The sequence below is a fragment of the Oryza brachyantha genome, chromosome 6 (genome assembly GCF_000231095.2).
Source record: "Oryza brachyantha chromosome 6, ObraRS2, whole genome shotgun sequence".
NCBI classification, from domain to species: Eukaryota; Viridiplantae; Streptophyta; class Magnoliopsida; order Poales; family Poaceae; genus Oryza; species Oryza brachyantha.
In genome coordinates this window covers 13,426,345-13,487,292 of record NC_023168.2, presented here as the reverse complement: position 1 = coordinate 13,487,292, position 60,948 = coordinate 13,426,345, and the positions used below count along the sequence as shown (strand labels likewise).

The 60,948-nt window shown below is 38.6% G+C and overlaps 4 protein-coding genes and 1 long non-coding RNA gene across 11 annotated transcripts; 2 read left to right on the top strand and 3 right to left on the bottom strand.

The window, feature by feature from the left end:
- Window positions 1-8,437: 8,437 nt before the first annotated feature.
- LOC102699971 (putative E3 ubiquitin-protein ligase UBR7) lies at window positions 8,438-16,536 on the bottom strand. Of its 2 annotated transcripts, XM_015838865.2 has the most exons (7): window positions 16,334-16,536; window positions 16,048-16,206; window positions 12,733-12,993; window positions 11,561-12,199; window positions 9,597-10,399; window positions 9,255-9,518; window positions 8,438-8,957 (listed from the first exon to the last, which is right to left on the bottom strand). In XM_015838865.2, exons 1-5 carry the CDS (start codon window positions 16,427-16,429, stop codon window positions 10,307-10,309), a joined length of 1,248 nt encoding a protein of 415 aa, XP_015694351.1. In that variant the 5' UTR covers window positions 16,430-16,536; the 3' UTR covers window positions 8,438-8,957; window positions 9,255-9,518; window positions 9,597-10,306. The 2 variants fall into 2 exon arrangements, with proteins under 2 accessions (XP_015694351.1, XP_006657016.1); XM_006656953.3 differs by lacking the exon at window positions 8,438-8,957 and having other exon boundaries at window positions 9,054-9,518.
- A 3,824-nt stretch (window positions 16,537-20,360) lies between these two features.
- LOC102711895 (spermine synthase-like) lies at window positions 20,361-29,857 on the bottom strand. 2 transcript variants are annotated; one of them, XM_015838238.2, is made up of 12 exons: window positions 29,652-29,857; window positions 24,306-24,523; window positions 24,148-24,192; window positions 23,544-23,620; window positions 23,328-23,450; window positions 22,960-23,064; window positions 22,800-22,872; window positions 22,577-22,648; window positions 22,039-22,234; window positions 21,217-21,346; window positions 20,998-21,072; window positions 20,361-20,878 (listed from the first exon to the last, which is right to left on the bottom strand). In XM_015838238.2, exons 2-12 carry the CDS (start codon window positions 24,490-24,492, stop codon window positions 20,798-20,800), a joined length of 1,164 nt encoding a protein of 387 aa, XP_015693724.1. In that variant the 5' UTR covers window positions 24,493-24,523; window positions 29,652-29,857; the 3' UTR covers window positions 20,361-20,797. The 2 variants fall into 2 exon arrangements, with proteins under 2 accessions (XP_015693724.1, XP_006656137.1); XM_006656074.2 differs by lacking the exon at window positions 29,652-29,857 and adding an exon at window positions 25,359-25,432.
- Window positions 29,858-33,015: 3,158 nt separating this feature from the next.
- LOC107304426 lies at window positions 33,016-37,337 on the top strand. The gene is made up of 4 exons (XR_001550519.1): window positions 33,016-33,099; window positions 35,558-35,686; window positions 36,477-36,545; window positions 36,837-37,337. It is a non-coding gene; the product is annotated as an uncharacterized LOC107304426 (long non-coding RNA).
- A 9,056-nt stretch (window positions 37,338-46,393) lies between these two features.
- Window positions 46,394-55,596, bottom strand: LOC102711267 (cyclic nucleotide-gated ion channel 1-like). Of its 5 annotated transcripts, none has more exons than XM_006656071.3 (8): window positions 55,496-55,596; window positions 53,946-54,061; window positions 52,930-53,446; window positions 52,273-52,485; window positions 50,508-50,782; window positions 50,302-50,413; window positions 49,472-49,708; window positions 46,394-47,461 (listed from the first exon to the last, which is right to left on the bottom strand). In XM_006656071.3, the coding sequence occupies exons 2-8, from the start codon at window positions 53,975-53,977 to the stop codon at window positions 46,763-46,765; spliced, it is 2,085 nt and encodes a 694-aa protein (XP_006656134.1). In that variant the 5' UTR covers window positions 53,978-54,061; window positions 55,496-55,596; the 3' UTR covers window positions 46,394-46,762. The 5 variants fall into 5 exon arrangements, with proteins under 5 accessions (XP_006656134.1, XP_015694209.1, XP_006656135.1 ...); XM_015838723.2 differs by having other exon boundaries at window positions 52,339-52,485; XM_006656072.3 differs by having other exon boundaries at window positions 55,501-55,592.
- A 1,327-nt stretch (window positions 55,597-56,923) lies between these two features.
- Window positions 56,924-60,265, top strand: LOC102710989 (probable protein phosphatase 2C 56). Its single transcript, XM_040525132.1, has 8 exons — window positions 56,924-57,306; window positions 57,805-57,932; window positions 58,012-58,110; window positions 58,205-58,366; window positions 58,657-58,743; window positions 58,852-58,943; window positions 59,480-59,554; window positions 59,833-60,265. Exons 1-8 carry the CDS (start codon window positions 56,954-56,956, stop codon window positions 59,980-59,982), a joined length of 1,146 nt encoding a protein of 381 aa, XP_040381066.1. The 5' UTR covers window positions 56,924-56,953; the 3' UTR covers window positions 59,983-60,265.
- Window positions 60,266-60,948: the final 683 nt, after the last annotated feature.

The window sequence follows — 60,948 nt, the reverse complement described above, 5'->3', positions numbered from 1 at the left end:
CATATGGTGAAGAAACACCGTGTGGGATGGAATCGGAATGTGCTTCACATGTTGTGTGTAAAAGCGTCGGAATAAATCGGATTAAAATTGGACGAGAAAAAAGCAAAGAGAGTTTTCCTACAGTATGCGTTGCTACCGTACCCGTGTACCCGTGGGTTACTGTAGCGTGGGGATTACTGTTGTAATCGGATTACTGTAGCGAGGTTGAGGCAGATACGTGCGGGTGTCGGACTGGTGGCCGTACGTGCGTATGGACTTGGTTCGGTCCGTGCGGCTATGTGCATGGAGGATTCCGATACAGAGTTTGAGTTAGATTCAGATAGATTGTTTTGTTATAAATAGGTACCGAGGGATATGTTTTTGGTGTGTTTTTTGTAAAATTTAGATTTAGAATTAGAAAATTTGAGTTGAATAGTTGTTGATTCTAGATCAATAATTTTGAGAGGAGTATTGTTGGTGCGCTTTGCAAATTCTGGTTGATGCAATAAAGTCAAGTTTATTCGATCTACGTCTTCAAATTTCATCTACTAGTGATTTTCTGGATTCTGACGATCTGATCAGCGCTGGTGACTTCCTGGATTTCGACGATCTAGTCGACGGCATAGGAGCGGCGCGATCCGACGATCTGATCGGCGGTACAGGAGCGGCGCGGTAAGGTAGCGGTGGCATAGGAGCGAGGTGATCAAGATATTCTTTGACAGAGGTAATCTTTTATTCCGCGAAAGATTTTTGGGTTTTGATTTTCTCAACCATTCACCTCCTCTCTGATAGGTCTGTTTAACTCTGTTTCGATCCTTCGCAATCATTTCGGAAAGAATATCAATCGTAAGAACAAAAAGGTAAGGTGAGAGAGGACAACCTTGGCGGATACCACGGTGAGCAGTGAAGTGACCAGCAGCTGAACCATCGACAACCACCGAGAACGAAGTAGTAGAGATGCATTCAGAAACTAAGCTAATAAAACGGTGATCAAAACCTTTCTTTTTCATAGCATAAGCAATAAAATTCCACTCAAGTCTATCAAAGGCTTTAGAGAGATCGAGTTTGAGAAGAAAAGCCGAAGTCTTGAAGGACGCGAGGCTAAAAGAGTGTAAGACTTCTTGAGCAATCATGATATTAGTGACTGGACTGCGACCCTTGATGAAAGCTTGCTGATTAGGACGAATGAGATGAGGAAGTTTATCTTTTATTTGGTTTGCAAGAGATTTAGCAATAATTTTGTAAGAAACATTACAGAGACTAATTGGTCTAAAATCAGGGGGATGAAGGGGATTTTTGTTTTTTGGGATCAGAACTATGTTAGTCTCATTCATACCTGGGGGAAGAGTAGCTGAGGCGTAAAAGTTTTGAATTACCCTGAATAGATCATTTTTGAGCCAGTTCCAACCAACCCTGAAAAAAGCTACATTGAAACCATCAGGACCAGGAGCGGCATCTTTTTTCATTGAATTTATAATGTTCCAAATATCCTGTTGAGAGGGAGAAACTGGAGAAATGACTGCCACCGTAGAGGTACTAGCATCAATATAATTCAAGTATATATGCTAGCTGCCTTTTGCATGCATGGATCCATATAAGATGTGTACTGGATTAATCAATATACAATCAATGGACATATCTATCCATGTCGATCAACAACCAAAATGGGCCCTCAACTTGGAGTTAATTGGCTAACTAGTGCACACGTACGTACGGGCATATATATATAGAGAGAGAGCTAACAATTAAAATTAACAATTAAATTAGTGCATGCCCTTTGTGTTTGTTTGCTTATTTGGAATGAAAGAGGAATTAAACAGATAAGATATATGTAAGATCATAGCCATGATCTATATTTTATGATGAACAATTGGCTTGTAAATTGATAGATTTAGTTTGGAAACAGTTATTGTGTTGGTGTGAGTGTGTGTGACTAATGTGGGTCAGGTTGCGATATCTGTGCCCGGAAGCGGTTGGTTTGTCTCTGTGTGTGCAGGTGACTTGAGGTCAACTGTGGTCAATGACTGGTGAGGACCATGGCTAGATTCAGGGAGGAACTAAGGTCTGTATGGTCGGGATGCGGACCATGACTAAGTTCAGGGAGGAACCGAGGTCTGGATGGTCGGGATGCCATGTGACATGGTTGGATAGAGTCGTGATTCTCGGAGGTCAATACCGGTCACCGGCGGTGGGATCGTGACTAAGCTCAGGGAGGAGCTGAGGTCCGGACGATCAAGGATGCCGGGTGACAGTGTTGAATACGAGATGGCACATGGTGGAGGAACACCGTGTGGGATGGAGTCATAACAGGCTTCACATGTGCATGTGTAAGTATCGGAAAATTGCGTAGTAAATCGGATAAGAAAAAGAGGAAGGCGGTACATGAATCGGATTGCTACAGTGACGCGGGTACGGTAGCAAACCGGTTCGGACACTGTAGCAACCCGGGCTACTGTAGCTTGCGGGTACTGTAGCACGGGACTTGATTTTGGAAAGTTGGATTCTAATTGGAGATATTTTTTGGAGATGAGTCCTACTAGGATAAGGAGTCTGATTCCTAGTCAGAGATAGATTTTGTTGATATAAATAGGTACCGAGGGTTATGCCCCTGGTATGTTTTTTTGTGAGATTTAGAATTAGAAAATTTGAGTTGAATAATTGTTGGTTCTAGATCAACAATTTTGAGAGGAGCGTTGTTGGTGCGCTTTGTAAATTCTAGTTGATGCAATAAAGTCAAGTTCATTTTATCTATGTCTTCGACTTTCATCTACTAGTGATTTTCTGGATTTCGACGATCTGATCGACGGCACAGGGGTGGCGAGATAAAGGTAGCGGTGGCATAAGGAGCAAGGCGATTAAGATATTATTCGACAGAGGTAATCTTTTATTCCGCGAAAGATTTTTTGGGTTTTGGTTTGCTCTACCATTCACCCCTCTCTGGTAGGTCTGTTTAACTCTGTTTCGATCCTACGATATATAGCTCAATGCATGGGATATGAGCCCCTAGCTAGATCCTACAATGTGTATATTATATATTTATATAAGTGAAATCTTGAAGGTTCAAATTTGGAATTCAAAAACATCGATTATATATAATCCAAAGTTGAGACAAGCATGTCTGTCCAAAATTTAAAATAAACTTTTTAAATTTTTTAGTATTTAATTCATCCGTAGCGCTCTCAAGGCTATATTTGAAATGTTGGAGAAATTGTTCCTCTTACTGAATTGAACTGTTACAAGTAAAATCCTAATGAGATTCTATGAAAACTTCTGAATCAAATGTCGAGGGTAAGAGGTAGCCTGTATGGACTTGGAAAATTACTCATGTAATTAAATTAAAGCTCTTTTGAATTACGTGCATAGAACATGACTAATTAAAATTGACACCGATTTTCGTAAGGCTTGTTCAGTTAATCCTATTCACGGAAGGATTTAAAAGGATTAGAAAAGAATTTATTTCATACTTATTGTAGTATGTAATTATTCCCTCTCAATCTTTTTTAATCCCTCCCTAATGTCGAATAACCGAACAAAGCCTAGATAAGAAAAAGAAAATCTAACGAACGGATGTGGACCTCTGGTTGGTGGTTTAATACATTAGCTAGGTTTTCAAAGCTGTGGTCAATTGATTGATCACCACGACGAAAAGCGATCAAAACATACAATACTTTTCCTCGCTCAAATATTAAATGAACTTGGAGCTGTCGCATCGATCTTTGCTAGAGCCTGTGTCAACCATAGGTCAACCAAATTGGCACGGGAAATGAAGAAGAAATTAGGTTTGCAGACGAATCAAAATCAGCAGGACGTACATACATACGTATATAAAATATATATATATATATATCTCAAAAACTAATATGTGCACCCCCATAAAATAAACTATTCTATGCCCCCTCCCCTCATAAGGCCCACCCCTTCCAAAGGCCCAAAACTCCTCTTCTAGCCTGGTCCAACCTCTCTCCGCTGGTCAAACCCGTCCTTTGGCATTCCTCCACACTTCACGTTTGTCAACTCCAGTCTATCTAAAAATTGTAGTAACACGAAGACAAAAATACAGTAACATACATTATAAAATGCAGTAACAACGTAAAAAATAGTCATGACGGATCTAGTTTTTTAAATCACATTTTTTAACCAATATAGTGAAAACAGTTTTGAAAAATAATATAAAACACATGAGATATTACTCTCTAAAGATTAGAAACACATGAGATACTATAGCAACAATATACAGTCATGATGTTACTGTACTTCTATCATGATGTTACTGTATTTGTACCACGACACACATGTTACTGTATGTATATCGCGATGTTACTGCACTTCTATTACGACGTTACTGCAATTGTGCAATAGCAATATACATATTTTATAACAACATAGTGTTATTACTATATAGAAGGTGCATCGTTACTATACTTATAGATATTTCTTAAGATTTTAAACTTTAAATAACTTTATCTCTCACCTCATATATTATTTTTTAAGAACTTTTGTACCATATTGTTTGAAAAAATTATTTTAAAAAGTAGATCTCTCATGGATATGTTTCGACGTTGTTACTACAAATTAGTTGTCGTGTTACTGTATTTTTGTTGTCGTGTTACTGCATAATTCATGTGAGACGAGAGATGATCTTAGAAAGACATAAGGGGAAGCCCATAAGTAGGTTGACCCATGGGGTTAACTCTTTGACTAGCCTTTAAATGAGATGGTGGTGGTTTTTGGACCTTGGAAGGAGGGTGAGAGGTGGGATGAGCCTTGAGAGGCTTTGGAAGGGAGGTGTGTATATAATAGTTTATACTAAAGGGTGTGCATATTAGTCTTGCTCTATATATATATATATATATATATATATATATATATATATATATATATATATATATATATATATATATCATAGTAACTTTATCTATAGTTACTTCCAACTATCCTGTCAGTCTAAATCTGATGCTTAATTAGATCGATTTGGGCCGACGAGACTATAACGAATAATGCGTACGTGTATGCTCTTCTTTTCAAGCTTTATGTCCCTGGACTGTTAACTTTTCGTCATTTTTATAACTGCGTGATAATAGTTATTTCCCTCTCGCATACTGTTGTGAGAATGAATAAACATATTCGTAAAGAGTGGTAAAAAGTTAAATTTCGTGGATATCCATATCACAACATGCAATGTATAACGGCTTAAACCGCGAACATGGAGTAAAAAAGGAATTTTATAAACAGTTGGTCCCATATTTAGGGAGGCTACTTTAATGGTTTTTAAACCAAAAGTCATTAACTAATTTTTAATGGAACCATGTGAGCCTATATAATCCAGGGAAGGAAATTATGGGCGTTTTTGTTTGCTCACACGTAGGCTGGCTCCCACCGGTCGAGCAGGGAGATGCATGTTCCATCGGCTACATGTAGGAATGCAAACGGTCAAAAAATTGTCTCCTCTATTTCTATTTCCATATTTTTCTATTGGAAAAGAAAATATAATGGTCTTGTCAAAAAAAATAACAATATCGTTACATAGTATGGGAATTTTGGAAACGGAACCTTCGACCGGAATTGTATAGATATTGGTCGGAAGTCGAAATTCATTTCGAAAACAAACGAACTACAATTGTGTATATTCGGTCATGCTTACGCATGAGTGCACAACCATACCACTTCGTACAATTATATCTGCATCAACACATCATGTTATTCATAATAAAATCGTGTCATTCATAGTCAATTAAGGACTTAATAATATACACAAATAATAAGTTTGGCAATCAACAAAAAAATCAACGATATGACAAATTGACAATAAGATCAGTAATTAATATACCACATAATAAGTGAACGAGAGAGACCCGGGTAGGTTGAGCAGACACTACAACCGATGGGGATGAGAGATGGGTTCGGCCATTGGCGTCAGCTAGAGCGGACCACAGTGGATACGATTAGGCGGCTAAAGGTTATGCGTGGGTGGGTTAGGCGGTTAGGGTTAGCCACAACAAGACTCATGGACATGGTCATTTGTGGTCTTCGAATATTTTCCATAGAAACATGCTACGAGACTACTTTATTAGAGGTATTTTGGGCATTCAGAAATATTTAGGAATAACCGGCCCAATACGGGATACCAACAAAATGGTCAAAAAATATTTTTCCGTTTTTGTTACCATTTTTATTTCCATTACCAGATAAAATGACATATAAACGAAAATAACATGGGAAACGGTCAGAATTTTTCTTACCGTTTTCATACCTAGCTACATGTTTGCAAGAGCATGCATGTGCAAGTGTAAAAGTAACATTGGAGCTAGGAACATCCAATTTGAGTTTTGCCTCATCTTGTGCATGCATCGAATTCATTTGGCAGCACGAGCCAAGCCTCCAACTTAGTGAAGAGGGTTTCCAACAACCATCCATCGACGGCTGCAACCCCTTCCTTCTTGTCAGTCATCAGCCTCCCCGACCTCTCTTACCTTTGATGGTCTTTGGCCTCCCATATCCTTTATAGCCATCAAACCATGTTGTACCATGTGCCAGGGGCGACGCCAAGCCGAGCTTGAGAGACACTACCATACATTCTCTTGACAACCATCGTCTTCATTGTCCTCGCTACGTGACAATCTAGGTGTGGTGCCCACAAGCTCCTTGCATGCTGCTACCAAAACTCTTCCACCTTGCCACCACCTCGACCATGTTCCTCACCATATTTTTCTTGAGTGGGGCTTTTAACTTTTTGCCACTCTTGGAGGGTTTAATCCCACTCTTGTATGAGAGGATATTTGTCACTCAAGCCGTAAGGATGACAGAGTTAAATTTTCTAAGCTTGTGGCCACTGGATCTAATGGGCCGGACAGCGGTGAGCGACGAACATGCCATCAACAATGACAAGGAGACACACTCACTTAGTTCTTTTTTTTCCTACCTATTTTCTAGCAAAAGAATCTTATTTCATATATAGAATCCTTTCTGCTACATAGATTTTCCACATTAATACTACCTCTCGTTTTATATAGAATCGTAGAATCATTTGCATGCGAATATGATAAGAATACATCAATTCAATTAAATTGCATGCCCATTAATATGATTTTTTTATGTATGTAACATTGTATGATAGTATGGGTAACATCGCTGTACTAAATAAAAAGACAGTAATACTCAAAGTCCATACAACTAACCAAACAATGATTTATAAGTACGAGCGTCAACCGGCAATAACGGTACACTGTTACATATACAAGGATGGCCTATATTTATAGGCATTGTATAGGACTAGGGGCATAGTACTAGTTTTGGACTAGAACTAGTATATTTGAGACATAATCTAACAAAACTCCCCTTGAATCAAAATCCCTATAAATATGAGCTAGAATACAATGTCTCTAAAACCCAAAGGGTAGCTAAGCACCATGAACACCTAACTTAGTATGATTTATTGCACAAAACACACAAGCGAGGGTGCCAAAATATATAACGTTTTTTGTATAGTGTTTTCTGTGTATTAGCCAAAATATGCGAATGGACAAGCTCATTGCCTGGAACTGGAAGTTATATGTGTTGTCCAATGTCGTACTAGGGAATTGACACGTTAGCTGCTAATCAGAGGCATCAACCTTACGCAAATCCTTGAATCCACCAATATTTGGTGGACAGATTACTATTCGTACATTTGATACCTTAGAATTTTCTAATAATTTTTGGCACAATATCACTTGTGTTATCTGATTTAGTTTGTTTTGTGTCATGCTTGCAGGGCATGTTTTGTGATCCGGCACTTCTATGTTTCTAGGATGCAAACAATTTCTGCTATATTGCATTAGTTCTTATTCGACAAAAAAAAACTTTGTAGGCTAGGGTCTAGGTGTAAGGAAACGGGTGAACGAGTGCAATGCATCGGCGTCATTGATTTAGTGCACAAAACACACAAGTGAGGGTGCCACACTAATATCCATGATGCACCCATGCCATCCAAATAACACTTCAATTGTTGCTTAGCTAAATATATTGAGGTCGAGTTCATGGATGCCAGATATTCAGTCTTAGAACCAAGTGTTAAAATTAAACTAAGACAATAGTTAAGCAGTATAATGTCATAGCTTATTACTCCCTCTGTCCCAAAATACACCTACCTCATACAAAGGACAATAACTAGTATAATAAATCTGGATAGAACCTCTGTTTAGATTCGTGGTACTTAGTTTGTGTAGCTACATTTTGTAGCTGATGGAGTACGGACCTTGGATGAACTCTTTGGAAGATGGTTCAAGTGCACAAGTGTTTTAAGGTGAGATGACATGAGCATGCCATCTGGATGATGCAACCGTAGAACCTGTAGCAGCATTAGTTCAGCAGTCAGTGCAGGTCACACATCCTCTGCACTTTGTATTTGCATGCATCCAACTGCTCCTAGAATATACCAAGATTCTCAGGAAGGGAAGTCATCAAGCCAAGAACCAAACATATTCTTGAATCATGGACATGTTGCCACTTAAGGGAATTATATAGTACAGTAGCCACTAGCCACCCAGAGTGGTGTGCAGGGTTCATGCTGCCATTGAATGAGACAAAACGAGAAGATATCAGTATCAGCGCCATTGCAGCAGCAGGACAAGGCAAGAGGAGGTTTCGTTTTCAGGGAAGCACACATTTCTTCTCACATAGTCACATTCTCAATCATGCAACTGACATAAAAACCCAACAGCAATCTTCATGGATGTTCAGGAGCACTGTACTAGTGATAAGTGTGTTCACTGTGAAGCCTTGTCTCAGAATTTTAGTTTCAAGATATGTCACCTTGCATTGTCGATTCGGATAATCAATATTCGTTTGAATCCTTCCTTTGATACAGAGGCCGGAACTTCAGATTTTCTCCTAGTAGCTCAAAAGTACGATTCTTCTCAGAACATTTTCGCTTGATTTTTGGCCATTGTAGTAGCAGGAGTCATCCATGGTTGATGGAGTTTGGAGCAACTAAAAACTCACTATTCCACAGGATAGAAGGGAATATATTTCATCAGAGTTAAGACAAAGAAGCGATGGAGACAACAGACAAGCCACGGAGGCAGAGATGGATGGCCAATGTAAAGGCACAAAATAATGCGTCCAAAGTCAAATCAATCATGGAGAAAGAACACCATGCATATATAATAACCTGATGCTACGGTACAAGAATGTCTAAGAGCAACGACAATGCCAATGGTGATCATCTGTGAGTGATCATTATAATAGAGGATAAAATTTTAAGAGATGTAATGGTGATGATTTGTGAGTGATCTCACCAGTGTCAAGGCAAGGGGACCATCTTGGTTCTATCTGTCCCATTGGTCTCGTCCGATTTGCAACCCTAGCAGCTTGCTTGGCAGCTGCTGCCATGGACAAGAATGGCAGCTGGGGCATCGCCATCGCTGGCAAGAGTTGTTATGAACAGATTCGAGGTGCACCCAAATCGGATCCTATGGCATCATCACCAGGCCCGTATTTGGGCGTTCTCCCCGTTTTTCGCTGCTCAAATGTGACCATGTGTGAATTGTGATAGGATAGCCCTGCAAAGGGATGAGCATTCTAATAAAAAACACAGGTTAAAACAGGGACAAAGTCATGAATCAGTTTGGCCAAGCTACCTCCAAATCCATGCTAAAAATGCTTCTACACAACAGCAGTCGTTCAAAAAGATGCAGCCATTTCAAGTTTCTTCCCTTGCTGTAGATACAAGCATCAAGGGCACAGAATGCCCCAACTGGAATTTCATCTGGAGGAACAGTGCCCCGCTAAAGGTGCAATTCTTCGCTTGGCTCCTGGGCGAAAGAGAAATCCCAACAAAGCAAGAGGGTATAAACATTATTACTATCTGGGAGAATGAGTTTTCTTCCGCTCTAAACTATGCCCCCATTAGTGCTGTTTTCCTTTTTGTTTGCACTGCCTTCACAGGCAAAAACTTTGCTTCGATGAAACTTCAGATGGGGAGACTCTCCCCTCCGGTGACCTTTCAAAAAGAAAAATAGCACGGAATGCAGCATATGATTCAAAGTGCGGCACGAAGGATTACAAGGTTTTTGGGTAACCTGAGTTACCACATGGCTAAGTTTTGATACAGAGGAGCAAATATTTTTGTTCTGCTAAACTGGAGCATCTACCACAAGATGAGTTCAGAGCATTCCGCATTACTACCTCCGATAACTTACATTAGAGGTCCAGTAGAACCTAGGTAACAAGGCATCATAGCCATGACATAGTTAACCATAAACTAACGCCAGCACAGTGGCCAGAAAACTGCTCAATCGTCTGGCAGAGGGATATATTAGTCTCAAGCAGAGCCTGAAGCGGCTGAATTTCATGACAACCTCTGCTTTTTCTTCTTAGCAAGATTCTCAAAAACAGCTCGTATATCTTCAGATGTCACCGGTTTTGATGAATCAAAAGATTCCTGATTGAAGTGCCAAAGAGAGGGAAAGGACCAGTAAGGTGACATCAGATACATAATGCACACAAGCCGATGAAAAGTGGATAATACATGTATATAAAAATATGCAACTTATTGCTAATATCAAATATCTGGTTATCATGGGTAAGGATTAGTGTGGAAATGGATAGCATGCTCATTTCCTTTTAAAATTGATACTTAATCGCCAGTGAAGAGAACTTTTCTTAATAAAACTGGTAATATGCACACATCATAATTTTTAACTGGATAAACGCATGTTTGGGGTTCGGTACGGGGAATGCCTAATCCTCAAGTGAAGTTACTTATGTATGGAACTAGTGCATTATGATAAGCTACGAGGTGAACACATACACCTATGCATGTGTTCTACCAATTGTCTTTTATTGAAAAGTACTTCACTGGACTGGAAGTTCAGGATATATATGCTAACACGCGTTAGTGTGTCACATACAGAATAGATAGCAAAGGTTCTTTTATCCCACATTAGGTGGCGCAGCAACCATATAGGCTTAACTATTGAGATGTCTTAAGATGTAATCGGGGGAGTCCTCATGGTACTTTCTTTTCTTTCATTCATGTGATTGTGTTTTCAGCCAATTGCGGGATGGAGCAAAAATCAGATGCTTTCATTTGCTTGATTAATGAAATTTTCATCATCTGCAACATGTTTATCGGTTTACTACTTTAATGTTGCTTTAGTGATGTTGATCAGATTGTTATTTGAATAAAAAGCCAATTTTTTAAATGTATAATGCTTTCTATTTCTTATTTCCCATAATAACTTAGTGTCAGTTGTACATACAGTGCCTCGGCAGAGGCATAATTATTAACCATGTGCTAGGAATTTTAGGTGTATTGAACAAGAGCTTTTTTCTCATCCTTGAGGAGGTAACATGAGGTACCACTGTTTTCTATGTAAAATTTGATACCTTCTAGTATCTAAGGTACCAAGAGGTACCAAATTTTACATAGAAAACAGGGGTATCTCTTGGTACCACCTCAAGGATGGTAAAATTGCTCATTGAACAAACATTAAATTTTCCCCATGCACTCTGGTGATTGTGGGGTTAGTTTTAGGGACCAAACATATGCGAACTTCTATAGTACCAACTAAAAGTAGAGAATCAAATAAGAGAACTTTACCAGAAAAGACTGAAACTCATTCTTCATGTCATTGATGCCACTCAAAATCTCTATCTTCTGTACATGGTCAAGTGAATTAAGAAAGTTTTCTTCAGCTCCTTCCTGCTGCTCCAACTTCTTTTCCCTTTTCTGCTTAGCAACCTTCTCATATTCCTCAATAGAGTCTTCCTTATCTGTAAGATATGCAACACCTTGTTGTGCATATAGGTTGGTGCAATTTTCACATCTACACATAACCTCTCTCCAGCCTTTCGACATAAAAAAGGGCACATTTTTCTCTGAATCAGCTGATGGTGTATTTGTACTTATGTTCATTCCTAGTTTACATATTCCATCAGAACTACCATCCAAACAGGCCTTTTCTGGAGCTGCACTATCTGTTGGACAATTATCATTGTCAGATGTCTTTTCACCATTCAGATGATTTATAAGAACACCATTTTCACTCTTCTCAGTGTCACCATGGATTGAACCTCCTTTCATTGCAGCCGAATCGGTAGTCCCAGCTTTTGGTGCAGAGTTGTGCTTATTAGAGGCCCAAATAGTATCTGGATATAGTTTCAAGAAATAGCACTGAGGTGAGCATTTGGGGCATATGAAATCCTCATAGAGTGGCTCCCCTTCCTCATCTCGTGGTATCTACAAGGCAAGAAAAGCCATTACAAATTTACTATGTGCAAGAAAGTACATAAGAAATATGTTGAAGATGCCACACCTATATCATGTATATCTGAAGTTTTATGGCTTCACTAACCAAAAATAATGAGGTAAAAAGTAGGTATGTAGTTCACAGCAAAATGTGCTACATAAATATATATGTATGCTTAGGTGGTCAGAAAACGATGCTCAGTTTGAAGCACTATAATCGTCGCATGGGCTATTTTCTTCAAGAGAACAAAACTTATATGAACAAGGAAGCCAACACTAGAAGGCATTAATCATGCAATGCATTTGTTTCTAATTTCATCGAGCATGAAAGCTCAGAAGTCAGAACAGACCAGAAAATATACTATGCTTTCATAAATATAAACAATATGTTTGGTACTAGGATTCAAAATTACACTATGCAGATACAGATTGCACACCCATGCAAAACTGACTTGAGAATCAGAAAAAAGTAGCAGATAACAAATATGATCCAATTAAGGAGGGTTGTGGCAAGTAAAAGTAACCTCTTCGATGGAGTTAAGACCAATATGATCCTCATGAAACCAGTCCTCACAAATACAACATTGTATCATTTCATCTTGCTTTTCGGCTTCTGGATCAGGATAGGGCCTACCACATGTGCAATAGGAACCTTTGAAGTTATGGTTATAAGAATTCGCTGGATTCTCAGGATCTTTCTCAGGGCAAAGTTTGCAAACATGACTTCCAAACTTTGAGTTGCCACAGTCACAACGAAACTTTCGCTTTGTCCATAGTTCAACAACCTTTAGCAAAAGAAACAATCCAAGCATTAGTGTGCGCTAGCACAAACAAAAAAATAGCAGAAAATAGTAACTAGGTAAGTAACAAAGTACAGTGCTGCATTTCCTAATTTCCTGTGAGAATTCATATAGATCAGGATTCAATATTAAAACAAAAGGAAATAACTCCCTCCATTCCAAAATAAGCATTCTAGTATTCAAATTTTCTACCACAATATAAGTATGTCTGCACTGATTCCCATGAATTCAATCATTCCAATGATTCCAGAGTCAATCAAATGCTTAGAAAGGAAATCTAATTAATTCAAAATTCAAAATTTGATCACTGAAGTGACTAAGAAGGAATTTTTTGGCATCTTCTTAGAAAGGGAATCTAATTAATTCAAAATTCAAAATTTGATCACTGAAGTGACTAAGAAGGAATTTTTTGGCATCTTCTTAATCTATGCTAAAGAACCTATAAATGCTTATATTTTGGAATGGAGGTAGTATGTAATATCATTAACTACATCCACCATGCAATTTTGTAACATCTAATGCTGTGCCAATCATACTTATAATAATTAAGCTCCCAGATGCCAACAGATATATATTGCATCGTGTGGCTGCAGTCTACCAACAAATCACCAAGAACATCACGACTTTGTGGTCACACCACACAAATCTGATGTACTCAACTATTGAATAAAACATCATCAGTTAATAAATACATGTGCATAGTTTCACCACCAAAGCTAATGTTCCAATTTGGCAGGCATTAATAAAACAGAGTTGAGAAGTAGCAGTGAACATACAAGACACTATAGCCCAAGAGATATAATCAAGGTATCAAAACGGTTCGTTAAAAAAGGTTCAAAACAATATTAGACCATCAACAAAACTCAAGTTTCATCTTTCACTGTAAACAAACAATCTCTATACAAGTCTTAGGTAATCTAAAAAGATCATCAGTAAAAAATATTATCTAACAGTAAATTTGAAATATATTTATACACTCAGATCAAATCCTGCTAACAAATTTCAAGTGTCATATTAAAATGCAAATACCTGTACCGCAAAGCAAACATGCTTGTTTTAATTTCACAATACAACAGAAATATGGAATAGTTGGATAGTGAAATTTTATCCATTTGGTGACATTATGATTTGAGATTCAAATTACAACTGACATGAATGAGGAAATGTCTGGTGATTAAGTCTGGTAGTTATGTGTATTCATCTTTTCCTTTTTTATGCGTCACTTACATAATCTGAGGAGCATACAATTGTTTTTATAGGAAAAGGCAGATCAATTAATCAAGTGTCAGGATGATACAAAAAGACTTACCTCCTTACATATTAGGAATATCTAAAACAGTTCAGTAAATAAAAGAAACTATAGTAAATCAATCTAGAAAATTTTCTTGTCCTTACAGGCATGCTGAGATCCATAATGTAAACCATGTCTTCATCCTGCCATGCAGGATTTTTGTTGAGCAAGAGTAGCTGTTTATCATGAAAATTCATGCATAGGAACAACTTAGGAAACACCACATGTTCTAGGTTTTTACTGTTATCTCCAAATGATGTGGAGGCTTAGAGACAGACTAAGACAGAGTATGCTTGTACATGCCCTAATATGCAATTCAATTGATAACTTATCGCCATGCTGACTATCATTAGCTATTGTTGCTGCATTGCACCATGTTGCATGCCCCCCTCACAACCATGGCTCTTAAGCATCACCTAGGTGTCTGAGCATCGTAAGCAAAGGGTCACCACCCCCTAGCATTCTTGTTGACTTGTCAACTTGTTGCCTTATTTTCGTATTCCAATTGAAAGAGAAAGCATATGATTTAAGCCTTTAAACATAGAAAAGAAATCCATTTTTAGGGAATCAAAAGCACTGAATAACAGCTCAAAAGTTTCAACTGCACTGAAACAAATCAGTTTGACTACAAAAAGTATAAGAGCACAAAAATATATTATTCTAAAGCATCCCACACAGTACCAACACTGCACTTCAAATTGAATGGATAAACTCAATCGATCTAGTTTGACATATGGAACCAATAAATACTTAGCAAAAAAAAAAAAGGGATTGCATGCCAATCAAAAGTTCAAAACACTATTTCAATCGAATAAGGAACTTCATAGTATCTACCCTGTAAAAGATAGTAGGATACCCTTCATGGCTAGCTGCAATCTATTCTCGTTATTGATCAACCATCATAAAAAGAACAAACATATATCTGTATTAAAGTCATATCCTCAAAGCCCCGTTGGGGCACTGAATATTCAAATAGTTCTACCAGTCAGTATATTGAACCTTTTGTGTACTGTAAGTGTGTTAAGAACCTAATACTCATAGATACTGTAATTAGCATGATTCAACCTCATTGCAAAAAGAGTTACCATCACCTAGTCACAGCTACTTAATAAAGACGATGGCCACAGATAATTTGGCAGATGCTAAATGAAAGGCCTAACATTAGATGAATCACTTAGTAGCAATGTATGCACATCAATTTCAAAATGTGTTTCAACCTAGAACAAACGAATATGATCTACAAGCCGGCATTCTACATACAGCAGAAAAAAGTAAATCGCTCCCTGGAAATAGGTGTCACCCTGCAGTGGAAGATCACCCAGAGAAACAGCTTGCCATTAGACAATAACACTCATAATGAGCCACCGAAGACAGTGGGACACAAGTATTTTATGGATTGAAGAAATGAAGAATATGTGGTTGCTAACCAAGCATAATAAACTTAAACCATGAACAATCTAGAAAATTGCAGCCACAGCTTACTTCGTACTACAACATGGCGAACTACTTGTTCTACAGTCAGCGAAAGCCAATCCACAGTTACAGCACCATCTTAATCGCTCCATTAAGAAACTTGGATCAAACCCGCACCAAAAATAACCCATCATTTTCGTTGCGCTCATTTCTTACCCTCCCATACAAAATGAACATTTAATTCCAGTTGTAACTTGAACAAACAGACTAAAACCAAACGTGTAGGATGTCAACAAGGAAAATGGAACCGACCAGAGGGGGATCGATCACCTCACCTCATGGCCGTCGTGGCAGGCGAGGCTGCAGGCGGTGCAGACACCCCCGACGCCGGCGGGCACGCAGGTGAGGCAGGAGAAGACGGCCTGGCGCTTGAGGTACCCGCCGCCGTAGGTGCACTCCTTGCCGTCGTCCCCGCCCAGCACCAAGTCCGCCTCCTAGGGTTCGGGCCGGGCCCCAAGCAACCAGCCAGCCAGCAGCGTGAGCAAACCGCGGGAGTCACGAATCGAATCGAATGAAGAAAAAAATCAGCTAGGGTTTAGAGTGGGGGGAACGGGGTTTTACCAGCTCCTCGGCCTCGATCCCCTCGATGTACTCCCCGATGGTGATCGTCGGCTCCGCGTCGTCCTCGAAGGCGCCGGCGCTGCCTTCGGCGGCCATCGGCGGCGCGTCTAGGGTTAGGGTTTGGTGGCGCCGGGCCCGCGATCGGGAGGTGAGCTAGGTGACGCGAGCTGAGACGAGAGTGGAACGGACGGAGAGAGGAGGAGGAGGAGGAGGAGGAGGGGATTGATTAATGCGTCGCCGAGGCAAGCGTCTCCGCGAGGAAGGGGTTCAAGGTGGATGACATGTGGGCCATAGGAGGTGGGGCCGAGACGTCAGTAAGGGCCGCGCGGGTGCGCGTAGGTGAAATCTGTTCGGTTTTGGTTTCCCGCCACGCAGATTCCCATCGGACGGTATATCATCTCCTTCTCGTCTGGGCAGTGCTAACGCGCGCGCGCGATCGGCTTCCTTATAGTAACATCTATGTAACATGAATTTTTTTCTTGGGTAATCCTTTCACATAAATTGGTATCACAGAGATTAGATAGTGACCGACGGTGGCCCGCATCCTTAGATAGCCGTAGAGCTAGAGCAAAACAAGGGGTGCATGACTTACTTTTTCTATAGTTGTATATACAGTTCTATAATCAAAATGCACTAAATAAATAGGTATCCGTCGGCTATAAATATTACTTCTTCAAATGATGACAATATAAAAAGTGCATAATTTTCAACATGCATGAAGACGGAAGAAATTCGTAGGATGCAACAATTATGTTTGTTTAATTAATATTAGGAGAAAGAAATTATATGTTTAGATGTTCTCTCTCTATCCTTCAGAAAAATACGAAGGATGTAATATATGGATGATCTGCTGTAGTACAAAGACATATGAATGATGAAACCATTTTAGATGATTATCGAAATAAAGATATAAATACCCAAATTTAGAGGAGCTATTGAGAATGCTCTTAAGCTGCCACGGCCGGTTAATATGGTTCTCCCTCCACTGTACTAAATAAAAGTTTTGTAACCCATCCGTTGAGGCGTTGATCATAGAGCTAGGCCCCATTCGCTCCCCCTATTACTAACCCATATTTTCTCTTTTCCACGCGCATGCTTTTCGAATTACTAAACGGTGTTTTTTGCGAAAAATTTCTATAGAAAAGTTGTTTTAAAAAATCATATTAATCTATTTTTTTAATTTTATAACTAATAATTAATTAATTATATACTAATCTATTATTATGTTTTCCGTGTTGGATAAGTTAACTAACATTGAACGCGGCCCTAGAGGTGCTCTGTTTGAATCCTAGCAAACTCATGTTCAATTCATTTTTTCTTTTAGCTGGCAATACAGTTTTGATTTTCTATTTTGTGTTTCCATATGCTGTACAAATCTACAATCATGTATTTTTCTTTTACCTTCTAGTGCAGTTTTGGTTGATTTATTTTTTATCTTTTATATCCAATATAAATCTATCTACAATCAGTAAAGTGATACACGATTTATCTTTATTTTTTAAAAAAAAATCAAGTAGAAATATAATTAACAAAAAAATTGGAATCACATTAGCATTAGGATTTTGTTTCTACTTTTTTTTAAAAAAATAAAGCAAGCAAATGTTTCAACTGAATAGGACAGGAAATTCACATCTGATTTAGATTTCGATCTGAACCCAACACGACCACCACTCGTCAACGTTTACTGTAATAGATAAATTAAAAATTGAAATTGAAAGGTTCTTATTAGTCATCACTGTGCACTACTTAAAATCAAATATTTCTATCCAATTAAAAAATCAACAGATAACCCATCTTATTTAATTTGTTTGTGGTGTTGACCATAAATTACTATTTTCAATTATAAACAAACTTCCCGATGCATCCCAGATGCCTCCCAAATCAATTGTATAATGACCATAATTTACTGTTCGTGACTCAATGCGTAATTTATACTAATTGTTAACATTTATTCTAATTTACATAATTAAAAATTAACTTAAACTGGTGTAAATTTTTCCTAATATATGCATACATACATGCACACCACAAAGCCAATTAATTTATCAGGTAAATACGTTTATATGGGTGTAAAAACTATTTTTACCGGAAAAGATTGCTACGTAAACCAAATATTTTTATGTTATTCCAATTAGGGCTGCCACTTGGAGCAATAACAAGGAATACAAGAAAGAATACGTGTAAGAAGGAATCAAGTTCAGAGCAAATCTGTGAGTTAGACCACATATAGTGTATTGCAGCTACAGTGGGTATTGATCAGACCATGCGATGCGATATGTATCTCTGCTGCTCAAAAGTTGAGCGGTTCTTTCTTTTCCCTCTCTAAGTAAATCAAGTACTGTTTTCTTCTCTCTATTGGCCAGTACAGTCTATTATTAATTATACGTACCAAAAAGAACAGAACTGTTTACGGCATCTCTCACCGGACCTTGGGCTTTATTAGCATCGTAGGCCCAAGATTGCTTGTATCTTCTATTAGCACTGTTTACGTCGTCTCTAGTGTTAGGGCAAGGTCTATTTGACACACAGCTACATAGACAGCTTGTACAATGACTTATCTATTTATTTTCTACCAAACATTTAATTTATTTTTTAACACATAAATCAAGGTAATCAATAGTACCAGCGAATAGACGAGACGCAGCGTACAACAGTGCTAGCGGTGTCGGTTTGGTATAGGAGCACGCACCACTGCCGTCTCTTCGCGAAGAGACGCTGTGATCGTCTGTTAGATAAGAGGGTTCTTTTTTGTAAATTTTATAACATATAGATAATTTAAAGATAGGCATGGTACATAGACCTACATGTTCGAGTTACAGAACCTCGCCCGCGAATTTTATATATTGCTCTTTGTTTTCGTTGTTGCTTGTTCTCTTGTTGCTCGTAGGAATTGATCCTTGTCATCACAGGTCAACCTCGTTATTGGCATGGTTAATAACATCTCGGAAGCGTGGTTTAGCGATTGCAGTGTTCCAGTCATGTGAGGTTGGTAGCTGAACCGTCAAAGTCTTGCCACCACAAATTGAATTATAAGTTTCATTGAAATATCAGGCCAAATAGACGCATAAAAATGATAAATTTATGAGAAATTAGTGCTCTTCGATTTTTTTAGATTTTTTTACAGCTAAAATATAATGAATATAAAGTTGATACTTTACATATAAATTTACATGTACATTTTTTTTAAAAAAAATTTTGTTGATATTTGTTAGTTCATATGCATGGAGTATGCACCTGAAGCTTATGCGCATGGCAATTTCATATGTATTACTACATTCAATCATACATATTTGATATTTTAAACAACTGATTAAACTTCTAAAACTTGAACATCCGTATAATTTTTCAAACACTTAATTTGAAAAAATATGGTATAAATATATTTGCCTTGCAAATATTGTCATAATCTCATGAACTTATTGTATTTTACAAGATTATTTTATTTACAGTAATGATAATAATTTAAATGATTTTGCCGATTTTTCCCCAAATATCATGGTATACCTTAGAGAATGCAATACTGTGGATGAACTATACTTTTTTATGGGCTTTGTAATAGTGTACACTGTGTATTTCATGCTGCAAAAGCAAGGATCTTTTATGTCCAGTATCAGAAAAAATGAGCAGAAAAAAATACTAGGCACGTTAAATGGAATGCAAAGTAATCCAAACAGTTTTTTCATGCAAAGCAGATGTTACATGCTGGTTAATAAAGTCTTTGTTAGAGTGATTAATTAGGCTCCAAATTTCTGTCACCACCTCTGTGGCCACTGAATATTGAAATTCAATGGCCAGGGAGTTGTCTTTTAACCTCCGGTCGGCTAAAAAACTTTTTGGTTTATGGTGCCAAATCTCTGCTAGACTGGTTAATCTTAGCCCTAACAAGGTTCTAGATACCAATGGTAATCAATAATATTAGCTCTTCTCAAGAAAAAAAAAAAGGCATTGTTTTTTCAAGGAATACGTAGGTAAGTTTATTGTGAGATGTATAACATCAAAGATTTCGAAAGAAACATTTTGGTGCCACTTGTTCTAAACTCGATTCCCCAACATAAATTCCGAGTTCAATCAAATGGAAGCAGAGACATGCCAAAAGCATAATATCTAGTAAAAATACAGATAAGTGAGAGCTCCAGATGTAAAATCCATGTGATTCACTCCTTAATTCCACATCCATAAAACCAAAGCCTATAATTCAAACCACCCATCAGTACTGTGATCACAGCAATACATTTGCACAACAGACAACACGGCAGCAGTGCTCACAGACCAGGGAAAAAACATTGTTGTTGTGGACATCTCATCTGTTCCCTCTTTTATTCAATCAGGCATAGCATACCATACTTAAGCCAGAGTTACATTACATAATGCATCAACATATTATATATGCCAAAGTCCAATACTTCATGCCATTACTGTCGCAAAGGGCTTCAAACATGGATGCTGCATATGGTTTGGTTGAATCTAGGAAGCAGCCGGAATGGCGCTATTCGGCACTATTTTCATCTTCATTGGTTTCGCAACTTGCTTGGTTTCTGATTTATCCTGTTAAGGCATGAAAATAGTGTTTCAGTGAGCATTTATGTTACAACAATCTGAAAATAGTATTGCAGACAGAAAAGAAATAGCAAGAGTTAGGAATGCAGCAGTTGAAAACAACCTACCTTTTCAGTGCAAGTAATATGTGATTCCAGTTCTCTCCTTGCAAATGTTGGCAGAACAAAAGCAGCCCGATGAACCTATTAAATAAGCAGATTCATCTGTGACTAACTATTAAATTGGAAATCTTGCACTAGGGTGGAAATAGGAAATATTTTTGAAGGCAATAAACAGGAATAATAGCTTATGAAAGCAAATAACAGAATTAGATAAAGTCAATAAACCTCTGAATTGTAAAATCTCATTTCCCTTCCAGCTTCCATAGCTCCTTCCAGCTTCTCGATTGGATTGACAGGAGAAAGGAAGTTCACTGCTGGACCTTCCTTCGCACATAGCAAAAACCCAATGACACCACTGCAAATCCAAAATTAGTTTTATGATTAGCTTACAGCACATGGATAAAATACAATTCCATGAACAGCTACAGAACATTAATAAAATATTTTTCACACTGAAACTTCGCTTCACCAAAAGTTCTAATTGACCATTGTATATATGCACCCCTCTGACAACAGATTACTTTGGCATGCTGTAGGCAGATCGAAATCATTGGCACAAATTGGATTGATCAAAAAGAGTATACCAGAAGAGTCTTGCAATATAAATGGACATTCTATGACCAATTTATAGATTAAGTGGCAGTGGCATATATAAGTCGTTTTCAACAATGTGGACACCAAATTTTACAGGTTCAGCTCTTCTATGTATGTATATGCATTCAAAATCCAAGTAATTGCTCAAATTCTAGGATATTTTTTCTACATTATTATGGTACTGTCTTTGAAGCAGGATATAGATAAATGTGAGAAAAAATAAACTCTACTACATGAATATAAGAATCTTCTAAAATCATTATGAGAAATAAAATATTGCGTACAACAAGTCTAACCCTGTTGGCAAAACTCGCTACTTCCCAAGACTTTCATGTTTTGAGTTTTTAGCAGAATGTGCACAAATTATTGATGGCTAAAACATGCATACCTTATACGCTGAATATAACAAAAGATACATGGAAACTATTAATCAAGAAGGATATAGTAGAGAACCTAGGATAGGTAGGAACGCTTGCCCAGGCATAATGCACAGCACCCTTGAGTGTCTCGTGGCAGATAGAAAGCATATCTTGGATTAGATGTGTGTGCAGCCACATACTCTCAGCTTGATTGCATAGAACACCACCAGGCTTTAGAGCTCTAGCAATTGTCTGAAAGAAGGGCTTCTCCACAAGCTCCTGAGCTGGCCCTGAAATGTGAGGAATCTCATGAAGTACAAAAACAAAAGGAGCATGCATTGAGACCCAACGCATTAAAATTAATTTCATAAATCCATATAAGAGGGCAACAAATGCAAGTTACTTCCCTTCGTATAAAAAATGTAAGGTGGTGCCCACTATGCCTTACATTTTTATATGGAGGGAGTAATAATGAAAGTAGAACTGTGCACTGAACTATCAAATAAAATGAAAAGAACTCAACAGGAAATTAATATGTAACCCTGTGGATATAAAATTTGAAAAGGGATAAAGATACTCTTAACGCAGATGAATGATTTCAAAAAAATGATTCAGTAATAGCAAGAGCTCACCAATTGGATCCGATGAATCAACAATAATAGCATCATATTTCCCTTCAGGGGCATTTCTCAGGAAATCCACAGCTGCAAAACAAAAGCAGGTCTCTTATGGAAATTTTAAACTCAAAGCTATCATAAAGAATACACAAACCATTTATTTCAAACTAAACAAAAGATTACACAAGGTATCATGATAATATAAAACACAGCCCAAGGCACAAACTTCTAGACATACCATCACCAACATGAAGTTGAACACGGGGATCTTTGAATCCAATAGATAATTGTGGGAAGAAATCTTTACAGACCTACATAGGTTGAGCTCATAAATCATTAGGAAAAAAGTCTATATGGACCATTCTAACTTAATGCATAGGTAAAATGATGCCTCTTACATCAATAACTAACTGATCTATTTCACATATATCGATGGTCTCCACTGAAGCATGTCTGGCTATTTCTCGTAGCACACCACCATCACCACCTCCAACAACCAAAACCTGCATCAAGGTAGCCAAGAATACATAAGAATGTATGGACAACCCAATATATCACTGAAAAGAAAGTCCCCACTGTGGAACAAGCACAACACCTTCCAGTTAAATTCAATCACTTGTCAATCCAATAAAAAATTTCTTAGGTAATAGGGAATCAACACGGTACAGGAACAAACAAACAAACATTCTATACCCACAAATTAGAAAAATCATTTCATAATTTTAAGATTAGCAAACATATGCAATGGCCAAGATCAGAAGCATACACTTTTTGGGGATGGAATTGAGCATAGTGGAAGGTGAGTAACCATTTCCTGGTATGCACATTCATCCTTTTCAGTTAGCTGCACAATACCATCAAGCACCAGAACATTCCCATAGGTTGAAGACTGCATATATAAACAGGTACGATATATGAAACATGGTTCAACAAACTTAGTAACATGGTTCGTACAAAGCTAGCCTAGCAGGTGAAGAATGACCTCAAAAACTAAGACTTCTTGGTATGGTGATTTCCCCTGGAACAAAATATTCTCAACTTTCAGAGAATGAGCCTCTCCTGTTAATTTATAGAAACAAACTTCAGTAAAGATCTTGACAAGCGCAAAGAGATAGAATAGTCCACCATATGTTCTTGTAAAGATGAGAGGACCTTAATAAACAATACCTGTATTACAAACAGAACTTTCCTTTCCTAATAAAAAAATTGATGAACAAAGTGATGTATATCACCCAAAATATCAAAGTCACAGTCAATTCAAATTTAGGATATTATATACACTGGTCAAAACCTAATGTTAATGATCTTAAGTGTGGCAAATTGTAATTTTTTTTGTAACTGACAGGTAATAGGCTACAACTCAGGCTTAAATTTATAAAACAGAGACTACAGTCACAACACACTACAGAAGCATTTCAGAGTTCTATTTAACCAGGCTAAACTTGCCATTAATAAATAGGTTATCAGGCCTCAGATTCAAACAATTGGTCATACATCAGTACAAATATTGTTCCGTAAAAACCATGGTGAATTTGGGTTAGGACCGGTCATCATGGAAAGGGATTGGGAAAGAATAAGAAAAATACCAGGCCACATTGGGTTGTTGAAGTACTGCACTTTGCTTGTTTTACCTGCAAATACAGCGTCTTCATCAACTTGGTTTCAGATACCAGAATCTATACAACAAAATACAAACACTCCCATGTTTACAGATCTAACAGAAATGCAGTCAATTGTGATGTACCGAAGCGCGAGCGGGGTTCTGTGAACCACCCTGACACCACCGTGGCATGGCACTTGGCCTCAGACTCCGCCGCAGCGGTCTTCGCCTTGACACAGCAAGGAGGCAGCGGCTTGTTGGAAGCATCATCCCCACTCCCCCTTGTTTGCGCTGCCGCCGCGGAACCATCTTTTGCGCCTCCACCCTCCATTAGTCCTGTTCCCCTTTGGAGTTCCCAGCCTCTGGACAAAAGGAAAAAGGGGGAAACAAAATATTCAGGTAACAGACATGAACAACTCCAATGAGCAAGCAGCCCAAAGCACCAACTTAACTACTGCTAATTAAATGTTAACAATGGCATTCAAGATTTCAAATAGACAGTAGTGTCATGCTCAGCCAAACATCTATGATGGTACAACGGAATAAAAAGATAAATTAAATATGCTGAATGAATGATTTCACTATCTCAACATAGGATTTAGCTGAACAGAAAATGCCAGCACTGCTAACTCCTGCTTGTGGGCAGTCAATCTTCAAGTCCTACCCAAAGTATTGCAAGAACAACTTTAACTAGACTCACCAGTATTTTTTTTTTCAATGTACTGTAATTTTAACTGCTATCTAGTACTACAGTAATCAAATAAAAGAAAGTTATTATCAGTCCATCAAGAGACATGAAAAATTCAATAACGTCGATTAAAAAAAGAATTAAATTCATCAAACCCACATCTACCCCCAGAAGGTTAAACCAGTTCTAAAGAAATAAACTACTGCTACGAAGAATCCCAACTCCCCCAATAACCCCCCCCCCCCCCCCCCCCAACGAAAAAAACCCAAAATTTCACCAAACCCGACCGATAAAATGTTGCAACCGCTAGTTACAAAACAAGAGAAGGTCGCGATTATCACACTAATCTGCCCCCCAAAAGGAACAAAGTTCAACAAGGAAAAAATAAAAGAAAATTCCCCCAAAAAATAAATAAATAAACAAACACCGTGTGCGAGCAGGTAGGATATCCAAGAAACGAAGCATATCATCATTCATGCGTCGGTCGAGATTTCAGGGTCGCCTCTAACCTCGTCGGAATCGCACGCAGCACGCGAACAGCAGCAGCAGCAGCGAGAACAACCGCTCGAAGCTCCGTGCCACGCTAGCTACCAGCAGAAGACGACGGAGGAGGAGGCCAATAAATAGTGGAATAGCAGTACAGCCAGTACTGCTCCACGCAGATCTTACATAAAAACCCTTCTAACAACCAATAATTAGGGCCTTTTCGTTTTAAAGTAATTTTACAGGTTCTCTGAAATTCCTATAAAATTCCAATGAAACGAAGAGGTCCTTTTGGTGTGTTGCGGCTGCAGCTTCCTTTAAGGATCTGTTTAGTTCCCAAAAATTTTTCCCCAAAAACATCACGTCAAATCTTTGGACATCTAAATAGAGTATGAATATAGATGAAAGAAAAAACTAATTGGACTGTGAGAAATCGTGAGATGAATCTTCTGAGCCTAGTTAATCTAGCCATAAGTGCTACCGTAACCAACATGCTCTAATGACGGATTAATTAGTCTCAAAAGATTCGTCTCGTGGTTTCTAGACGAGCCATGAAATTCGTTTTTTATTTATGTCCAAAAACCCCTTTCCACATCCGGTCAAACATCTAATGTGACACCAAAAGTTTTTATTTCTTCAACTAAACACCCTCTAAGATGACGCCGACAGTAACGCGAGGCAATTTTGGAAAATCACGGGGGGTTGGTAGTAAAGAAACGAGTAGATTTCACACTACCACCTATTATTATTATTATTATTATCCAAGTTGTATAAAAGTACAGAATTTTTTTAGCACGTGTTATAACCCAAAGTGTGTGATCATAAAGTTTTGTTGAAGAACACGTTTTGACTATTTATTTAGATCCACCGTTACTATGAATTCTAATATTACATAAAAAGCTCTCAAGTTTTTTGATCCATCGTATAAGTTAGAGGCATCTAAGTATAAGTATTTTACTTTGCCATGGTGTGGCTCTATAAAACTTTTGTACAATAATATCCGCATATGTGCCACGTGGTAAAACTTATACGGTTTTGTTCAACCTACGTCATAATATCCGTGGTTCTGTGAAATTCCCTATAAAGAAAGTATACTACCCGAACTTAGGATATCACCTCGAATTATTAAAAAATTGCATCGTCTCGGTAAAGTCCTCGTGAGTTTGCAAAATAGTTCTCTAGCGGTAACCCGGTTATCTAGCGGTAACCCGGTTATCGTGAAAATCACGGTTCATACTTCAAAAATTCAAATTGTGCAACGTAAAATTCGAACTCTGTACACTGAACATGTGGTAAGTTGCCGTATGTTGAAGTTGAAAATAAATAATTATGAAAAAAATATAAAACATTGTAAAAACCATATAAAATTATGCAAAATTCAAGAAAGTAGTTGATAACTTTAGAGAAATAATGTATTATTACACGAATTTGTTTACATATAGTGCCTTTTTTAAGTAGAAATAATGTCCAACCCAAGTTTTTTTAAAAGATTCTTTTCTAATTTTGGTGGAGTCTTAGAATATGAAGTAAACTTTGTTATTTTCACAAACATTGCTCACGGACTGTAATAGGAACCAACTACTACCGGTAGGATTTTCATTTTTACGATTTAAATTTGGATAAAATTTATCAAACAAAATCATGTGGATACCATTACCGTCTCTAGCGGTAGTGCAGTTACCATGCGGATTTGCAAACCCTGGTCCTTGCTTGAAAGTACACTATAGTACTCCATGCTCCCTTCATCCAACAAAATGAATTTCTAAAATCCCAATGCAAGCTTAGTTGAAAGGGAAAAAACCCCCCAAAATATCCTATATTAATGTAAAAATAGCATTCATTGGTGTGTAGCTAGGGATAGTAATGAGATAAAATTTCTCAATTTGTAAATCAGTGTTAGATAAGTAGAAGTTAGTTTATTTTGAAACAAAATTTTAAATTTTAGAAGTTGATTTATTTCTGAAGAGAGTATATGATTAATGGGGTTTCATGCATAACTTGTGCCGAGATTGTTTCATAAAAATGAATTTGATAACTATATACTCTTAAACTATTATTATAAATGTATTTCATATATAATAAATTTTGTAAATAGAAACTATGTGTTCCTAATACAACTTATTCAATTTTAGATTTCTGTTGAAGTAGTGTGTAATTTTTATGCCTAATACTAACTCCGTTTCATAATGTAAGATGTTTGGCTTTTTTAATTGCAACGTTTGACCATTTGTCTTATTAAAAAATTTAGTACAAATATAAAAAATGATAAGCCGTGCTTAAAGTTTATTTGATAATAAAGTAAGTCACGAGTAAAAGAAATGATATTTTCATAATTTTTTGAATAAGACAAATGGTTAAATATTACAAGAAAAAAAGTCAAACATCTTATGACACGGAAGGAGTATTTTTTAGATAAACCAAATATAAATTTTTAGAAAGTAAAATATTAGCATTTTTTGGAGATGCTCTAAGGACGGTTTTGTTTGCCAACCACGCTTTACCACTCTAGGCTAACATAAATTATCACATTTGTTTAAACTGAGGTTACCAAGTCCTAAGTCACACCATGATAACTCTAAGAAATTCTTGCTATATTTTCCGAGTCATTGACGTGTGGGATTTAATTTAATGGAAAAAGGAATCTTGCCACAATTATGGCCACAACAAAACAGTTGCCAATTTAATCAATGTTCAATAGTATAGCCAACTACTAACTCCAATTCATTTATAATCAATCTAATGGTCAATGCATACAATAGTTAGCTACAAAACATCAATACATGGCCCCATATGTCATGCACACATTTTGTTTTGGAGCCCATGTGCAGCTGACTACAAATTAATAGCTCACCTCTCTTCTCTCTTGTCTCTTTAAAATATGCTTATAGTTAGCTTATAGCCTACTATTTTACATGCTCTATGGTTAGTCATAGCAAACTGTGGTAAAATATGACTAGCAAGTAGCAACTAAATACATTCTAAGTTTTAAATCTTCTACGCCATTTCTTCAAACTTCCACACTTTTTTTTTTTGCAAAAACAATCCATCGTACCGTTCGTCCATTTAAAAACTTTGATGTCGGGATCGTTCTACTAGAAATATCATATTTGTTACTTGACAAATCCTGTCACAGAAATCACACTGAGAAGCACTTGATTAGATCGTTCTCAACCATTATAGATAGGCCCGAAGATGATCTAAATAAATCGCTCTCTTTTTAATGATTAATAAAATTATTTGTATGCCTTCATCGTTTCGCTTTATCATATAAAAGTGAAACGACTTATTTACAAATAAAAAAATAATTTATAAATAAAACTTTTACATTAGTGTTATTAGCAACATAAAAGCTAATACTAACAAATAAACTACAATGAGAATACCCTAAAAAAATCAACTTTAACTTCAAATTTAAATTTTAAAATTTAAATTTTCATAAGTATATGTGAGAAGATGAGACCTTAGCTTCCAGTATTAATGTAGTTATATTTTTAATATCTTCTGATAATATTTTTCACGGAAACTCTCTTACTAATATAATCAACAGATTATGCATGCAATGGACCCGACATTCCAACATTAATAAGATGTTTGACCCAAATAGGAGCACAATTATCTGTAAAAAAAGGTACGTTAGATCGAATATTATATGAAGCAAACTCTAACCCACCCCTTCTTACGGAAAAAGTCCAGATTCTCACCTGCACGAATTTATATTTGTAGCATCCAGAGAATAAACTATAAATCAGACGCTACAAATCAATTTTTCCTATAATCTCTCCATCTTTGATATATTCTCATCAGCTAGGACCTCAACGTATATTTCTTGCTCCCCAAATAGACTCTTACACCCATTTAAAACACACTAATTTCAACGAAAATCGTTTAGTCAGAAAGGCATTTTAAAAGTAAGAAAGGCAGCCTTAATTGAGAGAAAGCAATAGAAAAAAAACACACGAATAAGATATATTGTGAAGTGGAAAACTAAGAAATTTAAAACTTATGCATGGAAAATCTAGGAACGACGAGATGCGCAGAGCCACAAATGAAGCAAAGGAAAACTCCCTTTGGCTCACACTGGATGTTCTTTTTTTTTTCCATGAGAATGGAAGATTTCCAAACTTCCCAAAGGAATTCAACATCTTCCCTCTTAGGTTTATGGGGGAAATTAAAATTCCAAAGAAATTTAAACACCCAAAATTCCTTCAAAAACATCTTTGTTAATTCCAACCATGCTGCAGATAAAAAGGATAGATGTAGCCAAGCGGATCAAGATTGCAGCTACTAACAAGGAAAGATTTCATGCTTTTCTAGCTCACCTGAGCACGAACGGCGAGGCAGAGGACGACGGCTGGCTGGCCGGCGCCGGTGCTGCTGGCTCGCCGGCGAGCCGAGGAGGAGTTGCTTAAATACAAGTGCTTTTTTTTTTTCTATGTGATGGTTTCTGTTCTGCTGTGGCTACTAATTAATACTCTTTTTTCTCAAAAAGCAAATATTCGTCTCCTGCTTTTTGCTGATTATATTCGTGGTGGATGCATGGCTAGCTTTATAATTCATAATGTACAAGGTAGGTGACCGATCATGCATCTCGCTTATCTGGCAGTCTATCTGCTAGGACAATCCACGGACGAAAACAAATAATGGAACCGGCATACAATCATATAATGGCTTAATTGCACTCGTGTGATATATAGCTGAGGGAATTAATTAATATTATATGTGTTTTACATTAAGATATATATTCTAGTATTTCGTAGATTCATATGTACACAGATAAATCTAGACGCTTTATAATTTAAAAGATATACATATTGATTTATAAATGGGCCTAACAATGTACTATTATTGTTTCTATATATACATTGATAAACAGATGAATATAGACACAATCAAAATGTCTAACCATACAAAACGGAAAGAATAAGAGATTTTATTTGTTCGAATTTATTTCTAGAATTCCTTGTATTTAAGCAAAGGACGGGTAGTATCAAATAGAGGGAGTAACCGACAAATCGCCTCATTATCGCACAATGTATACGATATGTTCTTTAGTGAAATCCAATTTCGTCTCTTTGCTCTCCCTGAAATTAGCAATGGTCACTTAATTAGAAGAGCATGACGGCATGACCAACACTCGCTGTACAAGTTTCATGCAGAGCGAGTAACCCAATTGGAACACCTGAGGAGCATGTCTCGTTTGATATAGTTGGGTTAAAGAATTAAAGTATTATATAATTTTTAATAGCTGTTCAAGGGTATAACCGAATAATTTAACTCGTATAAAGTTAAAATTTTCTCTAGAAAAATCGGATAAGTATATATATAATTTATTTTACAATACACATCGTTTAGTAGCTTGCATTGGGAAGTTTTCTCACAAAAATCCAAAAAACTACATGGGAAACGACAAAACGATATATTTACAAATGAAAAATAATTTATGAATAATTTTTTTTATATACGTGTTCTTATCGACCTAAAAGCTAAGACTAGAAAATAAGCTCATTGAAAACCCCAAAATCAACTTCAATTTAAGGTTAAAAATTTAAATTTTGGCTTATAAGCATAAACAGAAACGAACAGATGAGATGAAGTCATGTGATCATTGATCCAATACAGTGTGAAAAGTATATTATGTTTTAATTTGTTGTGTAATCTTTGTATGTGCAGAACATTACTCAGTTGTAAAATTAGATTAGTGGAACAATTGTGCTACACTCCAACAAACACATCCAATCTTCAAAATATTATACCACATGGTATCTTCCAATGAAAACAAACATTTTGAAGATGGCCTCGACAATGACGCTGATACTGACACCACCGCTAACTCCAACCTCGGCGATGATGGAGCCATCCACTCCGATTCCGACGTCAACTTAACCTCAACAACGGCAAACATCAAGCTCAACCCCAAAGCTACCTTTCACCTCAAAGTTGAAGACGTTGGTGGCATTGACATTGATGGCGATGGCTTTGATGCTATGAATATATCTAGGCCGTGTTGGGCAGGCCGGATAAGTTATCTAATTCTTCTTGGTTTTCGCACGCGCGATTAACGAACTGCTAAATGGTATAATTTTTTAAAAAAATTCTATAGAAAAGTTGTTTTAAAAAATCATATTTGTCTATTTCATATTTTTTTAATAATTAATAGTTATTAATCATGTACCAATCTATTACTACGTCTTCTACGCCGGATAAGTTAACTTATCCACCCACCTACTGAATGTGGCCCTAGTATAGATGATTTCATTGTGGAGTAAATACTTTTGTTTCATGTAAAAAACTAGACTATTTCAAAAGGAAAATGCTACGCGTACGTCCCGGCCGTACAACCCTCGTATGACCGGGATGGCACGACTACTTCCGTCAGCTGTATGCTGCTTCCATCCCGTATGCATGCGTATACAATACTGCTGGCCGTTGCTGTGTCCATCCCGTACGCGGGTTATACGGCCGGGACGTACGTATAGCATTGTTGATTTCAAAATGCCAATGGGATGGTCTTCATATTCTTAGGGCCTATTTGGCAGAGCTCTGAACTCCAGATCCTAGCTCCAAACTTCAACTCTAGTCAGAGTTGCTTCTGTGGAAGTTGGAGAGCAAATCAAAACTGTTTGGCTAGTTTGGTCTACTCCAGAGCTCCTAAAAGAGAGGATACGGAATATATTGACAATAATATCTCTGTGTATTATGGAGTCATGATTAAGTCGTAATTTAATTATGTTTCTTTTTCATATAATTAAATATTAATTATTTTTTAATTTGAACGACACAACTATATGGTTACAAAATCTTATATGACAATTAATATATAATATAAATATTTAGTAATAACATATAGTTCTACATGAGTGGCAGATTCGAGTAGTTATAATAAAATAACAAAGGGTAGTGGGTCTTTTGGCATGGAGTGGAGCCGTGGAGCAGCAAAAACCCAGCTCCACACCTGTAGTTCATTTTTTAGGAGCAGTTCCGCCAGCTCCGCTCAAAAAAAAATAGAATCTATACTGTTTGTCATAACTCTGATTCTACGTAAGTTGAAGTTAGGAGCTAGAGCTATGCTAAACGGACCCTTAGTGTGACATGAATCCTAAATCGTCCGTGTGAATTAAAATAATGTTTTGCGAGAACGTGCCACATTAAGACAAACATAAGAGTTGTTCTTAGTTCATACTAAGAAATATATAAACATGCATCCATCTAACTTCTATATTCATATGAGTATGGTATCGGCCCGCATCTCAAAAATCTTGATAAAACTTGGTTTAATTACACTCTCACGAAAAACCTCTGATTAAGTTGGCTTAGTATTTATATACACCTCAAGATCACTTGAAATGTAGACATACGAATATTGGGAAACCAACACTAAGAGAGATGTGATAATCATTAATTGAAATGCATTAGAAAATAAACAAGTGGTAATATAATATAAAAGGTGATACCATAAGAAATGGCATGCTTAGGTCTGAATTAAATACGTGATTGCAACAGTAATGGATAAGTAAATATTGGTTGTTATTGAAATGATAAGACTACACGGTTCAAATTCTATAACTAACATCTAACAAACAGCTAACAGAAACTTGCTATCTAAATTGGGTTCTGTTATTATCGAAACCGATTCAAATTCTCCTATGAAATCTCTAACTGTTAAAAAGAAATACTGCCAAGATATAAATATCGAACTGAACAGCCGCCCCCAACACCGTCATCAGTCGCATCCCCAACGTCGTCATCCCCAGCTCTCACGCACCAAAGGTAAGTCATTCCTTCTACTTGTAGGAATTTCTGTGTACTGATTTCAGTGTTCTATCTGGGGATTGGATCAGTAGTACTTACATAGAGTATATGAAATAGAGAAATCAAGATGGATTAACTGTTAGAGAGGTACAATAACATGCTATAAGCTAGTTATAAGCATATTTTAAAGAGATAAAAGTAGAGAAAGAAGAGAGGTGGGCTACTAATTTATAGCCAGCTGCACACGGAGTCCAAGACAAAATATGTTAACGACATGTGGGACTATGTATTGATGTTTTGTAAGTTTCTATTGTATGAATTGACTATTAGATTGACTATGAATGAATTGGAGTGTATAGATCAATGAATGGTAGATCCGGCATCTCACCTTGTAGAGCCAACGCGCCATCGCCACCTTCGCTCGCGGCCACCGCGTCGATCGAGGCCAGCGACGAGACAGGCCAGCTAGACCCCGACGGTGGTAAAGCGGAGATTGCTTCCTGCCATGACGAATCATGGAGTACGGGATGGAGCGCGCGGTCCGTGCCCCACCCTACCTCTTCGCGTTTTGCCGCCGGTCGGATCGATCGGGTTCAGGGACCTCGGCTTGAGGACGCCGGTGTATGCTGAGCTAGGGGGTGTTTGGTTCATTGTTTCACTTTAGTCAGTCATGCTACGGTTTTTTTAGGCGTGTGTTTGTTTCAATGTCCCAGTTGTGTCATGCCACGCTTTTCTATCCTTAGGTCCCACATGTCATACTTAGATAATTTGAGCTAACATTGTCACACTTGTGGTTAACTATTTCTTGGTTATACTTTTGCCACGTATCACAACTTGTCTAAGCTTAGTTATGACAAGCTTGGGCATCAACCAAACAGCCCCTAATTGTTGCCCTTGCTGTATCTGTTGACTGGTTGCTACGCTTAGAACAGTAATTGTTGCCTTGCTGCTGCGCTTAGAACTTGGCTTGTAGTGGCCTATATGGGTTAGTGGTAACTGATACTGCTGCTGCTGGCGACCACCGTTGCCTAGCTGATATTGGTTTGTGTTGACTGTGTTTTTGGTCTTTCATGCTTTACTTCATTTTCAAACTAAGGCCACGTCCGGCACACCCAGCTAGTTATGTAATACAACTTTTTTTTCACGCGCACACTTCCCGAACTGCTAAACGGTGTATTTTTTCTTATAGAAAAGTTGTTTAAAAAAATCATATTAATATATTTTATATATTTTAGTAATTAATTATGTATTAATCTATTACTATATTTTTCGCGCCGGATAACTAACACACCATCTAAGTAAAATAACTTTTATGCATTTTCTAACATGAACTTTTACTGTACGTACAGAAATTATTATGGAATCTGTTTGTTCAACGGAATCCCTGTGTGAACTCGTTAATAATTTAACCAAAGGACAAATTGGTGTAGTTAAATATCTTGGTCTTGAGTATATTTTGCAAATAAAAAAGATACAACTATATCCATTGTTATTGAAATATATAATAAGTAGGTACAATAAAGAGAATGAATCCTTTAATATTGGAGGTAACAGTTTGAAAATAAAAGATATTGATGTATATTTAACGTTAGGGATTCCATCTAATGCCAAACACTGAAAAATATTAAACCACTGCCTACCAATATTAATGCATTAGTCAAGAGATATACCAACAAAAAATGGGAAGATTTTTATCAAATATTTACTTAAAGAAATAAATGGTAGCAAGGACACATGTGACCATTTTATTATGATGTTTATGCTATATTTGCTTGGAACATTATTAGCACCGACATCACGAGAAGAAGTCCCAACGTCATATTTGGGTATTTTACAAGATATCTTAGTCATAAAAAACATTAATTAGAACGAGTTCACATTGAGATTTCTAATAGACAATGTCAAAAGCGTGATCAGTGCACATGGGACAAGCAAGTATAGATATAAGAAATGGCCATGTGGAAATTTAGTCCTGCTACGAGTGCAGGTTCACCATATATAATACCCCGCTGATCAAATAGGTTTTTTGGATAATAATTAATAGGAGGTGTGAAAAATTTTAACTTTTATACCGTTTCTCAAATAGACCGTGGATGCGTTTGGTTCTTGAGTAGTGCAAATGAGAGTATAAATTTGTGTTAATCAGAGTCCAGGTGAATTAATAGTCATCGAATTAATTTGGATAGTCGGATTTTCATTAATATCCTCTATTTAAACCATAGGGGCGGATCGATCACTATCCAGCCCTAGCCACCCTCACCTCCTAGCGTTGCGTCGCAGACGCCGCCGGCGCCGGCGCCGTCGCTGCTGCTATTATGCTTCGCCGAGCCGCTCACCATATCGCTGCTGCCACTCTGCCTCCACAGCCATGCAACCATCTTACTATCTATCGCTTCTACAGGATCGTTGTGATGCCGTTGCTCTAAATCTAATTCCCTTGCCGCATGTGTTGCTGTTCCTTCCTGATGTCTTGCAGGTGCTGATGGTCGGGCCAACCAAGAAAGCAAAGAGGAGCATGCATGGAGGAGAAGAAAACGAAGATTTATTGGTGGTTCCCAAAAAATATCATGATTTTCATCCAAATCCTGGGTTCTCCTCTACAAGGGTAAATTCCTTTTTGTCTATAAACGTTTAATTTTCAGATAGAATCCAATTGGTTTATCGGTTGTGCGAGTTTGAAATATATTTTGATATAGGCCTAAACCTGTATTTTTTAAAAAATCTAGGATTCATTGGTCAATAATCAGGTTAGGTGACCTAAATAAAGTTTGTACCCACCATCGTTATCTCTCTAGTGCCACTAGTTTCGTCCGATTCCGATAAACGATTTAGGAGAAACACCAAAAACTGTGTTGCTGCTCGGGTCGGGAACTAGTGCAGCATGTTTTGTTTCGTTTTAATTGAGACTTATAGAGGCATCGTATGATTTTATTCCCAAAATAAAAGGTGTAGATAATTTTCTGTATATATACAAAGTGTATCATTTGTCTCTTTTCATTAGACGTTTTGTTACTTTTATATAAAACAATGAATAGATCATTATGGGTAGTTAAATACGGGTTGACGAAATAAATATAATCTTTGTGTTTCATTGTTGAAATATGTTAAGTATTCTACGTACACTTATATAGGTTTTATACGATGTTTTGCTCCAAAGGTGTGGAGGGTTCAAATTGAGAAATGTTGAGCCAAATTATCGTCAGAGTTGAGCCAAGTGCATGACGAACTTATATGATTAATATGTGATGACTGTAATGTTATGCTATCATTTATTCTCCTGTATATATTTATTTACTTGGTCATGCATAATTAGTGAACTTGATTTTATATTATTATTCATACTAAATTTATTAATGTTTCAAGTTGACAATTGAGTTTCTCACATCGTTTTCAAGTTTCAAGATTATGGTTCTTCTCCGATTAACTCAATCAAGTACCATGGGTGGCCATGGAGTATCCTTGTAGTAAGTGCTGGCCCCGCTTACTCGCCTTACCGTAATGCTAAATGGATATTCATATCTGCTAAATGGATATCCATATCTCCCTAGGAGGGGACTACTATTTTATTATATTTGGTTTTTATTCATGTCTGCTCGGGATGGGAACTATCATTGGATTAAATTTTCTGTTTCTTTTCAAATAAGAGAACTAATTCTTGTTACTCTCTGTTCCCAAATATATAATGAATGTTTTAGTTATGTATTGTTCTCGTTGACTATTTTTATACTCACCTTGCTGTTTTACTTGGTTTTTAGGTACCGAATCTCACCGGCATGCATGGGTGAAAAGTAGCACCCTAGTACTCACACTTATACACACCTCTAGCTATAATCTCGTTTAAGTATATTTTAAAAAATAACCTTGTGATTAGATGATCTCCATGAAGATTGCGAACTAGTGGGGTTTATGTGTGTTTTGTGTAGCGCTTCATGTTGGAGAAAACCTAGGGTGTTACAGCACACTACTACTTTTCTTTTACATATATATATCCGCTTTATTTAAAATAATTTATATGTATCGTAGATTTGGTATTGGGAGCGTATCTTAATGATACAATCTGACACCATATATGACAAGCCAGTTTTCCTGTTGATGGCACGATGGGACAGGGAATTAGCTTTACAAAGAGACAAATATAATATCTCTAATAGTTATGCTGTGGGGAAGGTATTTTTAGTACTTACATTGTTTGTAGAAAAAAATTTATAATTTTTTTGTCTAATCGATTTACTTTTTAATAAATTCCATCTTTGCAAGTTATCATGGATTTGGCGGGTGCGTCTGCTCCTATTATGTGCAGTCAATGGCATTAAGTTTTGTTTGTTCGTATATGACAAATTATACAAGATATTTAAATTTTATTTTACAACATAAATTTAGTTTGCAAATATTGCACTGTAATCTAAGAATGTTATTTAATTATTAGGGCACCTCCAATGCATAATGCTTAGTAAGGTGCTTAACAACATGATTAATAGCTTAAGTACAGTGTTTAGCTTAATTATGTTGTTAAGCACCTCACTAAGCACTATTCATTGTAGGTGACCTTATTTTCTTTTTACCATTGCTTTTTGATATGCCAATTAAATATTTATTGTTTTTCAGAAGCGAAATAACCAAATTTTAAGTTCATTGCGGGCCATCCATTCGAGAATTGACGACACGACTGGAAAAGTGTCGATACTAGAGAAAACAATAGTTACATGGATCATAAAAAAATAAGGAGGTTAGTCCTTGTTTGTACATTAAGTAGTACATATCATTTCTTACTTTATAACACCCATATGTAACAAATTTATTTTAATCCTTGAGATCTTCAAAACATCAATGCTATTGGTTCAGATTGCCATCCAAAATGTGCTGATGGCACAGTTAGTTCAAAAGGTGAACAAAAAAGTGTTGACAACATAGAAATTGTAAAGGATGATTTAAAAATCATTGGTGATCCACTGAAGGTTGATTCGAAAGATGATTACAATATGACTGCTCCACGGTAGGCATCAAAGGCAGTTATAAGAATTGATTCAACTGATAGTTTTAGGAAAAAATGATAATGTTACGTATGTCATATCGTCTTATGAAATGAGTCGTACATCTTAAGGAAATCTAATGCCTTCGACTCGTCATAAAAAGGAAAACCCGAAATTTAGTTCTCCATACGCACTTTATTAGGAAACAAATTGCATGAAAAAAATGTGGGCAAAAAGAAAGGACAACTAGCGCCAAGATGATCTTTGCTTTTTATAATAATAATAAATAATAATAATAATAATTATTATTATTATTATTATTATTGCTACAGTACCACTTATAATGTTATTGCATTGGGCACTTATACTTCAATTCCTGCACGTACAATTCCTTTGCAATAATACTATAAGTGGTACTTGAATAATAATAATTATTATCATTATTATTATTATTATTTAAAAAACAAATATCACCTTTGCACTTTGCGCTCGTTATCCTTTCTCTTTGCCCTAATTTTTGTGTGCTATTTGTTTTCAAATAAAGTGCTTGTGGGAGACCTAAATTTTGGGTTTCCCTTTCTACGACGAGTTGAAGGTATTAGATCTCCTTTAGATGTATCACTCGTGTTGGAAGACGATATGCCATACATTAACATTACCATTTTTCCTAGAAACTATCGGTTGAATCAATTCTTATGACTGCATTTGATGCGTGACGTGGAGCAGTCATATTGTCATTATCTTTGGAATCAACCTTTGGTGATCACCCCATGATTTTTAAATCATCCTTTACGTTGGCTATGCTGTCAACACTTTTTCGTTCACCTTTTGACTGTGCTATCAACACCTTTTGGATGGTCATCTGAACCAATAGCATTAATGCTTTCAAGATCCTAAGGATTAAAATAAATTTGTTAGCCATATGGGTGTTATAAAGTAAGAAATGATATGTATTATTTAATGTACAAACAAGGAAACCTCATTATTTTTTAATTCATGTAACTATTGTTTTCTCTAGTATCGATATTTTTCCAGTCGTGTCATCAATTAAGCGTAGGTATGTTGGTTCGTTGATAATCCTAATTATTCCTCCCTTGTGAGTCACAATTAGCCAGCAAATTAAACCCGCCAATTATTGATCATTTCAAAGGACATTAAATATAACAATATAAAATATTGTTTCTTATCAAATTAATCTTCATTATTGTGGTTTTGTTTGGTTGGCAAACTAACTTTGTCACACTTAATCTTATGCAAGATGATGGATAGTGTTTGTAACTTATCACAGTTCCTAACTTGCCTTACTCTTAGCCACTTAGGCCGCATTCAGCATTGAGAGATATAGAGGTTAGTTTCCCAGCATGAAAAATATAGTAATAGATTGGTACATAATTAATTAATTATTAATTATAAAAAATATAAAATATATTAACATGATTTTTAAAGTAACTTTATAGAATTTTTTTTAAAAAAATACATGGTTTATTGGTTTGGGAAACCTGCGTGCGGAAAACCAGATAATATGGATAATTTACCAGTGTGCCGAACGGGGCCGAGCCAACACGTCATTTACTATTTTATTGTCTGGTTTTGCATAAGCTTAGTTTGTTATTTTTTTGGCCCCAAAAGTATGAGAAGGCCAAAGTTAGCGACTAGCCATGTATGATAATATTAGTTTTCGGCCAGACATTTCATGTATTCGAACAATTCCTGGCCGATAAAAATAAAGAGAAAAACCAAAAGGTTGATAAAAATAGAGTGAACACAATTTATGGACAAGTCACACCAATCAATTCATCGTGTATCACAATCCTTTCCCTCAATGATATCGTACGTCGCGTGTCACAGTTCACGTGGAAAATGCATGCTTTTGTGCACTTACCTGTACTCTCTCTGTCCTACAAAATTTAATTTCAATAATCTCAATGTAATATTGATAGGAGAGAAAAAAAAAAGTTTAAAGTACCTCTTACTAATGCGAAAGTAGCATTGGTTGTTGAGTATGTAAAGAGTGTTGAACGGATAACATTTCTCAATCTGTGGATTATTGGTAGGTAAAAATTTAGTTTTAATTTATTGTGGGATAAAATTTAAAATCTAGAAGCTGATTTATTTTGAAATGGGGGGAACATCTATTAGCTAACGTGAGATTGATCCACAGTGCGGACTTTAATTTCGTACGTAGATTGGTTTTACATTAAAGACGTTTAGTTTCCAGTTTAGCGAGTCAGCGAGTCGTTAAATCTCGATTTAACAGGTCATTAATTCCTGTCGTTGTTCCATTAACAGTTCACGGTTTCGCGTTTCGGACCTGATTTGTCGTGCGAATCTCTGATTCGTGCACGGTTCGGTTCTGTCGTGCGAAGGCACGTTCCATTCATAATTTCCCGAGTCACGCCCAACCCACGCTCGAAGTCTCCCTCGCCTTCTTCGGCCCACTCCTTTTCCCTCTCCTCCTGGCCAGCAGGCCGATGGCCCAGCCAGCCGGCCCACTTCCCTTCGGCCTATCTCCTCTCCTCCCCTTTCCTCTCCGCCGACCCTACACCCCGGGCCCACTCCTTCCTCCTCTCTCTCCCTTCAGCCTCCTCCTCTTCTCCCACGTGGACCGGCCCATCTCAGCCCGCTTGCTCTTCCCCTCTTCTCTCTCTCGCTGGGCCACCCCACTGTCGCCCGCGACCGAGGTCCGGGTCACCACCCCCTTCTCCCGGGTCACCGACAAGTGGGGCCCACCTGTCGGGCCCGTCCCCTTCCTCCAACCAGCGCCCACGCTCGTGCGCGCCCGTGTCGCGCACCTCCAGCCGCTCGTCGCCACACCGAGCTGCGTCGCGCCCTCGCAACGCCGGCCGTGCCTCGCCTGTGCCGGCAGCCGCGCCGCGCATACGCTCCCTGCCGCTGCCGCCTACCTCCTCTCGCGCGCAACCACGCCGCTCGCCTCGCGCGCTCGCCAGCAGCCGCCGCCGCCCATGCAGCGCCAGCCTAATGGCTGCGTCGTCTGTCACGGCCGCCAATCCCGCGAGCCCACCTCCAACCGCCACCCCGGCTTCGCCGCGCCGTGTACCCGACATGCGCACGACGCGCGCGCCGCCGTCCCCAACAGCCGCCCGCACTTCTTGGCGACGGCACCGGCCCAATGCCGCGCCGCCAATCCAGCAACCGCAGCCGTGCCGCATCTTTCGGGCGCCGCCTCCTCCGCGCCGCGCCAATGCCCGTCGCCACACCTGCTGTCTGTATTGGTCGCGTCCGCACCCGTCGTCCCGCCTCCTCCGCGCCGTGCCGGCCACGCTAATCGCCGCCGGCAACCACTGCCGCGCGTCGCGCGCTCATGCCACCTTTAAAAGCCTCGCGCCGTCGTCGCGCGCGTCGTGCCGCTGCTCGTTGCCGCCGCGCCAGTGTCCGCATCTGCCCCGCGCCGCTAACCACCTCCCCGCCCTACGCGGTAGCCGCCACCTATAAATCCCACCCCCTAGCCGTGCCGCCGCCTTTCTTCTTCCGGTCGTCACTGCCGCTCTGCCTCTCCACCGCACTACCGACGCCGCCTCCGTCGTGCCTCTCCCATCTATCAGACGTCGGCCCCTCTCCTGTCGTCATCGTCGACCTCCCGTTGCAGCCTCGGTGTCGCTGGTCCTCGCAGACATCATCGCCTCGTCGGTGAGCCCGCTCTCCTCCCTTCTCTCTCCCTTCCTCTGTTTTCTCACGCCGTCGCGAGCGCATCCCGCTGATCGCCGTCGGCCGTCTTCCTCCTCCCTATCCCCTCTCCTTCTTCCTCCTTGCGGGCCTCCGCCGCACCGTCGTCGTCACTCCTTGGCCGTGGCCGCCTCGGTGCCGCCTCATCCTCGTCGTGTCGCCTTTGCGCCGGCAGCCGTGCGTGCCGTCGCCGCATGTTGGCAGCCGCTTGCCACCGCCTTCGCGCGTGAAAGCCACGCTGGCACGCCGCCATGTCCTCTCCCCTCTCTCGCATCACCGCCGCCCGCTTCACCCCGCCGCCGCTCTTCCCCTCGCGTGGCCGTCCTCGCATCGCCGCTCCCATTCCCCTCCTTGCCTTGCCATCGTCGGTTGTTGCCCTCCGCCGTTGTCGTCTTCCCCTCCCCTTCCCTTTCTCGCCGCACGCGCCGCCCCTTGTCGAATAACCGCGCCGCCACACGTCCCGCCACCTCGCCGACCGACCGCCGCTTTCCCCACCGCCGGTGAGCATCTCTCTCCTCCTCCCTCCCATCGGCCGCTGCCACTGGCCCGTGTGCCGCTGCTGCGCGCATGCGCCATCGGCCGTCGTCGACGCACTGTTTCGGCGCCGTCTCCTCCGTCTCACCGTCGCTGACGCGACGCCGTCAACGCCCATGCTTCCTCGGCCCTCGCGCCCCACTTGCTCGCTAGCCACCGCACCGCACGCCCGCTCGACCGTGCGCTGGCTTGCACCGCTGGCCTTCGGCCGCGCACCGCTCGCCGCCAGTCCCTGTCCCCGCTTGGGTCACCGCCTAGCGTCGCCAGTTGCCTCCATCCACCACCGGTCATCCACCATTGTCACCTTGCACCACCGGCCACCGCCATTGCCACCTCCCCTTCGTGCCGCTCGGCCGGAGCTCACCTCCTCCCCCTTCCTCCTCTGCTCTCTCCCTCTGTCAAGTGGGCCCGGCCCATCAGTCCTCCCCTCCCCTCTCTCCTTTGACGTGTGGACCCCACCCGTCATACCCCCTTTCCTCACTGCCTTGTGGACCCTGCCCGCCAGCTCACTCCCTCTCTACCTTTCTCTCTCCCGCGCGGGCCCCACGTGTCAGCCTCCCCTCTCCTTCTCTCTCACTGCCATGTGGGTCCCGGCTATCAGCTTTCCTCTCTCCTGTCATGCTGACGTCATGCCTTCAATTACTTGCACAATAATTCAATTAAGGTTTTCTGTTTAGTTTAAAAACACAGTTAAACTTTTAAAATTCAAAACTAATTCATCCGGTCTCCGTTTAAGTCCATCAAGTTTCATTAAATCCAAAAAAATACCAAGAATCCATTAAAAATAGTTTCGTTCTCTGTTCTAGTAGTTTTATAGTATGTTTTTGCTTATTTTCCTTGTTTGTCGTAGGTCTTGACCCCATCGTGACGTCGTTTTTTCTCGCAGTCGTCGCCGAAATTCCTCGTGGGTTAAAGCAAGGCAAGTGACACCCCTCTTTGATCATATTGACCCCAATATTTATAAAATTCCCTGCTTTAAATCAAGCATGCACTATTTTATGCAATTTACTTTATTTTATTTATTGGGCATTTACCTTTATTTATATCCGTTGATTCTATTCTTTATTATTGATATCCTAGGGTTAATTTGACTAAAAATAGGCTTAGGTAATACTTAGTCATGCTTAGCTCAACTAGCTCACCAATTATCATTTAATTGCTGTTAGACTTGATAGACCTTTAATGGTTATGATCATGATTAATTACCTGATGCAGGTTAATAATAACTAAAATATTATTTATGGTGGGTTGTGGGTGCATGGTTTTAAGAGTCGCACCCATGGCAATTAAGGATCGGTTCTCGAAAAACCCTGGAAGTCTTACCCGTACTAACCACATGTCGAAATGTGTAAGATGGAATTTGGAGCATGGCTTCGAACATCAAGGCAAGGGTAGGCGTGATGAAGTATGGACGGGACATCGTGGTGTAACGATGGCCTCTACTGCTTCCGGATCTACCAAGGCACAAGAGGGGACTGCCCGACTTGGTGTAAAGGAGGGGGTGAAACCTGAAATGCGGTGCGATTAAATAGGGAGGGTTATGTGACGGGTCCTATCCCAGTTTCCTTTCCGTGGTATCGTAGTGATACACCGGCGCACGTTCAAGTGTAGTGGAGCTGTGTCTTGTGGATAAAATTGTACACCTCTGCAGAGTAAAACTATTTGAATAGTTGTGCCCGCGGTTATATGGCGAACTTACAGATTCATTGGGATTAGTGAACCTTTTAATAACTTGATGAACTTGGAATTGATTTGACCCTGTCAATGTGGTGTAACATTGGCAGTGGTTTGGGTCTGTTGCAACGTGGTGTAACGTTGGGCAGAGGGTTGACCCTGTCGCTACGTGGTGTAACGTTCAACAGCGGTCTGGGCCTGTTGTAACGTGGTGTAACGTTGAACAGTGATGATTATTTTAACTATTTTCTCTACTTGTTTTATTCTATTTTATTTACTGCTTTGCTAAATAAATGCTGCTTTGTGCAATTTAACCTCAGTCTATTCCTTGATACCCTATTGCATTCATTATTCTCCTCTCTTGGGTGTTACTTGCTAAGTACAGTGGTTTGTACTCAGCCTTGCTTAATTTTTTCCTCCACAAGAGAAAGTGTCAGAGTTCTAGTCAGAAGGTTGTTCCCAAGGTTAAAGTGATATTCAGTCCGCCGTTAAGAATACATGTGAAGTAGAGCCATCATAGCCAGTTAAAGCTGAAGATTAGATGGTTCTAGTCTTGTTTTTCTTTTCCGCTGCATTTCGATTGATAATTGCTTTTATTTATTTTTAAGTCGTGGAACTGTGTATTAATTTGTCATAGTGTGTACTCGGGCTGATTCCTGGACCGAGATTTAATACATGCTATTGTTTAGAAATTGGTGTAAATTTCTGGGCGTGAGTTGCAACCGAAGTGTGATTAGATAAGAGACGTACGCAGTCTCCTAAATAAACAGATTACACGTACCTTTCGTGTGATCCGGCTCGGGCATCTAATCCTTATTATCCACTTTGGAATGAAACGAAATATTGGGGCAGGCATCTTCCCTTTTTATTTTTTTTTAATTTCGATAACATGTGGCTGAGCTGAAATTCCTACAAATGGAGAAATCAGTCAGTGGACACAAGGAAAGTATGTATAACTTCCCATGAAAATTGCCCCTCGAGTTTTTGAAGACTTGAATGATCTGACTTATAGTTAGAATGTCATAAATTGATTGAAGTATAAATACATTGTCCCAATTACTCAAATAAAGACTTTTTTTGATAATTTTATGAGTTTTTTATTTTAAAACTAGACTTCAGTAAATTACTTCCTCCAGCCACTAATACATCATGTTTAGATAATCAAATGTATCTTTTGCCTAAAATTATTTGTCCTAACAACAAATATTAAAGATTGGAGGGAATATATTTTTCATACCTAAGACACTTGACCACGCCACCCCGCCTGACATGGCTAAATAAAAGTAACACATGGCCACACTATAAGAAATTGGCATGACACTGTTGTTTCATCATAACTAGTATGGAACACTCGTTAGATTGGTGTGGCAGAATAACCCTGCCACACACCATCTTCATGATTTGACATCCATGCCATAAGAGTTGAAATGATTTAGTTTCAAAATTAAGACATAAAAAGGTTTAAAAGAGACAAAGTTCATTTTACTTTCCTGAAATAATTGGTTGGACCACTTAGCTCATTAAACTATTTTTTGGCTCATTTATCCCCTAAACTATTAAAAATAGTTCACTTTTATACTAACTAACATTTTCCTTTGTTGCTATTGTTAATCCAAGTTATATTCTAAGAGATGCATTTTTTAGAGTCATGGATGACACTGTTAACAAGATTTAAAAATATTTTCATTTTTTCATGACTATTTACTTAAACTTTAAAATATTGATATTTGAAACATTCTAAGAAAATTGGTGAGACTGTAACGCATCTGTCGTCATAACAAAATTCCAGTGCCAACTATGACTAATATAGAGAAATAAAAAAATAGAAGTAATATTAGGCCAGCCTCCGTGAAGACAAAGCGATTTCAATCTCATTAAATGGCATGTTACATAAGCAAAAATGGTGATGTGGAATGGAATTTATGATTAGATAGAGGAGTTGAGTTTTATGGGCATAAAACTTGGTATATATGGTTATCTAGACCATAAAACTAGATTAGATTGAAACCTCAAGTGAGAGTAATTTGTTTCATCTCCACATATTTAATAAACTCTTATTGTCCAGTTGAATGCAACATTTAAGTAATATGTTAGCCTATGAAACCGTGAAATGAAATTTTACATTGAGAACACTTGTTTTATTTATCCACTCAAATATGCTCTGATGACATGACATTGCACTGAGAATGGTCTTAAAGAGTAAAGTGAATCGTTTTTAATACTTCAGATGTAAAATAAGCTAAAAATAGTTTAGGGAGTTAAGTGCTCCAATAAAATAGTTTAAAGGAGTAAAACTGACTTTTTCTTTAAAAGGTAATAAAAACGGGCATAATCCAGTGATAAGATGATTTATTACTTTCATACAAGGAAACCAGCACCGCACACTAGACTAGCATTGCCGGAATGGAAAGGGACACTTGTTTTTTCTAAAAACGAGTGGCTGACAAATCTTTAACAATCCATTAATTAATTCCATACCATGTCAACATATGGGGATAATCTAAGAGTTAAAACAACTGTCTCCATTACAATGTGATCTTGCCCCATCCCTTGATTTCAAGAGCATGATGGTAATGCAGAATCGAATGCTCGCCATACTACTATAAACATAGTCTATATAACTAATAATTACACATATAACCCTATCATATACAAACACATATACAGTGCTACATAGAGATACAAACACCTATTGCGATTTTTTCTTCTCTCCTTTGTGGTGCTAGTGTCAAATGAAAAGCAAGCATCAGCAGGTAAACAATGCACAAGCAATGCACAAAAACTCCTTCCTATTCGTGGATTGCACAGAGTAGACAGAATTACTGTTCTTCTGCAGAAAAGTTGGGTTCTGCCGGCTTCTGCAACAGCCTTGCAGGCACTCTTTCCTGCAGCCGGGCCTTGCGGGTGGCGTTCCTCCTCAGGATCCGCATCATGTTGCCAGCAAAACGTGAAGCATATATCGCTGCCCGGAGGCTGAGGGAGGAAGTGCCCTCGTTCACAATTGTGAACTGCAGCCTCTTCTCCTTCTCGCGTAGAGAATCTTCAATCTTCTTTCTGCAGAACCTATGCCAGGCTGCTTGGATGAAACAGGCTGCCCAGGTTCTCCAATGCTGCGAGTAGAACCTAAACGTGTGCTGGAGCTCTTTGCTGTGGAGCCGTCGGAATTGGGTGGCCACGAACTTCAAGTCTTCAGCCCTCAGAGCAAAAGCTTCAACTTCGGATATTGTCTTCACTGTCCTGGTTGAGCTAGGGAGGCTGGAAACTGATGTGGGGTCGAGAGCCCAGGTCAGGAGTTCTTCACCACAGAAGTCCCCACCTTTGAGAACATCAGAATTGAAGAATCCAGTTCTTCCACCATTAGTCGTCATACTCATGAGGCTACCTCTCATGATGAAGAGCATTTCATTTACTGGATCCTCTTCAAGAATTATGCAGCTGCCTTCCGTATATAGAACAGGCTTTAGGCGGTCACACAAGGCATTCAAGAGCTGATCGTCCATGTTTTCAAACATTGGAACCTGAAACAAGAAAACAGCAACATAAAATCAGCATGGTAAGGAGATGGATGGTCTATATCCATCCATAGCAGGAGGATAAACTATCTAGATTCATCCATAAAACATATTAGCAAAACAGTTACTTGTGCAACAAATTCATGCTTTCCTTGGAATATGTTCCCAAAGAACCTCCCTAGAATATGGCTCCATTTGGCATTGTTGTCCCGTGGAATTTAGTTAGAGTTAATTACTAATTCCAGTAAGATTTTTCCATTATCGTCCAAAGAAATTTTATACACCCAAAAATATAACAAGCATGTGATCTTCGAAAGTCACACAGACAAGCGGACGACTTGCTATGGTGCTACTAAAATCCAAAGTTGTGAGAAAATATGCCTAAAAGCGTAAATGAAGAGCATTTCAGATGCATAGAGAAAGAACAGAACTACAGAAGTTGGATAATAGAACTGATTTCAGATTCACCATGTAAACCCCAAATGGACCTCGTCCTTTCGCCCTTCCATTTCACCATCTGTTTCCCAACTTGGTAATGCTTTCTGAACATAATGTCTGAACCAGCACCTTAGAAGTGAAAAGATGAACCACACCTAGTTCATCAACAATTTGACATGACTTGGCTTTTCAGTTTCTACACGAGTATCTCAGGCACATTTCACGCACTGAACGCTCGATTACTGATGACCTAAATGTCGCATGCAAGGATATTTTGGGGCGAAGGGGAATAGATTAGATATAATAGGAAGTACCAGAGCCAAGCCCTGGACCTTGTCGGCCCAGCAGAGTCATGATCACCACAGCGTTGGTGAGGCAGGGACGAAGACACAAGAGAATAACTCAATCTACTGTCTACCTTACATACATAGAGACCCTCTTCATATAGATAGTGGATTGAGGGTTACCGATCTAAATCCTGTCCTGACAAACACCATCCTATCCTAACAAAATCTGACTCTATCCAACTAATCTAGGTAAACTACGTAATACTAGGGAAAAGAGTATCCCATGCGCCTAGAACTCCTGGAATAATGCCCATGACACTAAAGCAGGGGACTATTGGAAGACCTAAATACCACTTTAGAGTTAACTAGCTTAGGCTCATAGAAGGAAACAATGAGACTTTGCAACACGTAAGCAGCTCTACAACTATTTAAAAGAAGGTAAAAGAACTTAAAGCTTTCCACCTGCGTCTTTTCGCTTATGCTTATGTTTATAAGCCAAAGTTTAAACTTTCAACCTTAAATTTGAAGTTTACTTTGGGGTTTTCTTCACCGTAGTTTTTTTTTTCCAGCCTTGGCTTTTAAATCGCTAAGAATACGTACATAAATTTTTTATTCATAAATTATTTTTCAATTGCAAATATACCAAGCTTTTTTTTCCATGAAAAAGTCAACCAATCACCCCCTTCATCTAGGTGCCTTGTGGAAAATGGCCTTTGTCATTCTTGACAATGTCCTGGTTAGCAGGATGATCAAGGTGTTCAAGCAACCAGGCTACATTGATGTCACCAGCAACTGTGAGGAAAATGCATGTCTAGTTTTAAAATTTATAGTATGATGAGCAATAGTCTAAAGATATCCAGCTGTCAGTTGTATACACCCAAAAACAGAGCACACAATGGCACAATGTAGCTACTAACTTCAGCTACAGTGATGGACCAAGAAATTTTTAGACCCTGACAAAAACCAAAATATATTGAGTGCCTACCATGAAAAAATATAATTAATCCCTATGAGAACACAAAGATTCCATTGCACATTTGCCAATGACTTGACAGGCCCGGTGGGCCTCCGGGGGTAGCCAATCAGTGGATCTACCAACCCTCAGTTATCAACCTTGTGACTAGGCCTATTAAGTTTTGAATTTCCTTTCCATAAATCTATTGTACTTAATGAAATGCTGATTAAAAGGGACCAATTTCAACAGAAAGCAATATAATTCTCTTATAAGTGAAATGTTTATAAGATTACTCCAGCAGGTTATTCTGATAAAGAAAAGCTTGTGAGAACATACCCTCATGAGAAGTGATAAGCAAAGATGACGTTTTATTGCCCTCCTAAGATCCTTGGGGAGATTCATAAGCAAGAGTTCTTCGTCAACCCCACTGGTCTGGTGCCATCTATATTTTTCATGACGCCGTATTCGCTCTTTGAGGTTCTCAGGAAGCAGTCGATATGTCATCCATTGATCTGTATCACGACTTTTCACTCTCATTTCTTCTTCCCTTAGATGGGCTGACTGCAAATAGGTCTGTAAAACTAACAAAAGATATCATTACTCAGCAAAAAAACACCTTATTGTAAATCTAACATTCAATGTCAGGGATCCTTTGAAACATTTTTTGTAGAACATTTAACAAATCAAGCCAGGGCCTTATCTTTTTTGATAACCTGAACCATTTTGTACAAAGATCAGCGCAGTAAACAAGGTCTGATGATCTTATTCCTATCAAGATTATGGTAGTCTTCTCTCAAAATGGCATTGGAATTAAGGTCGAAAGCTGGCACTGCAAGGTTCCATTGCTTTAATTGCATGAGGGCAGTACCCTAGGGGACAGTTGGTCTCCTTTTTTTCAGAGTCAATATGGTCCATTATTTTTTGAATTTTCCATGATTATCTCATTGAAAATATTCTTATTTGTTCTGGGATATATTTCTTTAGCATCAGTATGGCATTCAAGTTCTCTCCAATTGATTGAGTAGGCACTAGAATCATAACACTCAACTGAATTTCAGCACATTTCTAATCTGTGATGCAAGTTATATTATGAAAAGCTTGAATAATAACATAAATAGAGAAATTGGCTTGTATAAGTCATAGCCATAGATGTGAAATATCTTTACCTGTACATTACCAATTAGCAGTGCAAACAGAACTAGGCCTGATATCGAGACAAAAACTGCAAATAAATTCTCCCATGCATAAGTGCTTGTCTTCAGGTTTTGACCAAGAGAGCTGCATTAAATAGATCAACACAAATATAAGTGGCATATAATTTATTTATCGGTTCAAATATAGAATACTTTGATTATTTGTATTCTGGACAAACCTAAGATTTTGCAGACCCCACCAAATACAATAGAATAGTTTTGCAAAAAAACTAGATGACTGTGAGACATTATTGAGAGCTGGCACATAAATTCCAAAGTACGGATCTATCCCGTTTGAGTTGATTGGAAGGCAAACATTCCCTAAGAACGTATTTTCCTTAATCCCACAGTATAAATATGTGGAGTTACAGTTTGCAGTATTATTACTACACTTGTCTCTCCAGCAGGCATCTTTGCGTTCAATGGAAAGCAAGTACCAAAGTGCTCCAAGGACCTGCAGCATTTAAAAGATTTGTCGTAAATATCTAAGGTGCATAGAAATATTTATTAGGGCTTTTTTATCATCCTTGAGAAGTACATCAAGGTACCAAAAATTTTGGTACCTCAAGGTACTAAACATTTACACTAAAAGTGTGGTATCTTGAGGTGTTTTTTCAAAGATGGTAAAAAAGTTCTATTTATTATATCCAAGTTAGTAGCACTGCCGTGTAAAAGTTATCCCACTTATGAATAATACAATTAGATGGGGGCAGGGACCACTAATATTTAATTATTTTCCAAATTAGTTGTCTGAAAAAAATTGTTGAAAAAACTTCAAAGGGGTCATTCCTTGTTTGCCTGGTTCATTTACTATTTACAACTGCCACTCTAAACTTTTGGCCCCTTGTTGCTGGTGTTATCTTAATAGTTGTCTTAAAAAGGATTGGGTGAATAACCAATTTGGTCCCTCAAGTTACACCTGATTGTCCTTGACATATCAATTTGTCTACTCTGTCCTCCAAGTTTTTTGACTATGGATCAAGATTGTCCTTGGAACCACTTGGAGCACCACATGGATATACACAATCAAATGGGTTGGTCAAGTCAAAAGGTCAAGACTGACTAGGCATTGGCAGGTCCCACTCAAGGTGGATCCAATGTTGATTCTGAACAAAAAGGAAAACTTGGACAACACACCCGGATTGCGGCCGGCAGGCGTCTTGAGCAAAACTTGAGGGACCATAGCGTTTTCACCAAAAAGGATATTATAGCCACTTTTTAAAGGAAGAAGCCCATAATATTATTTTGTTACCAGTATAAAGGCTTTATTTTGTAAAGATTGACTGTTATGAGTTTCTAAATGACATTCATTAGGAAATAGATATAGAGCGAATAAGAAGCATGGAAATATAATTATAGAAGTGGACAAGAGTGTTACAAATATCTATTAACAACAATGGTAGGAAATTTGCATATCTGTGGTAGAACATATCTTGAGGCTTGACCCTTGAGAAATTGGATGGATTACAAAGCTAAGTGTTAAATAACTCTTAGAAAATAATTGGTACATGACAGTTGATAGCAAGTAATAGTTTGTAGTATTTTCATTAGGATGTATTTAGATTGGACAAAATAAAAGTTTGTTTCTTTCGCAGAGAAATGGATCAAGAAAATTTTGGACAAAATCCTTTTCTGTGAATTCCTGAACTTACAAGGTTACAACACGCATACAAAATTAGACAACTTTGCTGACGAAAACCAGAAGACAAGGTGTTTATGGGTCTGGTTTGGCACAAAAAGAGATAAGAATAAGATTATGCAAGTGCTATTCCAGCCATACCACACATCAACCAGGTTAACTGAACTTATTTTGATCAGTATCAATTCATATAACCTCTACAGGAAATTTGTCAAATTTTCAGTTTTTTACTACTGCAGTAAATATTGCTCAGGCAAAGGAGAGTTAATTTGCGTTGTTGACTACCCTGAGAACAGAATACTTACATGACTGGCGAGCATGTAAATTAAAAGGTTCAAAAAAGCACCAGCCCAAGGTGTCTCTGTAATTACCCCAGCAGACCTTGTGATTTGGAGATACAGTGGTCTTATTCGGATTAGTCGAGGCACATATTGGCATATAACTATAAACATCAAGATGTTTTTGGCTTTTGCAACCTCTGAGCCTCGAAGATTAGGTAGAACGACCAAAATAACCACCTGGTAACAAAGTTGATCATGATTACAATCTTGACTGAAAAAATCAAAGGCTCATAACTTAATTCACTATTAACACTGCAAATTCATAGAAGACACAACAAAGCTCTTTGAATATGATCCCCTATTTCCAACATAGAATTGCATGTATCAGTGTGACTCTTAAAACAGGCCAAAATATATTGTTTTTCTAGTGTGGGATTTACCGAAAATGCATCCATCAATCATCCCATAATTCCAACATGTGAATTCTATTGTATAATTATAAATCATATAAGAAATCAATATCTATTATTTTTCTCAGGCAGGAACTATCAAAGGTGCAACCAATAATCCTAAGTTATATGTATAATTTGTTCTTATAGAGCCAAATCACCAACATACCATCATAATTCTAAAGAATCATTTGAACGATGCTATGAAATAGTTCTATATTGAGCCAAGTACCTGAGGGAGGGGTAGAACAGCAAAGATATCAATCAGAAAATACGTTGACAAGTATCGCTTTGCTATTGCATATCTATCCTCAACCAAGACACCCCGACCAGAAGTTGTAGGAGAAGACGCAATATAGCCTGTCCTGAACTGAAATATGATATGGAGTATATAGAAGATATCTGTGAAAAAGCGCAGGACACTTGCTGTGATTTCCAACTTTTTATCCAAATACCAGCATGTATTGTTGTCATTGATAACCGGGATATAGAAGAATAATGGGTCCACAGAAACTGCAAATATACATGACAAAACAAATATCTTGTTCCAGCTTTGCAGAAATGGTCCCTGAGGATGAAGAGTGCTAGTCATTGACTTCCTTTCATGGAGCACTGATCTCTTTAAGGTTTGAGAATGCACAAGGTTTCCTAGGCATGCAAAAACTCCAGCAGCTCTTTCTTTGAGTGAACTCATTACATTTTGCCTCCGTGGTGACATAACTGACTGCTCAGATTTCCAGTCCTCAAATCTGCATATATGTAAAAACAAATAAGACAGACCAATTATACATCAAGTTTTCAGTAGTGATTTTCAATATTTACTCAAAACTTTAACGGATCCCAGTGCTTTAGTATTCATTTATCAGGCCCTTATAGGCCTGACTGCCTAAAGTTTTTTTAACTTCAATCAGGTTCTTTACCAGCAGTCTTCATTATAGCATATATATTGTAGGGTTCTTGCTGGTCTTGGGCGCTAGATTGCTGTTGAGGCATAATTGCAGAGAAATTATCTCATTCATGTCTATGTGCTGCAAAAGGAAATGAGCAACAGCAAGTGTTCCTACAAGTCGGTCCATTTTAGGGTCTCGGGGGCCAAAATTATCATCTCTATATGTATTGTGATGTCCTTGTTATAAGTTATATCATAAAAGTTTTGACAATGCTTTCTTGTTCGTAGGCAGTAGCTATTTCAAACTGGTGATGGAATTTTGGTCAAAAAACAAACAACTGGTGATGGAAGAAACTGACCTCACATATTTGTCCTCTCTTCCCATCATCATTTTCCACAAATCCACCAAACCAAAAGTTAGCTGCCAGAATGGCTATAGAGATCTATAGGGTGGTGTTTGCATACATCAAGTTCCCTGATGATTAAGCACAATTAAGGGAAGTGACACATATGCACATGAACATGGACGAAAAAAGAAAAGCAGCAGATCTTAGATAATAAAATGGAAACAGTGAATTCAAGCTTTGTTATGCCACAACAGTCACCATAGATTTTGTGTATCTTATAGAAATGCCCATCTGATTATCGAATGTTTACATAGTTAATTGAATAATAGATAGAATGGTGAAATGGTGATTTGATGGTTCCCTGAAGTATGAAAAGAAGGCTCCATTTGTTATTGCTGTGGATTGTGTTTTGTTTAACGCAATAGCTTTTTGATATCTCAGTGTTTGGTCAACGGCTTTTATTTAAATTCAAAGCTACTTTTGAAATTTAAAATTTTATTATTTAGAATAATTTTAGATAGATATTTTTACTTCTTAGTTATCATGAAAAGAGGATTGTGGGCAACAAAAGTGCAAAAATATCCCCAAAAAATCGAATCCTAAAATTTAAAATAAGCTTCGCACTATATTACAAAAATGCTGAGAAAGATAGTATTATTATGTTCCAGAAATATGAAACAGTTAGGGGAGACATGGCAGTTGGATAATATAATTTATATATTATCTAACTGTAATTTGATCTGTAAAATAAACTACACAATTATAAGTTTCATTTCCACATCAACTTAAAAAAAACAAGCACAGAACAACCAAAAACTTAGCCTCAACATATATCTCTTTATCTCAATATACTTCTTTGTCGCCCTTATCTTTTCTCTTGTGCATATGCTTATAAGCCAAAATTTGTATTTTAATCTTAAATTTGGATTTATTTTTGGGGTTTTTTCATTGTATTTTATTTTTCAGCCTTGGCTTTTAGATCAGTGAGAACACATATACAAAAAAATTATCCACAAATTATTTTTCGTTTGCAGATATGCCGGTCACCCCCTGTAACTATTTTGCAAGGAGCCACGATCAAAATAAATGGTGGTTAACCAAAGAAATTACTCCAAGTTCACCCCGTTCTACGGATAAGCAGGAAACTGACAATTAGTACCACTTTCGTGTCCGATAAAATTATTAGAGCTACCAAGCAGTGACATATTTGATCCCTATGATGATAGATCAAAGCAATTGAGAAAATTTAAAAATTGCAAACCACCCTGCTACACCATTGTTTGGACTGAAACCTCTGCCGCCGGAGGACAAGCCCCCCAACCCAAACCTACAGACGCCGCGCTATCTATCTAAACACAAAATTGAACACGGCCGGCTAAAGGAAGCAAACAAGCAGAGCATCCGTAGGGAAGCAGTAAAAAAAACTGGCGATGTAATCGGCGTTCCGGCCTGAGGCGAGGCGCCCTTCTCCTCCCTCGCGGAAAACCAACCTCTCTTCTCTTCTCTCTCTCCGGCCGGGCAGGAGGGAGGGGCGAGAGAAGCTTGCTTACTTACTTACTTACCTTACCTAGGGGGTCGCGTTCCGGGGAGGGCGGCGGAGCATGCGTCGTGGGCTCGTGGGCGCGGCGGTTGGTGCCGCCGTGGTGGTGGGGTGGAGGTGGGAGACGAGGCGATGGAAAGCGGAGGACGGAAACGCGGGCCTCGTGTGAACGAACGTGGAGGTGGGACCCACGGCAGCACGGCGGCGACGACCGGGCCAACCAACGGTCCACGCCTTCTGTTTCCGTGCCTAGCTTAACGCCGTCCATGGACTCACGTCACGGCACGGCATTCGTGCCCGTGCTGTGCCCGGCCCAACTAATGTAGCTTCGTACTTGGGCTGGCCCACTAGAACACGGCCCATTTAAACATCTGTACTAAATTTAAGGATTGTTTGAATTCGTAAGTATGTGGATTTTTTTAAAGTAAATTGTATTTTGGACCATCTTTTGTTACCTAAAATTTTTAGGTCATCTGTAAACCTTTTTTTTTACTTTCGACTAGGTACTGTTGTCATTGTTGTCATTGTGGTGGGGTGTACCAATCCAAATAACTTTTCTTGCCATCTCAAATCTCTCTTGGCAAATATGCATACTGCACAAAAAATTATATGGCGTGTTCAAATATGAATTTTTTATTAAATGCACATTTTAAATATTCCAAAAGTTGTTTCATAGTATACATCATTTGGCAACGTTATTCCGTCTAGCATAGGAAAACCCTTGCCAAGTCAATCAAGAGTGGTAAAATAGCTTATGTTTTGGAAAAAAGTTTTGAGAGGATTTACTTTTAGAAAGAAAATATTACAAAGTGGATTTAATAAAAAAAACATTCTTCATACACTCTAAAAATTTGTGGGATCCGCTCATTGTTCATAATATTAAACGGATAGAGTAATAATTAGATATAATTAGTATACGAAAGTGTATTGTAAAGGATTATGTACTTTCTTCTAGTAGTAATCTGCCGGTGCAAACGTTCAGAATATATATTTGATAACGTATTATTACATGTTTGAGAAAATATTATTAAATTACAATCATTCAATCAATCCAGATCACATAGTGATACACTTCTTAAGATCTCGTATGCTATAAGAAATCCACGTCGTTAATAATAAAATAAAAGTAAAACAGATAATTATTTGTTTTTGGGATTGAATATTGTATCAGAATATAAACATTTTTTTGCCTCGATCCCTTAATTCAATGTTCTTTCTATTTCACTCTTATCTACCTCTGCGCCTCATTTATTTCTCCATTTATTAAAGTCATATCATGAAATTTCTTTTCAACGTTAACTCCTTGCTAAAAATACTTTAAAGTAATTAAATTTTAGAATGAATATAGTTTTCCATAGTATATTACATATATTCAATTTGGTATGGTTTTCTCTCTATCGAATTCGCGACGCCGTCATTTTCGCTGTCGCGGAGCAGTACGATTTTACTCCACCGGATAGATAACAGCAAAAATTGTTTCATGTCACCGCCCAGGCCTCCGTCGCCGACTCCTCCTCGCTCCACCGGTCACCAAGGCCGAGGCGGAGGCCACGGCGGAGGGGGAGTGGGCGGGGGCGTCGCCGGCGCGCTGCTCAGGAGGATGGCTCGCGCCGCCGGCCTGCGTGCCCTGGTCGGCACTAAGGCGCCGGGGCGCGTGGCCGCCGAGGGCTCCCGCGGGTGGCCCGGGTTCTGCGGGGTGGGCTCCTACTCCTCCTCCTCCCCGTCGTCGTGTGCTCTGCGGCGGACGCAGGCTCGGCGGCGCGCCGCGGGGTCGGCCGCGCGCACGCGGCCGCCGTCGGAGTCCAAGGGATGGATTACCGGCGGCTCCGCCAGGTAATCACTCGCTAATTCGAGAACTAATTAATGGCCATGTCCCGGATTATTCGCTAGCGACGTGTGCTCTCTCACCACTGCGTTGTCCGTTGTCACTGCTGGTGATGCTCAGGTCCTGGAGAAACAATAGCGATGCCTTGATGCTTACGGGCGAATATAACTTGGCTGTGTTTAGTTTATACGATACGATAGGGACCGCTCCCAATGCTGATTTCTGGACTTGCGATCGAACATGCAGTTCAATTCTTTTTCAGAAGATCTACTAAACATCTTACATATTCAGATATTCTAGTGTAGTTCTTTTTATAATCCTAATATGAACTGGTACGGTGTAACATTATGGTTTTACCATTTTTGCATGTATTTACCTGTTGGTATTTGAAGTTAGCTTGACCGTGCATTTTCAGAATACTTCAACTTTTCTGTACTTCTTGTCCTTTTTTATTAGTAGAGATTTGAGACACTATTGGATTAACATAATATCAAAATCTCTGGCAGTGACGATGGTCAACTTAGCTGGGGATATTCAAGTTTCAAGGGGAGGAGACCTTCTATGGAGGATCGCTTTAGCATAAAGATGACTACTATCAATGAACAAAAAGTCGGTCTATTTGGCGTGTTTGATGGTACTGTATTCGGGCTTTCTTTCATTGAGTTATTATTTCATCCCAATCAGGTCTTTGGTCTGAACATTTCACACATTAGGTCATGGAGGACCACTTGCTGCTGAGTATCTGAAAGACCATCTGTTTGAAAACCTTGTAAAGCATCCTAAGTTTCTACAAGACACAAAGCTTGCTATAAGTAATGTCTTCCCCTCTGCTTCAGTTGTAGTATGTTCAGGTCCAGTTTTATGATAACTAATGTTCTCATTGTTGACTGCTTTTGCAAAATACAGGCCAAACGTTCCTGAAATCTGATGCTGATTTCCTAGAATCAGTATCTTCTAATCCTTTCAGGGATGATGGTTCAACAGCTGTGACTGCGATTTTGGTTGGCAACCACCTATATGTAGCTAATGTTGGTGATTCTCGTGCCGTTGCTCTAAAAGCAGGCAAAGGTAATATTTTATTTGTTGTGTTTCTTTGTTCATTTCAGATTGCCATATTGCTGTAACTATAAATGGTTGCTATTTAGTACTCTATAACCTTACCTAAAACCTTTCTATCAACTAAAAATATGGTGCTCTACTGGGTTCCCAAGTAGATTTTGTCAATATGCACTAACTTTTATATGTTGTTATACCACTTTGATAAGCTACCACATGCCAAATACTCTAGCAGCAGTGTGATGGCATTTATTCACTTGTTTGTTCTTACATTTGAATCTTGTTTTTTCCATGCTTTTTAGCTGTCCCACTGTCAGAAGATCACAAACCTAACCGGAAAGATGAGCAAAAGAGAATTGAGGATGCTGGAGGTATTGTTGTTTTGGATGGTAAGCCCATTTAATCATGAGAGTAACCCTCATGTATTTAGCCAGCTTTTGCTTAATCTGATAGGAGATAAGAATGAAAACTTGAAAAGTCTGATCATGTGGAAGCAGATACATGGAGGGTTAATGGACTTCTGGCTATGTCCCGTGCATTTGGCAACCGTGCATTGAAACACTGTGTGAAAGCAGAACCAGAAATTCAGGTATCTTGTTGAAGTTTATTTTTTGCACTGGCTCCCTGTCCATTACATGCATGTCAATAGTTCAGTACAATTTTATCTGGACAAGGGCTGGCTTTTTTTTTTATGTTTTTTGCCTTGATAAACCACAGTGCATGTTTCTTATGCACTTTAATATCATGAAATAGCTGGTATACATATAATCGACCTGAATGAAATGGATCTGCTGCAGCGTTTAACAGCCTGCAAGCGCAGTCTATCTGGGAAACGTTGATGTTCATGATTGATCACTTCAATCACACCTGTTATCGGACCACTGATAGCTGCATCAAACAGACAGTTGAAAATTCACATGTTGAAACATGTGACAGTCATAAGAAAACTCACGTAATCCAGCATTTAAAACTCTCCTACTATATATTCATTCTTTGCATATTATTTTACTCTTCTAAAAAGTTGTTTACAACACTGATTTCTTATGTGCCACAGAAATTGTTCATGGGAAAGCCTATTGAATGTCACCTACGAATCATTTGTGATGTTTTACTATAAAAATGCAGGAAAAAGTGGTTGATGAAAGCTTGGAATACCTGATTCTTGCTACTGATGGGCTTTGGGATGTTATGCGAAATGAGGTATCACTTGTTGAACCCTGTTCTTGATTATGCGACCAAGAAAATAACATCAGTTCAATAAAACTATTATTGAGCTATCTACCAGTGCCATATGAACAAAATGTTACTTGCGCAATAACCAATAATTGCCATCCACTATGTTCACCCACTCACACACGCCTACCCTTGGTTGAGCGCGCGACTGCGCGAGCACACATAGTTGATGAACGCTCACAGAGAGTAGTTGCATGTCATTTTGCTCAAATGCTAACTAGTATTTTACATCTTTTGTCTACAAGGATGCTGTTTCTCTTTTGAAAGTGCAAGATGGACCCAAAGCGGCAGCCATGAAGCTGACAGAAGTCGCTCATTCTCGCCTCACCCTAGACAACATCACATGCATCGTGCTGCAGTTTCACCATGGAAAATCATGCCACCAGATATCTTGAAACGAGAGTTAGTTCCTGTTATCTGCGGTTCTACGAGAATTCAGCAAGCGCGGATTATAAGTTTTACGTCTGGCGTGCACAGTTCACCAGCTAATTTACATCTTATTGTTGTCAGCTATGGCATGAGAAATGTTCCAAAAAAAAAAAATCTGCCCCATCGTTTGCTCTACATTATAAGAGCCGCTGTCAAATTTTGAATCTTAAAACTTAATTTGGAGTATTTTTTAATCATAGTTTCTTTTCCACTGGTCCAATCTATCTAGATTGGCAGGAACTTATACTAAAATCCTTCCAAACCAAACACTTGCATAAATTTGCTCATGAGTCATTGGTCTAGCAATTGGATCTGCTCATTCTGTGAGGAGAGGTTTGAGGATATGAACCACCTATTCAAAGAATGCACCTATAAAAAAAAAAAAGGAGGTTTGGAACCAAATTGCATAATGCCTACACCTATCATTCAACTACCGAATCAATCAAATTTGCAAGCTTAGTGGGACGGAGTCAAAAAAAAACCTCAGATCAAGGTCACTTCCATCGTAGTGACATCTTAGTGGAACATTTGGCTTGAAAGGAATCGCCCGATTTTTAGTAGGGTAAAAGAACCTCGCTACATGCGGCTCATATTGTTGAAAAAGATCTTGATATATAAGGAGCATGGCTTTTAAGCAATCCTCATCTTATGATTCTCTCGAACATATTTTCTTATCATGTTACTCTATTTGTATATAGTTTTTTTTTAAAACTTTTCCATGTCATATATTCTGGCGAGCCTTCTGTCGTTTTTATATTCAAAAGATGTGCTCTCTAGTATCGCCAACTCCGTCTTCATGCTTCACTTCTGTGAATATTGGTCTTATCGTCAACCTCATCGCAACTCTCGGGGGTTGTCCATATGACCAACTCAAGGCGTTGGTTGTCGTAGCTAGCGATCCACTTCGATTCACCAAATGAACGGTAGGGCAA

Coding starts and splice junctions, on each gene's coding strand:
- LOC102711895 (XM_015838238.2), bottom strand. CDS start 24,492: ATGGAGGGTGGAGGCGCAAAAGATGGTTCCGCGGCGGCAGCGCAAACA. Junction 24,193..24,305: donor AGAACCCCGCTCGCGCTTCG/GTACATCACAAT, acceptor CTGTATTTGCAG/GTAAAACAAGCAAAGTGCAG. Junction 23,065..23,327: donor CAATTCCATCCCCAAAAAGT/GTATGCTTCTGA, acceptor ACCTTGATGCAG/GTTTTGGTTGTTGGAGGTGG.
- LOC102710989 (XM_040525132.1), top strand. CDS start 56,954: ATGTCACCGCCCAGGCCTCCGTCGCCGACTCCTCCTCGCTCCACCGGT. Junction 58,111..58,204: donor AGACACAAAGCTTGCTATAA/GTAATGTCTTCC, acceptor TGCAAAATACAG/GCCAAACGTTCCTGAAATCT. Junction 58,744..58,851: donor AGGTATTGTTGTTTTGGATG/GTAAGCCCATTT, acceptor ATGTGGAAGCAG/ATACATGGAGGGTTAATGGA.
- LOC102699971 (XM_015838865.2), bottom strand. CDS start 16,429: ATGGCCGCCGAAGGCAGCGCCGGCGCCTTCGAGGACGACGCGGAGCCG. Junction 12,994..16,047: donor CCTGCCACGACGGCCATGAG/GTGAGGTGATCG, acceptor CTTTTGCTAAAG/GTTGTTGAACTATGGACAAA. Junction 12,200..12,732: donor GTCTTAACTCCATCGAAGAG/GTTACTTTTACT, acceptor CTTGCCTTGTAG/ATACCACGAGATGAGGAAGG.
- LOC102711267 (XM_006656071.3), bottom strand. CDS start 53,977: ATGATGATGGGAAGAGAGGACAAATATGTGAG. Junction 53,447..53,945: donor AGAGAGGACAAATATGTGAG/GTCAGTTTCTTC, acceptor ACATATATGCAG/ATTTGAGGACTGGAAATCTG. Junction 52,486..52,929: donor CTGTTCTACCCCTCCCTCAG/GTACTTGGCTCA, acceptor CTTTGTTACCAG/GTGGTTATTTTGGTCGTTCT.